The sequence below is a fragment of the Aphelocoma coerulescens genome, chromosome 4A (genome assembly GCF_041296385.1).
Source record: "Aphelocoma coerulescens isolate FSJ_1873_10779 chromosome 4A, UR_Acoe_1.0, whole genome shotgun sequence".
In the NCBI taxonomy this organism is placed as follows: domain Eukaryota; kingdom Metazoa; phylum Chordata; class Aves; order Passeriformes; family Corvidae; genus Aphelocoma; species Aphelocoma coerulescens.
In genome coordinates, this window is record NC_091018.1 from 2,278,512 (window position 1) to 2,350,600 (window position 72,089).

Sequence of the window (72,089 nt, forward strand, 5' to 3'; positions counted from 1 at the left end):
GATTTTTAATCTGTCTTCCCACTGGTACCTGTCACCCTCCCCTCAATCCATCACGTGACATTGTCAACTCTGCTGTTTGTTTTCTTTTTCCCAGAGTTAATCTATCACCCCTTGTTCCCGTTTTTCAAATCTTCCCATTCAAACCTATGCACAGAGTTTGGAATTTCTGCGTGTTTTAGCTAGGACAGGACAGGAGTGAGGTTTGGAGTTTGTGTATCTCCTAAACAAACCTTGAGGAAGGTGTTCTGTAACCTTTCATTGCATTAGCAGTAACAATTCTGTCTCTATTACAAAGGGGAATAAAGAACATTTAATTAGTCAGATCATATTTTTAGAACCAGAAACCAGCCTATCTGTAACAGTTAGGTGGAGTTGTTTGTTTTGCAATTTAGGGCAAAACCCAAAAGCAATAATTTCCTTGTCTTGGAAAGGAAGCAGGTAGAAGCTAACTCTGGTACACGGACAGGGAAGAGGAATTGTGCTCATGGTGCAAGGACATTAGGGCAACAAGCTGGGAAATCTGTTTTTTTAATTAAGCAGAATACTTTCAGAAATAAATGACAGATACTTCCTTCTACAGCACCTACTTCTGATGGCCTGCTCAGTGCCAGCACTGTGAGAGCAAGCCTCCATTAACCCTGGCCATGCCTGCCTTGGGTTTAGAGTAACAAACCCCAGTTCTACCTCCATTCAGGCACTGTCATTGTCACTTCCCAGGCACGTCCTTGACACCTTCACAGGGTAGGCCTTGAAATGAGATGCAGGATTTTGAAGATCTCCCTTTTATCTTGCTTTCCCCCATGCTGGGAGTACTTGTCTTGAATATACAAGACTTGCTGTGGTGGAAAATACAAAGAGTTCCCTTCCAGGTGTTTGGTTGGGATATGTTAAAGTTCTGTGCCCAGTGCAGGGTTAGGAGTGTGCAGAGATTCATTGCCCTCCATAATCCTCTTGGGAGTGAAGAACCTGATTTTTTTTTTTTGTTTTGTTTTTGTTTTTGTTTTTGTTTTCCAGCTGTGCCCTTCTCTGTTTATTTATTTTTTTCTTTTACAAGCCTCATCATAGGTCTTTAAATATGGGATGTTGTTTGCTAAGAAACCACTCCATTATTCCAGGAACATATGTTCGTGACAAGTACAAGTCATGAACATTTGAATAGTCTCCATCTGGCATGAATTAACATAGTATCATCATAAATGAGAAGTGTTAATACTAGGAAGATTGTCTGGGAATTGTCTGGGATTTAACCAACATTTGTAGTTCTAGATGGAACTTGGTTTTGGTTTTGCTTTGAAGAGCATAGACAAAAGTATGATTTACACTTCCAGAAGTAACTGCAAGCCAAAGGATGCTTCCAGTAGTGTAATCCTTGAAATAACTTAATTATGCAGTACAGCCTCTGTGAAATCCCCACGTGCTTTTTTAGCTCTTAGAAATACTTCTAAGGAAAATAACAAATGAAAAAACAGAGCAGGTTTCTATTTGCTGTGGTGAAGACAGCAGTCCTGGGCGCCAGCTCAGCATTATTTGTTAACATATGTACTTTAAATCCTTCAATGCCCCTTGAGCACAGAACATATATCTCACATCCACATGGCCATATGGAGACACTGCACTCATTTAAATAACAAGTGCACAGTAAAATTATCTTGGCCCCAGAGTGCATGTTGTTTATAACTGGGAGTTACTCTTACTTCCGAAATTAAACAATTTTTCTTTTTTTTCCCACAGAACCTTAAGGCTAAACTAGTAACCAACAGAAATTTTGAGACAAGATGAACTCTTGCCGTAATATAGCAGACACTGGTCTTTTTTCACTGCTGTGTATTCTGTAGAACAGTCAAATATATTTTAAAAAGTCAATATTTCCACTGTCTTTTTTTTTTTTTTCTATTTTGCCTCTATATCAGGCTTTACTGTGCATCTCGACAGTCTTCAGAAAGCGTTCTCTTTTTGATTTTCACTTTGTTTTGATAATCATTAAGTATTTGTTGAATGCATGGAAAAAGTACAAAACATAACATCAATTTTGAGGCTGGACTCGTTGTGGTCTTTGCTAATATTGGTGTATTTGAGAGCACAGCAGCTCTGCTAGGCTTGAGTTAGATATGATTTTATTCTCTCAAGCTTTCCTTTTCTGCCCCTATTCCATTTAAGATGGAATTCCCTGCTACTCAGACTGCACACATGCTTGTGCCATGTGTACACCTTCCTTACTGCATGAAGTAGAATAATTTGCAGTGAGAAAATTCTTCTCTATTTGGTACAAATCTAAAAGGAAACAAAAAGGCAAAAATCTAAGGTAAAAATTTTATGACATTCCACGTAAACATGTTCTGAAAGGTATTTAAGATCAGTTGTGGCCTATGGATGAAATGATGAAACTGTTGGGTAGGAGTTCTGAAAGTCACAGAAATATTTAAGGCAAAAAACAGAGCACAGAGCTTCATCAAGGGCAGTGGTGAAGTTTCCACAAAAGGGCAAAGAGCAAACAAATTCATGCAAAAATCATTTATACAGCCATCCTGTAGTTCAATAGATGGCTAAAGCTATTTCTTTTTTTTATTCTTTCTGCTCAGTTTTGTTTAAAAGAACAGAAAATAATGCCCCAAACTCCTCCCAAATCCTGTTTTGTTGCAAGTTTTGGGCAATGAATTAATCCTGAAATAGTTCTGGGACCTGGAACATCTTATTAGACACAAAACATTCACAGCATTTGAACTGAATTAACAGAATTACCCTTAGGATGTGTTCCCAGGTGCAGGGCAGCCTCAGGTGGAGATCTCGGGTGTGGGGAGTCCCAGAGCTCTGAGCTCATCTCCAAGCCCTGTTTTGGTCATTCCACCTCTGCTGGAATGACTCCCCACAGCGCTCCAAGCTGTAGTGTTTGTGAGGAGACACCTTGGTCAGGAGCCATCCCTTCAGATTCCTTGCACCTGGGGAAGGTGTTCTCTACAGTGACTGCCATTCTGGGGACAATCAGAAATTTTACCAGCATGAGGAGCTGAAGAAACAGAAATACACAGAGCCACGAGTTTTCTGAGAATTTTCAACAGCAATTTGTGTGTTTTGGCTAAACTTCCTGTGAAAGCCAGTGGGAGAGCAGCAGGTTTTCCCCCATCCCTCTAGACATGAGTATGGCACTGTGTGAGAGCTGGGAGCAGGAAAGGGGCAGAGTCTGGCAAATTGCATAACTCGAGTCCTGTTTTTAATGAAGGCCCTTTGATTTGGCAGTGGGGAAGAAGCGGATGGGCGGTGGGATCGCAGTCTCGGCCGGCTGCCACCCCAGGAACACACAGCCCCTTGTTTGGGGTGTCTGGGCGTCGTTTCACTGACACACAAAGAAGTATTTTCAGGAGAGATGTCAGTTCGCTGGCTGAGCAGCATTGTTTGGCTTGCTGAAACGATTCCCAAAAGCACTCCCTGCCTTTGAGAGCGGCACTTTCCTCTTTGTGGAACGTCATTATTCTGCATGGTAATGACTGTTTTGAAGGGCAGGTCAGGTAGTCAAATAAATGTGTAGTTGGTGCTTTCTGATTGTTTCTAAAATAGGCAGGCCAATTTCTGCTGGAGGAGAGCGAGTCTGAAGTGTGCCAGAAACGGTTCTGATTTGCTAGAGAAATTCCAGTGGCTGTGGGCACAGGCAGGGCAGCCGGGCTGGTGTGTGCTGCAGAAATGATCATGTCGTGCTCACAATGTGGGCATCTTATCTTTGTGCCTCTGTGCAGCCCATGCAGCACAGACAAAAGGGGAGAAGGAGCAAAACTGACTCTGAGTTGTGACCTGGAGCATAAGCACAGAAATAAAGATTTCTGTTTGTGCTGTGAATGATCCTTGTGTGGATGTGTGCAGTGTTTAGTGACACCAGACAGGAAATATAATTAATTTGAGTTATTGTCTATTTGTAGCATTAGGAAATGACAGAGATTTTAAAATAAGAATGGTTCCTTTTTTCACAACTCTCTGCACTGAGAAGGCTGCATTACAAAAACCTTTACTCAAATACCTGCAAGACTCTGGAAAATATCTCTGGACAGTTGAGAAGCAGGTTTATCTGGATTTCTGAGGGAATTACTCTCCTAAGTCACTAAAGCAATCTACAGAATTCCATCTGTAATTACTGAACACAGTCAAAGTGAGGAATAATAAGAGGAAAATATTCTGAAAGTTGTTGGGGTCTGACAGTGTATAATGAGCGTGTCAGGTAATACAGCTATTCTGTATGGCAAAGTACAATCTTTCATCCTGTGTCAAAAAGCTTCTCTAAAGTGCTTTTCATATTAAAAGTGTCAGGTATATATCATTTTTTTTTTCTCAGTTTTATGAGGCAGAAAGTGAAGAATGAGTTAGTGATTTGCTAAGATCACTAAGAAATCAGAACCAGAATGAGGAGCTCAATTCTACTTTCAGCCCCTTCCTTTACTTTCATGACATTTTAGGGGTTTTTCTTTTTAAATAATTTTAGAAATGGAGGAATGATACTTTTAAAGACACCAGGTATTACATCCAAGCCAGTGGGGTTAATTCATTTCAGTATGTGCCTGTCATTTTGTGTCACTGAATGCTAAGCCCTCATTTTACAATTCATCTAAATGGATTTGTTCCCAGCTCCTCAGTAAATCTATTTTATGAAAAGTTCTGAGCTCTCAGCAGCATTCTTGACAAGAACCAGTATTAAACCAAGGTATTTTGAGTTATACTGTGAAAATTGAAAGAGAAGAAGCCAATGGTTGAGTTCTCAAAGTGCCAGCCATGAGCTCTCTCCTTTCTTAGGTTGTTTTGAGCATGGTGGTGGTGGTGTGATGTTGTGACTAAAGATGGAATTTCTTCCATCTTATCTTGCATCAGCCCAAAAGTCTTGTTGAAAACAAGGCACGTCAGTGCCAAGGGAGGTTGTCCTCATGTCTGGCACAGCATTGGCAACTCTGCAATGAGGCTGGGAACCACGATTCAGAATTTGGCTGCTAGAAGTTGTGCTTTCTGCAGACTTTGGGGGAAGGGCCTGCTCATTTCCTACCACCTTTTAATTTTCAGCACATGTTCACATATATCTGTTCCCCTCCATCCCATGGAGGCTGGCAATTTTAGCTAGTCATATTAATCAGTTCAACTGGTAAAAGATAAAAGCAGCATGTACTTTACAGCACTAAGGGATATGATCAGGGGAATTGATGCTGACCTTGTTCCTCTTGGCAGTTGTTCCCAGCCTGTATTTAAATGAAGTTCACTGCTTTTGTTTCATTTCCCTGGGAGTGCTCGTGTGCCTGAAATAATGAATTGTTCAAACAGCAATTTTAACCTAGGTCTTGAAGCGTGAAGTTTCATGACACCTGAGTTCATCTAACAGCTTGCTGCTTCCTACTGGACTTCCTCTCCCTCATCCTGCAGTCCAGGCACTTCTCCAGCTTCTCCTGTGTCAACTCCAATACTTGTCACTTTTTTCCCTTCTGAATTGTTATTTTTCTGGCAAAAAGCTGAACTGCTTTCTTGAGAGGTCAGATGAGTGTGTGGCCAGTCCAAGAGAATCTGGGAGCAGTGGGATTGCCCCTTTTGACACGGGCAGGCCCTTCCATCTCCTCGGGTGTCTCACAGAGTCCACCACAAGCTGTATTTTGGCAAATGCTGAAAGCTGCTGCCAGCAGCAGTCCTGCCACCTCCTGCCCCAGGCAGCTCATTCCCTCCCATGTGCCAGTCCTGGAGTCCCTGGCATGGTCCCTCGGAGCTGAAATGAGGAACTGAAATGATTTAGTAATGGGTTTAAAAGAAAGAAGTAATGGTGCTGGCATCGTTCTCATTTCACTGCAAGGCTCTACAGCGAGTTCCTCACAGCTCCTGGTGTCCTTGGGGCTTCTGCTCAGAGAGGCTGCTCCAGGAGGTGTTTTCATTACTGCCACCTTGGTTCTGCTGATCTAGATGTTAGTGGAACTATTCTGGATTATCAAAGCAAAAAATTGTCCTTTTTTTAGACTTCTGAGGCAAATCCAACACGTTTTAACCCAGTCAATTTCAGTTATCAGCCATAACCATAGAAAGCACTGAGCTACAGCTTAGAGCCAAGAAATTCTTAAGCAGCTTTGTAACTGAAGAAATCATTAGAGTAAACAAAATTGACCCATTATAATTTTAAACAGACCTGGGAAAATCCACTTAAAGCCCATGTATTCTGCACTATGAGGAACGTCAAGATTTGTGTTTTCCAGGCACCCCTCCATTTTCTCCCCTAAGCAGAAAATTCCCAGCTACTACTGCCTGCTCAGAGAGCACATTTACTGCTTTTGTCATCTTCTGAGCAGTTCTATGAAGGGAACCAATCACATTAACCTAAGAAACTTGTGATGACAGAAATTTTGGAAATTTTTGAGAAATTAGAGGATTGCAGTGTTTGACTCATGTCCAATTTATCAGGATTTCTTCCATCCAGCATTTATTTACTGAGAAGGCAGTAAGAGGTCTGTAGTTGTGCTGGTGGCTTCACCTTTCCTTGCATTCCTAGCAGTGTTGTCACTAACTGGCAACCAAAACAGCTGATGTCGGCAGAAAAGAATTTGCAAACCTGACTAAAAGGGATTTAACAAATTGGATTGAATTTGGTTATGTTGCAACTTAATTGTTTTGCATTTTTGAAGTTGTCCTGTAGTGATGCTGAGGCATGGTGCTCCATTATATTAATGCATTATCATATTAAGGCTTCTGAATGAATCTCTTAATTCTATAAAAACTGGGTAACAGCTTGATGGGAGTGTGGGTTCTGTGGTTGTTACTGACTCTAAGATGCATTTATCTGTTTGGAATTTTTTATATTTAAGAGGGTAAATTCCATTTATTTTATTTATCTTATGTATGTAGAAAATGAGACTATTTGTGCTGAAGCTCTTTAAGTTTGTTCAGAAAAAAAAGCTCAGCTGTACCACAAAAATTCTATCTCCAAGTGATTTTTATTATAAGCAAAAAAATTTTATATTTTAGCAGCACATCCTTTTGTAATTTTACAGATGTTTGGTATAAATGTGGGCTTTAGGCTGTTAAGTTTTTCATTAGTTAAACTTTATCCTGAGTATTCATCTCCTCTCTTTTTCTAGTAAGAATTTATGACGTTGAATAAAAAAATGCCTTTTTTTTTCTCTGCTGAATTGCTTGAACAAGGTGGGTTTATTTGTCAAGAGCAGAGAATCTGCTTGATAATATTCTTTTTATCTAATTCTATTCATGGTGTTTGATGATCTTAGTGACAAGAAATGTTAAAAAACCACATTAAATTATTTTAGACTTTAAATAGGTTGTTCCAGTGATTTGTACTTCTGTGCACTTCTGTATTTGCTATTTGTGCTACTCGGGTTTTGGACCTATATAAATGACATCAACCTCTATTTAAAGATGCCTATTTTGAGCCATTGTAGTTCTCATTGCAAAATATGGAATAGAACACGAGCTGCAGAATCCCTACTGCAAAATGCACCTTTTACAGGGAAACATTTCTGCCTCCTTGGTTATCTGTACCTGCACAGTTTAATGGGTGCTTTCCATGCGTGCTTTTCCCAGGGAGACAAAGACCTCCCCTCCCAAATTGCTCACAGGAGTCAACTGTGCGTGGTGCCACGAGTTTGTGCAGGGGCTGGCTTGAGATTTAGGGAAAAGATATTTGAGCTGTCAACAGAGATGTAATGAGCCACCTGAAGCCTTAATGCTCAAACTGCTTACTTTATCAGCCGGGCTTGGAAGCGCCAGGAAAATGTTCTTTCAGCTCTATTTATGTGGAGCATCCAGATGTCAGTTAGCTAAATCACAGCCATGTATTCTCCAGAGAGATTTTAGGTCTTGTTTCCAGTTAAACGATACAGCAGGTGGTAATCAGGATGCACATCAGATGGCAGCTCCACCAGAGGTTTTCCTCATCTCTCTCTCTCTCCCCCCCATTTGTTTGCTTTCACATGGGGTGGACAGAGGAAAACAAAGCAGCGTGGTAAAACTTTGATAGCTGCAATAAAAGAGGACTTTAAAGTAAGGAAGAAGAAGGGACATTTCTTAGCAGTTTGGTTTGGTTCTCTTAGCTCGAAGAACTGACTTAATGACCTGTTTTAGTAATTAACACGTTGTGAAATCTAAATTGAAGAATAAGAAAGATGGTAAAGTATGCGTATAATATATTTTAAATTTAATTAATTGGTTGTTCTGAATTTTATACAGAAACAGCAAATTGCATCTTCTCTTTCTCCCTCACTACTTTTTCATTTCAAGTGTGTAGTTATGCACTTTACCCTTAGTTTTTTTCTGAAGCCATCGTTGCTTTTTGGACATTTTTAGATTTTTTCATAGCTAGACTTGAAGATTTTATATGTTTGAAGTCTTCATGGTTATTCAGGATCTCTAAGAGTGGCTTTATTGGGAATGTTTGGTGATTGAGCAGGTCAGATTTTAAATTTCATTAGGTAGGAACGTTGGTAGGAACATCTTTACTTGTAATTCTTAATTATCAATTATATGTATTCATTAACCAACCTTTTATATGAAAATCATAAATATTCATTGATTTTTGCACAGTAAGACCATCCCAAACCCACGACATTGTGCTTTTGTTGATACAGAGCACTACTCATTAATAAACCCAAAATACTGATGTTAGCACAAAGATTTAACATTTTTTGTTAGAACTCAGAGGTAAATTAAAGCATCGAATCTTGGTTAATTTCTTTTAAAAAGGCCTGAATATACTGAGTTTCTTTACTGTTATATTGACTTTCATGAACTGCTGGACTGGGCCACTTCTCAACCCTGTGGAGTCCATCGTTCCACCCAGGGGAGGAGGATCTCCTGGACTGTGGTTCCTCCTGGATGCTCCCTGTTGTGTCCTGTCCCAGAGGTGTTTGGATTTAGTGGGCAGTGTGACAGCTGCATCTCAGGACAGCCAGAGTTCAGGCTGCTCTGACAATTGCCCAGCTCAGGTAAAGATTATAATTTACAATATTCAAACCCAGGTTATTTTGTTCTTGCACAAGCCAGTCAAGAATTTAACACTTTTCAAGTGTTATAATGGTGTAAAGGAAACAGAAATGCTCTCTGGGCTGCATTACCCCCTGGGATAGAATTTATTGTCTGATTATTACCTAAATACCTGCTCTTAAGTCTGTGTCCTTTAGTGTATTCCTCTGCTGTGCAAAGTGTTTTTAGTGCATGGCCAAATGTAGGCAAGAACAGCCAACGAGGACACAGATAAAGAAGAAGAAGATGGACTCTTGGTACTTAGAAAAAGGGGGGAAAAAAGAGGCAGTAAATCGAACATACTTATTTTAAAACTTTTAGACCAGTTTTGTTTCTGGTGCACGTGTCAGCTGAGTGTGAGCCCCAAGCAACACAGCAAAGCTTTGTTTCGAAAGAGAGAGGCTAAGGGGTGTGCTCATTAGATGCACTGCAGCATTCCTGGGGAAAAAGAAACAAACCACAAACTTTTTTATAAAGGTAGTGCATAACTTAGGGCTCTCCCTTGATGGCAGTAACTTTTGAACTGAAAATTTATATACATTCCACGTGCTTATTTTCCTCTGCAGTTCATGAATAAATGAACTGGTAGTGCAACAATACTATAGCTCAGGGTACTGCTGTTTTTGTTGACTGTCAAGGAGATGGTTTATGCTGTACCAGTGTTGTGTGTAAGCTCCATCAGCGTCTTGGTCACCTCAGGATGAATACTGATAAGACTCAAACACTACAGCAGTCAATTTTGTATCATTTTCTCTTTTACCCTCTCTATTAGTTTCTATGAGGAAGGAAAGGGAAGCAAAAGTGCTGCTGCCTAATTTTGCATCTTTCCCTCTCGTTTTTCCCGTTGACATCGCACCACTGCGGGTTATTTTCCATTAATGCAATAGCATGGCCTCCAGCTGGAATGTGCCATCATAAACCTTTGAGCCCAGCAGTTCAGCCAGTTTCAAACCTGCTCCACTGTCTGCTCCTCTGGCTCCTGCCTTGTCAGTTTGTCCATGGGAATATCGGGGAGACAGCAGTGGAAGCCTTGCTGAAGTCAAGATAAACATCAGCCCTGCTCTCCCATCATCCCCTTATGGGAGAGAGCTGTGGGACTCATGTGGTGTCATTCTGCTTTGTAAACCCATGCTGACTACTCCCAGTCACCACCCTGGCTTTATTTCATTATTTCCAATACTACAACAAAAGTAAGTATTTGTTAGAAAAAGCTGAGACTAGGAAATAAATTCTTTTTATTTGGTATGAATGACTTAGAGAAGTAATATTTTATAATATAACCTGTATTGTTGTAGATCTGTGATTCCCAAAATTGTAGGAATGAGTAAATGTGGTTGATCATAGATCTTCACCTTCATATGTTATTTTTTAACAAACTTTATTGCCATATAAAAAGTGTAAAAAAGTGTATTTCCAATATCTGAAAGAAATTGTCATGGTTAGATACTGTGTTTGGTTCCACAGCTCTGCTTCACCTACAAGTGTAAATCCATGTTTCTGTTAGTGAAGAATTAGGACTAAAGTAGCAGAGTTGGTGGTTTTTATTTCTCATATCAAAAGAAGAGAAAAAGTGGTATTTTCCACTGTTTATAAAGGTTGTTATTTAAGTATGTTAATTGGCCATTTCCGCCCTATTTATTATTAACAGCCTGACAAGTTTAGAAAAACTTTTCAGCCTCTGTAACAGTAGCTGTTTCTGAGTTTTGCTAATTAATAGTGTCCAATGCATTAATTATTTATTTTCAAGCATGTTTAAAATGCCCCAAGCGGGATAATTCCTGCTGCCCAAAATTAATGTGAAAATGTTACAAGGCTGAGGATAGCCAGAAGCAAACTCTTTGACAAGGGCTGCAAATCTCATGTGTGTGTGTGTGAACTCCAGTGCTGCCATGGATTGCTTGGAACCACTGCCTTATTAATGTAATTGTCTGTATTAAGGGAATCTGTGTTCAGGGGGGCTTTCCCCCCCTAAAGAAATGCTGATTAGTGAGTGTTTAATGAGGTTTTGTACTCTGCCAACTAAACAAAAGTCAAATGGAGTCATACTTCCATGCATTGTGAGTCAGAAATGCATGGACGTGTTTCTTGTGGTAGTTTTATTAGTACAGGTAAATTTTTCATAAAGCCCATGCCTGGAACAGAAAATATATTAAGAATATAGTCTAAAATGTGCTGAGAAGAGTGGCTGTGGTGAGCCATGGTACAGAAAGAAAGGATTTAAATATTATGAAGTGGTTATTGTGAGCCAGTAAAGCTGTGTGAGGATCTCTAGAACCACAAGGAAGCTCAAACGTGGTTTCAGGGCTGTTGCAGTGACAAGCATCAGAAGAATCTCAAAAGGTTCTCAAAACCTGATGGTGATTTTGTGCTAGTACATATCTTTTGAAGAAACTGGACAGTGGTTTTTGTTCTCCAAAGCAAAAGGGAGTGGATCTTGTCCCCTCTCATTTAGAGGGGAAAGGGTTTCTCTGTGATAGTGGCAGCAAGAAAAAAGGAAAACAGAACCAATGAGGAAGAAAATGTAAACTTAGGCAGGGATTGTTTGTTTGTTTGTTTGTTTGTTTTTTATAAATGAATTTATGCTTTTCGTTCTCCTTTCCCAGTGTATACAGGGACTGAGAAGGGCTTTGCCTTTTCCCCACAGTGTGTTTCTGGGAAGCAATACTTATTTTCCATACATCCAGTGGAATTCTGGCATCTTTCATGTTTTCTTAATTACACATCTATTCACTTTTAAATAATTTCTTTCACTTTTCACTTTCCCTATTCAACTTTCAAATGAACCTGAGCAGTGCTTCTTTCCTTTTTTGATTCCGTTTTATTTTTTTTCTTTATGCTGTTGTTTATGTTACAATTTTCTTATGAAAAAATATATTTCAAATTCCAAGTACATTGAAAAATGACATTGATGCTTTTCAGCTCCATAACCTTTGTTAGAATAATCTCTGTCCACATACAGGGCACTGACAACCCTTTTTAATTTACTTCTAGAAGTTGAACTATTTTTCCCTGTTCTTAGTGTAGCCATTCAAAACCAGCTAAGCCTCTCTTTGTCTTTTAGACAATTTAGGAAATGTACCAAGTTTCTATTTGTTTCGAAGGTCACTAAAATGTCCTTTAATACACATGTTTTGGGGTTTATGTCAAAGGCCAAAGTAAGGGTCATGAATGGAAAGGGAATAATGCATCAATGTTGGTTTTGGTCTGCTGAACACGGAGCTGCTCTGGCCACAGAATCTCCATCCAGTCATGAATGATGTATTTGTGTTCCTGTTAAAAGAACATGGTCAAAGACAGTAGCAGATGTTCCCCTGCTTTGATACCAACCAGAATAATTTTGTATTTTCTTAGAACCAGCTATGCATGGCCCATATCATCTTTGCCATGACATCTATAGTTAGTCAAAAATAACAATGCAAAATATTTGAAATTTGCCAGTTGAAGACTTAATCCCAAGTGGTTAATGGGACAAAAAAAGTGAGGGCTTGCACTGAGAGGGTGAGAGTGAATTACTGTAAGAGATGAGAAGGCTCCCTGCACCAACTCCTGTAGTTCAGAGTGGTTGTGTTCTCAGAGGAGTGTTGAGGGTTTGATGGATTTACACTGAGGTGTTCTTGCCTCCTCTGTTGCCACAGCTGAGTAGTTCTTGTATTATTTGAATGCTGAAGTGTGTGTGTATGTCTATAAAACAAATAAGCATAAGATTTACAGAGTAGGAGAAAAAATATGATGTACCTTAGTTATGCTTTGGAAGGAGACACTAATTTTCTTTGCTTCATCACATTTAAGTCACAAAGGTGTGGTTTTTTCTTCTTCCTGTGACTGTTGAGTTATATTTACTGTGCTTGTACCTGGATAGGCAATGAAGTGCTATACTGAATTTGAATATTGGCTTACACTGACCTTTTTTTTTTTGGTGTGTATTAAACAGTTTAATCTTGAATTGTAGCCCAGCTTTTACTGACACTTAATGAGGTTGATGGATTCTGGAGAAAACTCTGCTATCAATCTTTAAAAAGTATCACTAGTAGTAGTTGGAGTGCAGCTGAAAAGTATTTTCTAACTACTACTATTTTCTAATTTAAGCAGTGCACATAAATCAGGAGGTGCCTATACCTTATGGTATTTTAGATTTGGGTTCACAATCACTTTGTCTTTCAACAGTGAAGACATTACACAGAATGTAATGTGAGTCCCACACAGTGTAATCCAGACAGCAATTTATCTGTTATCCAGGCTTGCACTAACCTAAACTAGATGTCATTTGATATCTTTTTTCTTTCTTTTTCAGCTCTCAGCAAACATCTAAACCAATAATGACCCCTGAATACCCCACACTACTGACAAACTCCGTGTACACTGGTTCAAAGTATTTTTGTGTGCAAATGAAGTGCAATGGAAAAATCTGTCTAATTGAGATGTTTTAGAAGATTATTTTTAAAAATGGACCACTTTTATTGGAAGTATATCCATACTGGATATATCCATATTGGATTTATGGCAAAAGATTGTCTGTCAATATGTTCATTCCAGGAGGTTCATACCATTTCTTGTCACAGGATAAGGACTTGCTGAGATAAAATATTCTGCTCTCTATCCAATATGGGCATCTCCATACTTTTTTTTGGAAAACTGGAATTTTTAAGCTGCTAGATCTCTACTTTTTGTAGAACTGTGGTCGAGGCTGAAGCTCATTGACTACCAAACTTCTTCTTACTTTAGCATCTCCACCCTGCTGACTGGGATAAATCCCAGTGTGAAGTTCACCCAGCATTCAGGTGTCAGGTCTGGCAACAGGAAGGAAATGCCATGTGGATGGTGTGGATTGTCAGCTCAGACATCCCTTTCAAGCCCTGGAGTCTGCTCTGAGTGCAGATGTGTCAGTGCTGGGTCCCATTCTCAAAGCAGCATTCCAGAGATGTGCTTTCATCCCCCTACAAACACCAGAGCTCTGTCAAATGTGCTTGTTTGGAAAACTCCTAATTATTATTTTTTTTTTTTTTAATTCTTCTAAGCAAAATCCTTTTGCTTAGCTGTGGCAAATTAATTTATAGAGGTTTCAAAAAGAGATAGTCAGAGTTTCCAGGGCTCTAAAAATGCTTCCAATGCATTGATTGTCAGTAAGCCTGATTAATTTGCAGTGTTTGCATTAAATACGTCTCTACTACTGTAATATTCTAAATAATTTTAAAATCATGATCACTTACACTTTCACTTAATGCAGTTTCAATAGAACGAGTGTACAAAATTCTCCCTGCAAATAAGAGTTTTCTGTTTCTCTCTGCCTTAAACTTGCTTTTCAGAGGGTTTTAGAAATCTTTCCAATGTGTTTGTAAGGACATAAGCATTCAATTTTACCTTGCTTTCCTGAGAGCAATCAATGCAGATTTTTATCTTTTGATTGCTTCAAACACTTTTCTGTCTCTTTCTTTGGAGGAAAGGGCAAAATACTATTGAGTCAAACTTGTTTTATTAAAGTTTTCTGTTTAATATCACCCTGGTATTCCTGAAAGAATGCTCATGGAAACCACAAGTGCACACAGTACAAACATACAATACCATAAATACGTTCAGTACTTGGAAATCTCGACATACCTTGATACTTGTTTGAATTTCTTGTGCCCAAACCTGCTCCCTTTTGTCCTTGAATACCACATTTGTTTGAACTCCTTCAGATGAGTTTAAATGCTGGTATTGATGAAGAGCACAGGCCAAAAACTTATTCTGTAAAACCTGACAAAGGAGTTAAAGAGATTATGACCTCTGAGGGATACTTTTGACATTGGAATTTGGTAGTGCAGTCCCTATATTTTTGTCTAGCATCTCTTCCAAACCAGCCAGCCCAAATTGTCCAAACTTCCCAAGGACTCATTTTATCCTACAAATGTTTATGCAAATGTGTTCTGTACAAGTTAACATATTACATAAAATGAGTTTTATTCTCAAGTTTAGCATTTCATTTTATCAGTCTGTCATTAAAAATAACCAGTTGCAAATTAGCAGTGCTAGCTGACTCTCTTTAATCAATTTCCTTAGCAATTGTGAGGTTCAGAATTGCTTTCAGAGGCATTTAATAATGCCAGTGTTACATTTATATGGCACCCCAGGACAAAGGAGTTAATCATGACACAAAGTCTAAACTGCAGACTGACAGAAATAAATCAGATGAGGGAAAAGAATTCCCACCAATATTATTTTACAAACAGTGGCATCTAATTGCCTTCTGTGTGTTCACCAGGACTGCTCTGAATCTTGTTTCTGAGTGATTGATTGCTCAGCTCAGCTGTTAAACTGGATTTGCAGTTTATCTGAGGCTGTACTGAAGTGACAAAGCCTTGAAAACGACTGGGATGGTGTCGTACATTGCTGGTGGCTGCTGCATTGGTTAATGCAGCCCATCCCCTCTCTGGCATCAGCACAGGCATTAGGATCTGCTGCTGCAGGGGATGGGCTGCTGGCAGGAATGTGCTCCGGCCCCGAGCGGTTCAATATCAAAAGCCATTTGCTTCCACAGGCTTGGGAGTTTGTTCCTGGGATTCCTATTGCCTTACAGAGGGACTTACAAATTGTTTGGCCACTGTCTTCAGCTGGAGCAGCTTGAAGAGCTCCAGCCCCATTCATGTGGAGCATTTAGGTCCGACATCCGACGTGCTGCTGGCCCCACGGGTAATCTGTGTGTGCTGGTGTGGAATCATCACATCAGAACATCATGTGTTCTCTCCTCTCTGCTTCTGCAGCAGTGCTGAAGATGTGTCCCGTTACCCAAAGGTCTCCAAGGGCAGGCAGGAGGCTCCAGAGTGCAAAGCACCTCCCTGTCCTCAGCTGTACCCTCATGAACAACTCCAGGACAGCGCTGTGGAACCACAGGCTGATGGGGAAGCTTGAGACGTTTGAGAAGCTTGAGAGGTCTGGTTCAGAGTGTGCCACCCTTCAAACACTGCAGAAGGGACAACATTTGTCTGATTTTTCATCAAGCTGACTGAGAAATCAGCTGTACAATGTGGTCTCTTGCTTTTCAGTCTAGGATTAGCTAGATGAAAAGTAATGTTGTGTTTCAAATGGCTTGTTTTAGGTACTTCCCAAGCAGGAATGTTTCTTTGAGTGAAATATCAGCTGAACACTCCCCAGTCACACATTAGTGCTGACATATGCAGTGTATTTGAGTCCAGCTGGCAGGACTAATAAACAATACTTGTCACCCTGTCTTATTTTTATTTAGAGAGAAAAAACATAAAAGATTTAATACATGTGTGTAATATACAAATATATATTTATGAAGAGACAGTGTTGTTTTACATTAGAGGTCAAATGTCCAATCTGTCATGAATTTGGTCTCTCCAACATTTACCTGTGTTCTTATGGCTGTTTCCAATGTTTACTGTAGGCTGTTCTGACACCTCCTACTATGGCTAAAGGATTATTCAATGTCATTTTAGGTCACTTTCACACAAGAGCAGCACCATCATGCAGTGGGAACTATATGCCCTGGCACCTTGCCCAGCAACAAACCCAAAATATTAATTGGGAAGCAGAAATGCAGGTGGGGAATGTTGTGGGCACTGTGTATCAAATGGGAGGGCTTGATTTTAATTAGGATTTTTTTTTTTTCTTGAATATCTCAAGATTCTGCTTGTTTTAGTTTGTTGCTATCTGGCTAAAATATTTTCTTCATGATTGTACATTAAAATTTAAATAACTCTTCTTCCCATGGTCATTGCTTATGGGCATAATTTGAAGCATCTGATTAATTTCTCCATCTTTTCTATGGAAATCAATAATGGACACTGGGAAGATTAATATTTGTGAAAGAAAAAATGATATAACAGTAATAAATCTTTTGTGGGACTCATATGTCTTCTTCAGTTACCAGGACAGAAATGATCCAGTTAAATATGGTGCATATTAAGGATAGGTTGTTGTTTGTGGGGCAGAACCCAGCAGTGCTGGGAGAGGCAGGGGAGGTTTTTTTGGTGGCATCGTGTGGCCCCAGTTCTGCAGCAGAGCTCCTGGAATTCCTGCCTCAGCATCACATCTGGAGTATGGTACTGAAGAATTAATTCAGGACTCTTAAAAGCTCTGTAGAAGTAAAATAACTTTCATATTTTCCACTGGTTTTGGTTTTTTTTATCCCCAAACCCACATAAACTTAAAAAAGAAAGCCCTGTTTGAAGTAATATTTTGAGGAACATGTCCCTTTCCAAATCTTTTGTCATAATTGACAGGCCATAGAAACTCATCTCCCAAATGTTTCATGACAAATGCTTTGCCAGGATGGCTGAGCAGGCTGCACTAAAGCCGAGTCCCAGCTGACATGTGAATAATCTCCACCCTGAACAATTTGGAGCTGCAGTGAAAGTGTTGTTGGATAACAGATGGGTGAGTCCATGCCACAGCAGCTGAGGGAGCTGCAAGAAATGCCATGTGGCTGGATTTTATTTTTTATTTTTTTCCAAAGCCTCTCTATTGCTTCCTTGCCACGGAAACCTATTCCCCCAGCTTTCAAAGTGAGAAGGAAACTTTATTGTCTCCTTAATCTCAAAGTCCTTTTCCACCAGTAGCACCTAGAGAGCAAGGGGACAAAATCTATGCTGAGACACAGCAAAGCAGTTTTCCTTCACTCAAGAGGTTTTATTTGTGAAGTCAAACATCCATCATAAAGGTTGTTTTTACTCCAGTGGTTCTGGCTCCCTCCTTCTAACAGGTAACAATGTCAGCTAAGCCCAGCTGCACAGAGCAATTCAGATCTCCTTGCGAGGTCCTGCACCCCTGTCGCTCTTTTGGGGGTCACAAGGCTGTTCTTAGGCCATAGATTTCCATATGAAACAAAATTTAGGCTCTATGGACTAGGAAGCTTGACTTTTATCCTTTAGTTTCCTCTTTGTAACATCCCTATAGGCTCTCTTTAGAGGTTATCCTGACAAGCACTTAGATGGGAGGAGAGTAAAGCAAAAAAAGAAATCAGAAGTCAAAACAAAAATACTCAGAACTGTCTCTGGAGTGGGGACTCCCCATGGCATAGCACAGGCTCCCAACCAGTCTTCCTAAATTTCACACCAAAGAAAGATGGTTTTGTGCTGAGCTGAAACAGGGAAAAGCCTTAGAAAGTTGACTTTCAGAGTTCTAATTCCTCCTGGGCTCATACATGTGAGTGGGATGAAGACCATGTGCCAGTTCCTGAGCTGGAAGGTGAGCTCTGCAGTGCCCGTGTTTGCAGCAGCCTGCCATGGGGAACTGGGAAAGGGGGAGGCTTCTGGCAAGGACAAGAAAAGATTTTCACTGGGACCAAAGCTGGCTATTTCAGGCTAATTCCTGAGAGAGACTGAGAAACTTTGAGGTTGCTGAGGGTGCTCAAAGTAAAATCTATTTGTGTTTCTTTAGCAGATTTCTATTCTTTTTCCTCTAATTTTTTATTTTTTTAGGAGTATGGTGGTGTTTCCCTGATCCTGGGGCCATTGTCCCTTCGCAGTCTTTGAGGAGGTGCTGGGTGACCTTGGCACTGAGCACTGCACTGGGAGGTGCTGATGGATGTGAGAGGGCAGGGAAGGGCAGCGCCAGAGGAAACCAATGAGCTTCAAGTGCTTCCTCTGAGCCTGTGTTTCCTGAGCTGGGCTTCTGCCTCTCTGGAGAGACCTCTCAGAAGGGAGGGGATGGAGAGAATCCCAGGGGCCTCCTTGAACACCTTTTTTCCGTTCGACTCCTTTTCATGGGGCGCTTTAGGCTTTGAACAGAGCTTTTGAAAGCATGGATTATTTCTGTGCTCAGACAGGACTGCAAGGTATGTGGTGCTGGATGGAGGCAGTTGCAGGCTGTAGATTGACATTTTATACTGCAGGTAATTTTCGTGTGTGAGAATAAAGTTTTTGTTTCCAGGTGCAGCCTGCCTGCAAACATGAGATTAACTGCACCAAGTTGCCATTGGACTTTGAAAGAAGACTAAGTCAGCTCATATGAATTCTATAACATCACTTAAATCATGTTAATACTGTTTAAAGGAAGAGCTTTTAAGGTTTTTACAAGTGGAATTTGGTTGAATTTGTGCAGCGTTATAATATTTTGAAGACTTCTGCATCCACACATATTTTTTTTCCTTTTGCTGCATATCAAAAATACTATTGAAATAATTACTGAACATATGTAATCTGACAGCTTTGTGGACCTCTGCTGCCACTAGATCACTTTTAACAGGATGTAAATGTCATTACATGTTTCTTTTTTCATTGATCTACAAAATCAGAGGTGCCTTTGTTTCATTCTTGCTATGGTATGGTGTTGCAAGCAGCAGCTCCTCATGCTTTCAACCTGAAAAATTACTATAACATTTTTATTGTGAAGCATTAGGCAATTTTAACTTTAATTATTGGGAATATCAGGCTTCATAGCTTTAATCTTGAAATATAAATGAAATATAAGCATTAATATTTATTTATTGGTATTATTTATAAAGTGCAACACAGATGTCTGTGTCCAGGGATTTCTTTCAATTTTTAATATGTACTTTTAAAACAGGACAAAATTAATAATTAAGAAATTCCTCACATATCTAAATTACACCAGATAACATAAAGATGCACATTACAGCAGCTCAACAGAGAATACTGCTTGAGAAAATTTTCAACATAAATTTGTCTGATAAGGTCAAAGTAATGCTGCTGACAGTAGAATAAGGAAGAGAAAAATATTTTGCTGCTTCCAGGCATTTTCATGTTAAGTCAAATAAAGAATAGGAAGAACAACTCAAGATATATAAGAGGGAAAATTCACTCAAAGGAAAAACATAGAAAACCTTTTTGTGTTGTTTGTACCCTCGTATGCTCTGTGGCTGCTGCAGCATGCGGAGGTTGTTTTCCATTTCGGCTGAGGCTGGATAAAGAAGCAGATTTAGTTATCTTTGGGTTATGTAAATGCATCCTTTCCAATGCAAAAGCACAATCAGGGTAAGAGTTAAGTTCTGGCAGTCACTCTTACAATTTAAATTCACTTTCATGTTTACCTTCAACTTTATTCACCGTGGCTAAGCCTCAAAACTGAACACAAATTGAAGGTGTGGGTTTTTTCCTTAGCATGCCCAGAAAGAACAGAATTTGGAAACTACCCTTGTACTTCTGGGTATTGTGTAAATATGGATCCGATCTAAACTTTGCTGGTCTCTTGTGTCTTGTTTAGGAACAGTTTTTAGAAACCATATGAGGATCTAAATGCAGACAAATTAATCTCTCAAGGAATTTACATGGCAGATATGAATATTCACTCGCTTGTTCCTAATTTCTGGACTGCTCTCCCTGTTTCTGTGTATTAGACTGTACAGACTTCATAGCTTAAACATTTTTCCTCTAGAAATGTAAGCTGACATTTCCAGGCACATTCTGCAGAGCATTAATTGTGTCCCCATTGACATTAATAGAAGTGGTTAGCTCAGCACAGAGCGCTGCTGCTGCTGCTTGTATGTTCAAGAGCAGGATCAGGGCTCCTGATTCTCAGTGGCTGAGGTCTTTCCAAAGGATGTTATCTCAGATTAACCTCAGCCTGTTCACCTAAGAGCACCCTGCGTGCAGAGTCTTTCTGGTTTTCTGTAAACGAATTATCTGTCGTGCTGCACTGCAGAAACGGGAGGAGAATAATTCTGTCTTGCAGGCAGCTCCCTTGATTCAGAGTACCTGTGCTCTAGGAGCCTCCAGTGTGCCATTCCTTGAGGCAGTTTATGAACTTATTTTGGGGGAAAACGAGCGTTTATGGGCAGCGTCCTGGCGATTAGGGAGAGTCAAGTGCAGGGCAGCCACAGTGAGTGGAGCAGAACAAGGTGAGGATAGCAGGGAGCAGAAAATACAGCAGCTCCAGAACAAATGGGAGAGAGCAGTGAAAGGGAAAAGTAGCCCAGACCTTAGGAACAGAGCAGGGAAAAGTTCACTCAAAGCTAAGTTGATCCTGCTCCTCTTTTGGCATATTTTTCAGCACATGCAGCCTTTCCTGAGGCAGGAGTTGTAGGCTCTAAGGATGTTTTTCTTCAAGCTTCTCCCACCATACAGGTTGCTTTTCTGATTCTTTGAGTACATTAGATATTTTTCACTTTCAGAATCTCTTCCCATTTCATTATTTTTGTCTGTATTTCCTGCTGGTTCATATGGACTTTATGCATATTTCAGGATGTTTTTCATGTGATATGTGAAAATATCTCTATTTATTTCCACATCTAACTTGGCAACATGGCATATTGATTATTGTTGTGGGTGCTTTCAGTCCCTGTTACAGAGACTTATGGACAGGCAAGCTGAAGTTAATTTTATAAATAAGATTTATGGAAGAGAATATTTGTTGGGTTACTGCAATTGATTGTTAGGGATTGGACAGATTTCTCTTTTACTGGGGGTAATTATATTCAATTCTATGCCTGGTATTGTATGTAAATCCAAGTGGTAGGCTATGTTTGAGAGTCATGACTGAAACCTGCTGTGTGTATTCTACACATCAACTCAGTCTGGAAGATCCTGATTGCTCCTTTCGGTCTCAAGTACCAGTGTCTTTTTCAGCCAAAACTGGAACCATTTTACTGAAAACTTCCCTTCTGAAACTTAAAATTGTACAATAAAACAGTGGTCTCAAACCATGATAAAAATGTAAGATCTACCCTTGTGTATTCAAGTAGCATTTTGTGTATCCAAGGGCCATTTCAGACTGAGTTTAATCCTCTAGCATTCCCTAGGCCAGGGATTGAAGCATGTGGGAGGATCCTGAGGGATAATCCAGGACTCAAGTGACTCACACAAGATGAGACATAACAGGTTTATGTTCTGAGGGAGAGTTATTGTGAGATGTGCTGCAAAATAAATACAAACCTGATGACTTATTTCTGGTAGCTTTTCTGGAATGTGTTTGGAGTAAGTTCCTCAGGTTGTGCTCCCCGCTGGTGAAAGCCTTGGGGCCGTCTTTCCCACTACCCAAAGCCCACTGCCACCAGGCTGCAGTGGGGCTACATTCATGTGAAATATGTTCCCAGGGAGGAGATAATGGTCTTGAACTTCTCTGATCTCAGTACTGCTTGGGCTGATCCTTTAAGAGGCAGAGGGGAGAAAATGGGTTGCTGCCTGGAGTAGACACCACTACTCTCCACCTTTTTGATTCAAAGAAAGCCTCGTTGTACGTGGCTTCAGCATTTGAATGCAGATTAAACAGCCAGCGTGCACCCCTATCTCTGTGCAGCAGCAAGATGTGCAAGCAGTTTGACAAAGCTGAGTGCAGATTGAATTCACTCCACACTGCAGGGCTCTCACACGCCAAATCCTCTCAATTCTTGGCAAGAAACAGAGGGCTGAGGCTCCTGCCTGGATGTCATTGCAGAAAGACACACACTGTTCTGCCCTTGTGTTTCAAGTTCTGCAAACTTCAGGGGAAGTTTTGAGACTCTCCATGGAAAATAAAAGCAGAAAAATATCTAGCTGGAATTTTGGGGTTTGGTTTTGGGGTTTTTTTTGTAACCAAGAGCAGGGAGATCAGTTATCATTTTCTACAGGAGTAACTTGTAGGCATTATTAAGAAATTAATAAGAGCTCAAGGTCTTTTAGGCAAGAAAAGATTGAATGATACCCTGTTCATTTTGGATTAATTTATGTAGTGTCAGACCTGACAGCATGGGCTGTCAAAGCTGCTATGTCAGGTAATTCACTTTTTATTCAACATTAATTCTTTGAAGTTGAATCATAAGGTCTTTGTTCTTACATGACTCAGATTGTATGCTGGGATTCTAGCACTTTGTCAACGTTTTTAGACTTCTGATTGAATCATTTGTGTCTTCATTTATGCTTATTTTTTCATGAAATATTTTCCCTCTATTTGATTAAAAATGCTCAGCCATGTTCATTAAATATGAGAAAATTTCCAGATGTTTCTCACCATGATGAAAATACTAGATTATTATATTTAAAGACTAGATTAAAAAAATAATAATTGAGGAAAAAAAAAATCAATTTTGTTTGTTCTCTCCACTGCTAGACAGGCACAAAAAATTGTGAATATTTTACTTTTTTACTCTATTTAAATATAGGTCACATATATATATTGACTACATATTGTGGGGTTGGTTTTTTTCAGGGTGGTGGGATTTGGGGGAGGTTTTTGGGTTGGGGTTTTTTTGTTGTTGTTGATTTTGGGTTTTTTTTGTGTTTGGGGTTTTTTTTGTTTGGTTGTTTTCAGGCTTTTTTTTTATTTTTTTTTCTTTGTGAGCTGAAAGAAATTGTTGAGAATGTCTTTCTGTTTAGAAAAATAACGGGCAAAACTTCAGCATGGTTTTAGTCCTATGAATTTTCACATGGAGGTATGAATATTAACAGTGCTGAGGAAGTGCTCAGCAAAAAGAGATGTCTGATATCCAGAAACTGAAAGCCCCATGCTTGCATCACACTGTTACTGTGTGCAGCACAGTTGCTTATTCAGCCCAGCCTATCAGCATTTTAAGTTTGTCATCCTTAGTACTTATGTTTTCCTTAACTTTCCACTGGTTATCACAATATAAACTTCAATTTGCTGAAACAGTCATTGTATAAAGTGACTGTATTGCTCCAGTTGTAGTAATTTTGTTCCTGTGTGGAGAAGTGAGCTCTGCAGTACTGAACTGAGAATGAGAGATGCCATCTCTGGGTTGGAATAGAAAATGCAATGATATCCAACGAAGTTTGCTCTGTGTGCTCAGTTAATGGTAGTGGTCAAAACTGTGCCTCTTAATTCTTTGGTTTTGGTCATCAGCAGTGCCCTGGAAGGGTTTGCAGATCAATTAAGGACCAAACCCACAGGTTTGATGCAGTCACCCCTGAAGGGTGATGGATGAAGTGTGACCCAGCTGTTTGTGGAGCATCTTCCAGTGGTGGACAAGGTGATACTTTCTGCCTTCCTTAAGAAAGATTCCACTTTTAGTCTTGAAGTAAAGAGAATGGCAGTTGCAAGATCACACAGAAATTTAAAACCTACTTTTCCACTTAGGCTGTTTAAGAGAACTTATTTCAAGTAATATTAACGTACCTTCATTTAATAAACAAGTATTTTCATTAGCACATACCATTTCCATTTTCATTATGCCTCCATTAAAAAGAACTCTAGAAGTGTTTGCTCTATGTCCAACAGTGATGGCAGCAAGTAATCACATTAAAAAACTGCCAGCCTGGTACGTTAAGTAGTGAAATCAGAAGGCAAGAGACAGACACTGGGTGTTTGTCAACCTCTGACAATTTGAAATCAATAAGAATTTGATCACGTTGAACTATACTCAAGGAGCATTTCCCAGCTGGTTTTTCCTCAGCCTTACTGCTTTAACCACATTTTCTTCTTAGCTGAAGAAAGAGAACCATGCAACAGAGGGCATGTTGGTATAATTAACAGAAGAGAGTGTATTGAGTGGGATAAAGGTAATGGGGAACAAATTATCTTGTTTATAGCTTACACTGTCCAAACCCAAATGTATTTTGCTGGCAGTCTTGCAAAGGTGGATTCCTTTCCATTTCTCGGTGGAGCCTGCCTCGTGTGAGGTATCACATTAAATAAGAGATTGCTTTGGTAAGTAGAGGTAGGTCAATAGCCTCACCTAGAAAACAGAGGTTGTTTATCAGCTTTTGAGGTACAAATTGCACAAATGCTTTGGGAAATTTGGATAACACAATGATGGTTATAAAACTCTAAAGCTTCAGAGTTAGAATAGGTAATAAACCACATGTTAATTCATAAGTTAAATTATATTTCTGGTGGCTATGTTATGCATTTAGGTGTTTGCTCTTTATTATTAGGGATGTCTTGTCAGAGGCATCCCTTTAAGTGCTTTACATATCAGGAGTACTTATAAAGCATGAAATTAAAAAAAAAAAATACACCAAACTACCAGTGCTTGTGAGTAAAGTCTCACACAAGACAGGGTGCATACAGTGTTATTTATGGTTATCTAACATTTATTTGAATTTTTTTTTAAGTGTAATTAGCATGTGTTCCTCAGAGGGAAAGAAAAATGAAGAACAATTTAAGTACAAAAATAGATATTTTTAGGGCAATTTCTAGAACAACTATTTGTAACATTTTCAATCTTTGTGCTGTTCAGCCACTCGAGGAACTCATACAGAGTGGCCTCAGCTAAACACAGTAGCACTTTCAAAGGATCTGGTTTAGAGAGCGAGAACAGAAGGAACAGAGGATATGAATGCCTCTGAAAGCAAAATATATTTTAATGTTAAATATATATAACAAGAAATTGACTGGCTGCTTCTTCTGGTTGTTTATAATTAGAAATTACTTCATATCTCCACTTTGATGTTCAACTGACGAGCAGGACACATTTCAAATCACGATTGTTGTTGACTAGAATGGTAAAGTTCGATGATGAATGTGTTTCATGGCAAGGTAATATTAAAAAAGGGAGTTTGTGGAGGATTAATGTTCATTCCTTAATTATGTTCCTTCCTGTGAGTCAGGCTTTGAGTGAAAGAACTGTTACTGATGGTGGAAACTTCAGGTTTGCTCAGCAGTACCTGTGTCAGTCTTGATGAGATGTGAAGCCATCAGTCTTTGGTTTAGACTAAAAAAGAGGATGCAGGATTAAACTTCAGCCTCTTGATTAGCAGAATTAATTATGGAAATGAGGATGCAGTGAGCCCATTAAAGGGAACCTTTGCTCTCTCTGGAAGCAACTGCACTATAGGCTCACTTGCTTTGTTGAGATAAAAAATGTTCCCATCTGTTTTGCTGATGTGAGGACAGCTGCAAAGTCCCCAAAGGGAGAGAGCAGTTACAGAGAACTGAAATCATGGATCTGCAGGTTCTGTGCCCAGCCTTGCTGGTAATTCTGTGAACTTCTGCAAATCAGTCACTGGAAAATGGATTTTGATAGTAGAGCTTGTGAGATTGCAAGGTCAGACCTGCTTGAAAGTTATGGCAATGGTATAGAACACAAGTCTGCCTTATAAAGAGCAGCCCTGTAAATCCTGACAGTTTTTTCATGTGCTCATTTGTTTCGAGTTACTCTCTGGCAAATGTGGTCTATTAGCAGAGGTAATGGAATTAATTTTCTTCTTCCTTCATCAGCTGGCAAGAGGACACTGGAATTTGTTAAGACTTGACAAGCACTGCTTGGTATTCTATTGTTAAATGAAAAAAATGTGCCCATTGTTACCTTTTCTAATCAAAAGTCTTCTCACCTGTGGATGAATTTCAAACAATCTTGCTCAAAAGCTCATCCAGCCCACGCCCAAGCCTGTGGTGGCTGTATCCTGGGTTTGTCACATTCCCATGAGAACACTCCAGGCCCTGGAGCCACTGCCTCTGCCCAGCTGTAAATGAACCCCTCACTCACAGCATCTGGGATGGCTGGGGCTGGAAGGGGTGGCTGGAGGTCATCTCAGTCCAACCCAAGATTCACAAACCTGTCAAGTCCGTGTTGAGCTCGTGTGGGTTTTAAACACTCTAACCTATTCCAGGGAATCTGCATACTTGCTGAGAACAATACACAGTAAAAAACTTACTGTTTTTTGAAAGACACTTGACACATTATGAGATCAAGTCCTTAATTACTACAGTATTCAGCAATGGTTTTTTGAAGTAGTTTCTTTGAAAGAACTATTTCAGAACAAATACGTCAAGCAAATAGGCTTCTAACTGAGGCCTGGTTTGATGTTTCAGTCATTCACTGTCACTGTTGAACCTTGATGAGAAGGCCTTGCTTTTATTGTTCTTTACAAATAAGCTAAAATAACATGTTTAAAGTAGTTCAGCTGTGAAGTAATGCAAGTGAATTTAGATTCAGTGTTCTGGGAATATCAGAATCAGTAATTGTAAAATATGTTTTAGTTTCAGCAGTTGTTGAGTTTCCACTGTTACAAAAGTTGTTCAGAGATTGAATCCCCAGGTGTTCTATTCTGGCATATGATTGCTCAAGACAGCAAAAATGCAGTGAGGTATTGGTTAAGGATGTGGTCCTCCGAATTGGTCATTTCTAATCTCTTTAACACTGAGACAAACTGCACTGAATTTCTGCTGCATGATATGGTGGAAAATAAGATGCAAATAAAACCTAAGGTGATGTGTGAACAAAAGGACTCGTTGTTGCCCAAGATTACAATAATTGTGTTGTTCTCAGCAAAATCTTTTCTAAGCCAACACCAGTGCAAATGTTTCTGGAACATCACTTCTCTTTTCCCTTAAAAAAAAACCCCAAAAAATTCTTTGAGATTTTGCCTCCTCTTTGGGGATGAAATTATTTCCTTGACAGTTGGCAAAGGCAGAAGATTCACAAGTCTCAGCAACTGTTTTCCTGGTGGAAAAATCTAAGTGAAATGATTAGAACATCTGGCAAAGCTCTTAAATAAAACAGTACTTTGAAACAGAACTGATTCAGTGTATCCTAGGACATTACATCAGTGACATTAGAACAATTAATATTCAAGACGTGCTTAATTAGAATTACACTCCACAGATGTTCCCTAGGAACAAGTGGAACATTGTGCTTTCAGGTTGAGCTCTCATGCAGGCAGACTAATACAGTGGCACTTTGTCCCTATAAAAAATATTAACAAGATTGGCTGTTAGACCAAAATTGTGCATGAGAACCTCAGCAGCAGCACGTGGGCAGCACCGGGGATTACATAAACAGGGAATGTGTTGTTTTATCAGCAGAATTAGGCTGAACAATTCTGCACATGGTGGCACATTTCTGACAAACCCTTTGTGCTTCAGACTTGTCCAGTGGTAAAGAAGCCGAGGCTCTCTAGGCTGAGGGGCTCATTCTGATGTTTTAGCACGAGTGCCTGCGTTGGTTTTTTGGCTGCTCTGTAACATTCACTTGATATCAGCTGAAATGGAGACTGCTGCTGCTTCAGAGGGAAAATGACTCCCCACTAATGTAGTCAGTGGGAAAAAAATTGGGATATTAGTAGCCTATTAAAAATTAACAGTATTTAATGGTGCCTTGGAGGTAAACCAAGGTTGAACAGGAAACCCTGGGGACATTTCCTTGCCTTCAGTACTTGAATTAGCAATTTTAGCACCATTTTTAGCAGTGGAAGAATTTGGTTTGTATTAGGTGGTTATGAGCTAGGCATAATTCAGTGAAAAATGCAGGATATATGTCATTTAAGACAGCTGTGAGAAATCTTTACAATTTACTGTTCAAAATGAGCAGTTGCCAGATCAAAACGTGTATAGGTACCTCTGTTACTGAGGACAAAGATTTTTGTGCCTTCAAATCTCCTGTTCTCAGGAAGCTGTACTTTACAAGATAACAAATTCTCAATTAACAGACTATCAAGCAATATCCATTTCTCCTTCTAAGAAAAAGATGTCAGTCGGTATTTTTGTTACTTGCTGAGGTCAAAAGTACAGCTACCACTCTGGATGAAACAACAACTTCATGGAGTCCCTTGGGAATCCTGTAAGTGAGTTGAAGTGCAACCTTAACTCATCTGAAAACAAAAAAAAGTGCTTTTACAGGAGATCTGCACTTGAGATTTGATTAAGAAAAAAGGAAATAATATACTCTGACTCCATCAAGCTTCCAGTGAAGAGCTGCAGTTAACACTGTCCCACTCCTATTTAGTCACTTGTTAATTGTGAACAAACTCTTACAATAATTCATGCTTCACGGGTAAAATTTATGGGCATAGACATTTAAAGTCCAAGAGTGAAATATACTTCTGGGTTCCAAGAAATGAGGATAAATTATTAAAAACTCCTGATTCCAAACAACTTGAAAATATGTCCAGTATTACTAATTAAAATTACTCAGCTGAGCATCTGATTTTAATTAACTGAATGAGGTTGTGATAGATGTGGTGTTTGTCATTTTGTCTCATTCTTCATATCTGATAAAACTTCACATTTGCTTTCTCAAACTGTGAGAAAAATAAGTGTTCTATTATTCAAATAGCTATCTCTAAACCCACCTTTAATTGGATATTTCTAAAACCACTTTAAATATGCAGGGTGGGTTTTTCATAATACTGAAGTATTCACTGCATAGAGTATCTTAAAGAAATCCTTTGGGTTTAAAACCCAAAGAATTAGGAGGGTGGTGTTTCTGCAGATCCATATGTTCTTTACTTTCAAACCCCAGTCTCAGGGGTGTACAGTGTAACATATCTGCTTGCAATACTGTTTAAGTGGTAGCTATTTTCAAATAGTTGGTGATTTGTGCTGCCTTTGGCTTGCTATTGAGCTAAAATAATATTTACACCTGTAAATATTATCACCCGGACAGTGATTTCTGGGTAAATTCTTTCTTTCTTAATTTTTTACCTAAGCAAGCCCTGAGATTTATTGATCAGCTTCATGTTGGAATGAGGGGAGAGAGGGAGAGAGAATGGAAAAAAGTATTTCCTCCCTTAACTTTTATTTCTCTTACCTAGCAGTTACTAAACTATGTTGATGTAGAAAATGATGTATAATACTGTTTAGTTCTGCTGACTGTCGTTTATAGAAAGGCACTAAAAGCAGCAGGAGCTTCCACATTCCCCTCTTCTCACACAGACAGCCTTGTGGGACTTCTCTTTGAATGAATTAGGGTTTTGTGGGGCTGGGATGTGTTTCAGATGTCTCCAGCTTCTTTCTGTCATGACTTTTAAGGTCAAAGAACAAAACCAGTCATTTTCAAAATTGCTGGCTTTTGAGGGGATGAACTCATATTAGTGTGGTGGTTTTCTGTAAGCCTCTGGGTGGGTTTCAGTCTCATCAAGCTGATCTCTTCAGGGTACTGCTCACAGCGTCTTGGGACTCGATTTTATAGATAAATCCTGAAGAAGTCATCCTGGGGAGGGGGTGCAGGGGCTGTGTCAGAGCTCCTTCTCTGGTACTGCTGCCATCCAGCTGTGACCTGCAGGACAATGCTCTCTTGGACAGTAAGCTCAGCCTAAGCCTGTGGTTGAGCACTTGGCAGGTGATTTTAGGCTGAAGTATCTTAAATTTGATGCAAGAGCTTATCTGGCCTGCTCTCAAATGATAGCAGGAATCAAGGTTAGTGAGTTTTCCTGTGCTCCTGAACCCTTCATCTGTAGGTCAGAGCAGGGCAGAAGCTTCTGCGAGTTAATGGATTTTCATATGTATTATTTCAGTAGTATTTCAATATAAACTCTTATTTGCAAAACGAGGAAATAAAAGCCCAGGCATGCCAAAATTCACGTGTGGGTTGTCATACTTGTCAGCCCCGTATGCTTGTTGACAGCTTGTAAAACACAGTAGAAAAATGGTACTATTTAGTTTGAAGCTGTCTCCAAACATAAAAGTAGTATAACTGGAGTTTAAAATAAAGGGAAGTTTTGTGCTGTGTTCTGTTGTGAGGTGATTGCAACTGGAGACATTTCAGCTCAAGATTTCTATTATGGTTATTAGAAGCCATTTCCTCACTCTGCAAGGTGGTGGCCTGCATCTTTGAGACTCTGTTGCATAAGATTCTCCTCCTCCCCTTCTTGGGCTGTATGACAGGGACAGTAATTAGCACTAAACTCCAAGGCAATTTATTTTCATGAAATTAATAATAATGAAGATAATTTCATTTTTGAAAGCAGCTCTGTGAAAAGCCATCTCAGATCTCTGCATGGAGATCTTGATTATACAGTGAAAAGGAGCTATTCACAGGAGGGAGTATTAGCATAGCCACATTCCACTAAAAACACTCTTAGTCTTGCCAAGTTTCTGTGCAGAAAATGATATGCATGCTGTGCTGATGTCATTAGTTTCCATCCTTCAAGCTGCTGCAGTCCCCTCTGTATAAATCTATACTGAAGAATGTGCCGAGGAATATGATCCCTAACCACTTTAAAGTGTGATGCATTTAAAAGAATGCAAAACAAAGTGTGTTAAAATCCAGAAAAGGAGACTGGGCAAATGCCTGTTTGAATTATTTCTGTTTCCTATCTGTGAAAATTGAACTGACTGACAGTAGAAAGAAACATTTAACTGGTTTTATTATATTAACTTTTATTTCAGTTGCTTGTCTTTAAATTCTATGGGTTCCATAATCAAAATCTTGACGTGAAAAGCATCTTTGAGACATTATGGTAGGAATGTATAAATTTAAACCCAATTTGAAAAATACTGCTCTTGTTTTCTTTCAAAGCAAAGTATTATGTGGCTCATAATGTCATTGCAACATGTACAAATAAATCACTGTATTAAATTGGTAGGCTGACAGACCTTTTAGTTCATGAATTTGTGGTGCCTGAGTGCCTTCCTGAACAGAACATATTGGTTCAGACATATTTTGTGAGTCTACTTCACAGTCTGAGCTCTGAAACCATCATCTCATAGGGAAGTGAGGAAGAAGCTTTGGTCCTCCTCCATTTATTATTCCTGAGCAGCTAAACTGCATCCACAGCCTCACAGTTCTCATGTCATTGACGTGTTAAAACAGCTGCACATGGATGTAAATATCATCAATGGTATTTACATATTGATGAAGATGATTGGTCAGGTGGAAGGTAAAATATTAATGAATGCTTGTTGAAAGATTTTTGTTGATCATCAGGCTTTAATGAATAAATGTACCAGTTCTGGCATAGGGTATTACCAAAATTTAGATGGCTTCTTTTACTGCTTTTTTTTTTATTTACAGCCTTTTTCATTCTTTTGATAATTTTAAAATCTTCTTTATTTCTTCCACAGAATCACCAGATGTCATTGGATCATTGTCTAGAATTTTAGAAGTGATATGTGGAATCCTAAAGCCACTCCAGATTGTCACAGATGCAGGTGTGACACACTACCCTGATCCTGATGAAGGTACGTGGTAGAAAGATTGAAGCTGCAGGAAAAAAAAAAATCTATCCAGCTAAACATGTTAGCAGAAGACTCTTTTGTTCCCATTGCTCACGTTTTATTCATGCATCCAGAAAAGTTAATGGTCAGGATATGTAGCTGCACATTTGACATGTTTCACGTGTTTATTATAAATTTAATGTGACTAAACTTTGTTATCTTCTACTCAAGAACGCCTGCAGTATGTGATTCATTTTGATTACTTGGTACAAAAGTTTCTCATAGTATAACCCCCATTCTTCATTGTCCCAGATTCTCATTTATACAAATTTCTTGTATCATGAATTTTGTACAGATTCCTGACAAGGTCCCCGATGTCACTAAGCTTGTTAAGGTCTGTGCTGCTCCATGTGGTACATCTAAAATCAATTTCAGTCACATTTGACCACTGTGCAGATGGAACATTATTCATGCATTAGACTTTCTAAGTGGGGTAGAACAGAGCCTTACATTTATTCCTTACAATTGTATCTGCATTTTTGTATTATATATGGTTCAGTAACCTTTTGTGGAAGACCAGAAGATGCCTCTGGAGGCAGCACAATGTGCATCAGAACTGATTTATACTGTAACATCTGTCAACTTTTCCCTAGGACCTAGTTGTGCCAGGATACACATGTCATCTTTTCTAATGACTTATCAGAAGACAGAGGCTGACTGTGGAAAGAGGTCTATCACAGGAATGAGTCTGATGCTGCTTACTGCCATTTTTCCAAGGAATGCTGTTCCACATACATTTTTTGGTTCAGGGATTTATAGCTTGCAGTTTAGAGTGCATTTTGCCCATCGGGTTAGAATTTTTATTAATGAACTTCTGAAAATGAGGCATAGAAATGCTGTTGGAAAACGTGGAAAGTACACATGCAAAGAATTTTGAAAATATTCCAAAGAACTTCATTTTCCTGCTGAAATTTAAAAAATATCCTCCAACCAACGTCTCTATCTCTCCCTGTCTCCCAGTAGCAAACAGAAAATCTTAGAATAGCCGATGTATTTCATAGCACTGGACTTGGAAATGGATCTGTTGAATCTTATGGGAACACTTTGCCTACATGGATCCTGAATGTCTCCATCATTTTGGATAACCATTGTTTAGTGTGCCAGCTGGGTGACAGTCAGGTTACAGACAGACAGGAGGAGTTACCTAAAGTCAAAAAGATGTAGAGCCTACCATTCCCCCTCTCAGTTTTATATCCATTGCCCCTTTATTCTATGGTTGTTTTCTTACTCTTAATTGAATTAGAATTTCCACCCTAACTTCAGAATCCTTCCTTACCAAATACCAAATATTCAAGCACCCTCTACTATGAAATATTCACATTTTAGCTGGTGAGCTCAATCACAGACAGGAAACTGAAAAATGCTTCAGACCCACAAATGTTCCTTCACAGAGGAACTGTTCACATCATTAAAAACATAAACAGTGATTTCCTCTGAAGAGTATATTTGTATTAACATTATAAATTTAATATTTGCAATATTTCATAACCTTTTTTTTGGTTCTGTTGCCTGTGAGCATGATGCAAATATGAGCATTTTGTTGTGGGAGGTCTAATTATGTCTTTTTTTTTTGTGCTTCAGGTATCCACCAGCTAAACTGTAACAGTTCTGAATTAAGTGTGCAAATGAGTAGGAATTTTCCCTTTTCTTAAGAGAGATGTTGAAATTATAATTTAACATAGAGAAGGCTTATTTTATTCTGTCTAAAAATATCTTTACTCCTATTTGTAAGTAAAGTTGCAAACTGTAAAATGGCATTTCATTATAGTTTGCAATTTAAAATATTTTGGTTAATATTAGTTAGACCAAAGAATAATTTTTAGGGCTATCCATAGTGCATGCATACGTACAAAGTAAAAATTAAAATGAAACTGCAATTTAAGATAAGTATGACTCCAGTTGTCTTCACAGATTTTAAGTCTGCACCATGTGTTTTGTCTTTTTGTGATAGCTGTCTTTACTGCTCTTATATTGATTCAGTTTAGCAGATTGGCTTATATGTTAGAATGATTTAGGGTGCTATATTTTTTATTTTCCAATTTAGATCTCCCTTGTATGTGGAAACACTCTGTGGAATTGTAGGGCATGTATTTATGGGTTAGCTAGGCACTGCTCCGTTTTGGGGACCGAACAGAGTGTTGTAGTGCACAGTTCTGTGTCTGTAACAGGATTTGAGGTGAAACTCCTGTTCCACCTGAGTTGCACTGGCTGCTCGGGGGATGGATCATCTCACTGCCTCCTGGCAGCTGACTGTGTTCTAAATAATCTAATATCCATCAGATCATGGGAAGAAATCTGATCTAAAGAGCTGATTAGCTTAATTAGTGAAGCTATCTAGGATGGGAAGCCAGGCTTCAATCTCTGCAAAGCAGAGCAAGTGTGAAAGAAGGGAGTTTCCCTGCGATAGGAAGGGTCCAGGACTTGGCACATTTCCCTGGAATATGGTAGGGTGAGTGATGGGAACTTGGACAAGCCTTTTTCTCAGGAATTCTTGGTTTGCTCTGTGCAACTCTTCACTGTGGTGCCTAAAAGCCACGGCAGCAGCAGTTCACCACCAGCACTGCTGTGAGGTTTCTCAGTTTGTGCATGGTCCCACGGTCTCTGTGAAGGAGTTCCCAAAAACACTTTTATGCTAAGAAAAGTTTGCCAAAGCAGTATCCTTTAGGCAATCAACCAAGTTCCTTCATGTCTGTTCTTTAGTGCTTATTCATTTTGGAAAATGTTAGAACACAGAGACATGACAGGGTCCTTTATGTAATCAAAATTAAACCAACTTGTGGAATCAGAGTCATTTAGGTTGGAAAAGACCTCCAAGATTGAGTCTAACCTTTGAACCAACACCACCATATAAACCATTACACTAAGTGCCATATCCACTTGTTAAGTCATTTTGTTATAACAAGCAAAAAGGAAATTTACTTTTTTTCTTTCTTTTTTTTTTTTATAATCATATTTTACAAACAGCTGACCCATACAATCTAGTATTAGATCACTTAGTGGAAACTAATTTGCCACTCTGGGGCCAGAGAATCATACTTTGCTCAATATCTATCTGTGGAAAGTGAATATATTAATGGCTTTCTAACTGTGGTTTAATTTAAATCTGTTAATTATTGCCATTTCTACAAGCATCCTTTGTGTTGCAATGCCCAAAAAATAACATTTAAGAGAAATGAATGCTGTGGGTTTCTCTCTTGAGATGTCCCCAGTTGGAATGAATAATGGTGCCACATTACCCTCAGAAGGTCAATGGGTTTGGAATGTTGTATGGAGCTGTATCAACCAACACTGACTTTCCATTAACTTTCTGTTCCAGCTGTCCTATGTACAAATCTTCAGACCAAAGCTGTGGGTATAATTCCTTTTATTGTTTTGGTCAAGGGAAAGGATTTTTGTCTGTAAACATTCCAAAAAACTTGTGTGTGGCTGCCAAACCAAGTGTTGTGTCTGGCATTTGTGAGTTAATGAAAGAGCTGCTTTAGCCTCAGAGCTGGATTTTAAAATACAGAATCTGGAGAGGGATGTTGCAAATGTAATGTTACCCAAGCCTCTCCTAATGAGAATTTACATAAGGAATGACCCTGTGGAATTGCAGCAATGTATGGTGCTGCTGTTTAGGAGAATGGAATCGTGTCTCCAGCCCAGAGCAACTTCAAAGTAGGGATTGGAAGGTTTTGGTCTCGGGGGACAAAGTAAGTGCTTTTCACTCTCTCAAGCCACTCACTGTAGACTATACTCTGTAGGTAGCTGCTAACAGAGAGAAGGGCTGAAGTTATTGGAATATGCTCAATATAGTGAAAAAGATGTACAGGCTCTATTGTCATTGTGCTTTTCAGTCAACGGAGAAATAATCACAAGGTGAATGCATTTTTAGAGAACAGTGGTACATATAAATAAAACAATAAAAGAGTATGAAAAGCAAGCTGTTTTGCCTAAAACTTTCCCTACTCCTAGGTGATGACTAATCCAAGTACTATTATAAATTTACTTCTGAGACTGATATCGGCCACGTTTAACCTGCTGTGGTCACATGGATAAACAGACTGGAAGATACAGAAAGTGGGAGAACAAGGATTCTCCCAGCTACCCACAGTTCCCAGATGAAGAACTATGTGACCATAGAGTCCCTCTATAGTTATTAAGGGGAAAGATGCACATCAGGAGAATGGTGTGAAATGAGAGGAATTGTGCTCTGCAAGTCCTGCATCTTATTTTTGGCTGTGCACAGAATCTGTAATTCCTTTCAACTCCATTAAGTGCTTGAAGTTTGAAGGACAGCTCTAGGGTTAGTAATGTTTCACTACTATTCCTACCTTGTCAGCTTATGAAACAAACAACTGTTTGCTAATTGCTTTGGGAGAAAAGATAAAAATGAAGGCTGGTATAAAATGCAAAGCAGTATCTCGGAGTTACTGGCTGGAATCTTTTTTGACGTGTTTGAGTTTCCATCTGTGTGTTTATATAATGTGCAACATGAAATGGAAATATATATGTACCAAAAATAATGTAAAAAATCATTGACAAACTCATCTGGGAGACATGTGTGTGTATAAATATATATACACACATACACACACACCAGAGTTCCTGGAGTGGGAATACTTGCTAAGTTAGGAGCTTGCAGTGGTGCTAATTGCAGCGGGCCTGCAATTCATCACCATCATTGATGCTGAGAAATTTCTCCCCAGCCGCAGGGAGGGTTAATGTTTGATATTGAAACAGTTAATTTGTACTTCCTTAGGTCACTTTTATTTCAGTCTGAAAGTATAATCAAAATCCAGGTTAGTTTTTCTGGTGCCATGAGCTGTTTGGAGGCAGATTTATGGAAATGGCAGGCTTTTTAAAACATGCAGCTTGATCCAAAGAGATTTGTTACCTCGAAAAGCTTTGCAAGTTGTAATTGCCCACCTCCCCTCTGAAAGAGGTTTATAGGAAAATGCACATCCTCCTCCTCATAGAAATGAAAAAAACCTCAGATAGAAAAATGAAGTGATTTCCACGGGGCCATAAACTGTGACTGGAATCAAAATTATTGCAGAGTAGTTTGTGCCTCCTGCCCGATGCCTGCAGTCCCCCAGGCCAGGCTGTCACTGCTGGAATTACTGGCCCTGGGAGTTGTTTCTCCATGAGTGACGGCCGTAGTTTACAGCCTCAGCTTATTCAGAAACAAGTTTTGTGCATGAGGTCCCCTTTTTTTTTAATCTGTCCAACATTCCACTTCTAGATATAAATTGTGATTGAATGATTTGGTTCAGACTGTTTCCAGTGAAAATGCCGCTTCTATAAATTGCTCCATGAAATATTTCCATTTCCTTCAGCAAATATCAAGTGTTTTCTCGTTCTTGGGGGAAAAAATTCTTCATTTCAATGAATATTACTGCTTCAAGCAATTGCATGCTGTAATACCTTTTATTTAGCTGACTTGTAAAGGTTGAGGAGAGGATCAGACTTTCATTTCTTTCTGCTTCTGGTGAAGTCAAAAGTGATACTTTCAGCAAGGTTAAGGGAAAAAGGTTTTGATCCTGACTGAAATCAGGGGTCTGAAAATGTTCAATTCAGAGGAGTTCTGCTAGCAGATGGAATGTTAAAATCCTGGGGTTCCTTGGTTCCTGTGACCCAGCTAATCACCCCTTTCCTGAGATGAATAAGACATGAAAATAGTACCCGGCCTTCATGCCTTCCTCAAGCTTCTCACACAGAGCCACTAAAGGGATCAAATCAACTGTTTTGGAAAGCTGAGAGATGATTCAGAGGCTATTTTCTTTGAGCCATGCCAAAGTGGAGCTGCTTGTGCACCTTAATTATCACTATTTTTGATGAATGCAGACCTTAAGCAACACCCTCTGTGAGGAACTTTCAGCACAACGAGACTCACCAGAGCTTGCCTCTGGCAGGAGAAGGTTTATAGCTGCTTCTCAGCATATTTGAAAGAAGATTATTGCTGCTGACGCGTTGCAAAAAGGTAACATTTGTGTGCATCAGTGACTTAATTGCTTTCTATTGTACCACATCCCATAAAATGACAAACCTCATCAATAAAGAAATGCAGTAAAGGAGGTACTTTGGGATTTGTCTAGCTGTGGGGAACTAGAGGTACTTAATAATGTTGAGTAGCTACTTCCAGTGGCGGGTAGGAGGAATTGCTGCTTCTTATTGGAAAATTGCAGGTTGTGCATGATTTTTTAACATTTTTTTTCTTGTTTTCTAATTTCACAGATAAAGAAAGAAATCAGTCATGACACCACTAAAAAAAACCAAAAAAACCCCCCAAAATGGTAGAAAGAAAAATCTATTCAGAAGTGAGCAAATAAAAGACAAATGCCAGGGGGAAGAGAATTTTTGAAAAGTTATCATTAAATTTTGTCCAGGCTATATTTGGGGAGGGAAGGGGGAACTCTTGCAAGCAGAGGGTTAAATCATACCCATAAGAGACAGAAAGGAGGAGTAGTCCCAGGTGAGGGCTGGTGGTTGCCAGGTGACCCTCAAGGTGAAGGTGTTTGGCAGAGCAGTGGGTTGGAGGGTTTAATACCACTCTGAAGCAGCACCTAGAATTCCCTGGCAGTTAAACTGCCTTGCTGATCTTGTTAACAGCTTTAATTTATTCTTTTTTCAATGTCTATGAAAGCAATGCTGTTGGTTATCTTCAGCTGTGACAAAAAGGTACACATAGTCCAGCCTGAGGGAAGCCTCAAGAAGGGCACAGAGCAAAGTGTGTTCCCCTCACCTGTGACTTCCTTTTTTCCTTCTTTTAGCAAATCCAAGAACAAATACAATTTTCAGTTTGAGTGCTGTTGAGCACACCTACCAAGTGTGCACCAGTACTTCATTCCAGGGGGATAAAACATATTGCAGAATGAAGAAAATGAAAAATGGAATAAATTCTGATCACCAGTTTCATTTAAAGATTCTGTATAGTTCTAATTTCCTTAGATGTAATTAGTCATATTCTTTTCAATGTTGATAGGACTAATGCTGTCTATTAAAGCTTCTGTTCTTATGCCTGTAAATGTGCAGCTATGACCTAGTTCCACCAGAAATAAAGTGTTCCTAATATTACATTTTTGCCTGCTACAGTAAAGTGATTTTTTTCACTATAGAACCTATTTCTCTGAATAAGACTGACTTAAACAATTTTGCTTTCACAGTAGTGTTGTTCCTGCTAAAGGAAAGTATCAGGTGTTCAGGAATTTTTTTTTTTCCCTAGTCTTGACATAGAATGATATAAAGAATCTGACAATTAGGGAAAAAATGGAGCATTTTTATTATTTATCTGCTAACAGGTAGGTGTCTTTGCATTTAGGACAGGAACTCTTTTGGACATACATCTAATAGGTCAAGAAGAACTTCCTTTGGAGTGGATGGGCTTCGAGGTACATGTTCTGTACATTTAACCTTTCTTTGTTAAAGCAAAATTAATCTTTCCTTCTTCAATTTTAGCCAAAGGTTACCCTCTGTGCCACGGCAGAAGCGCGATGAAAAGTAGAAAAGGCAACAAAAAGGGATATTGAGAAACCGAGCGGGATGGAAACCCAGCAGGAGAGCTGCAGATATTTAACTTTGCTGTTTGGCTGCAGAGCTGAGCTCTCCCTGTGCTCTGTAAACTCTCTGTAATATCCTGACTCAGTTAATCAGTGAACACTGGAGAAGCCTTGGAGACAGAGGCAGCTGGAGCTGCACCAGTGAGTACTCCCAGTCTGTCCATCACTTTGGGGTTGTGTTCTCCTCCTTTTTGGCAGAGGTTTCTTTGAGCCAAGCAGGCTCATCCTGCTGCTGTTTCCAGATTTTCTCTGCTCTGACGTGGGTGTTTTTGAAGTTTCTGTTTTAACAGTGAATGGGTTACACATTGACCTTCACTTTCACTGAACTGCAAAAAACCTGATAATATTGCATTGTTAGGTGCAGGTATGAAGGCTGCTGTTGGAATTAAAATCCATTGCATTCAATGATTTTGAGTGTTGATTAACTCTGTTTATCTGATAATGCCTCTGAATTTCAGAGAGAATTATGTCTTCATTTAAACTTGTCTGAAATACTGAGACTTTATGAATGTCATAACAGGTAATGGGAAGAGTCAGAAAGGCACTCATTGTTTTCTTGCTAGTTGCAAGCGTCACTGTACCAATTGCTATTTTACCAGACTTCTACAAATATTAAAAGGTTGTTCTTTTTTGTCCCCTGGAAAACACATTTTTTTGATTACATTAATTTTTGGGTATATTATGAAATCCTCTGCTACTTTTGTGGTGATTATTAGCAGTAGGCTTTCTTTTGGATGTAAAATAACTTTCAAATATGTGACTTTTGAGGTGGCAGACTGCTTTTCTGGCTGCCTCGTGTTGCTTTGAATTAACTTCTAGTTTTTAAATCAAGGACTTGAGGAAGGCTGCCCTTACATAAAGTAATCACTGATGAAACTACCATTGATTAACTGTTGGGCTTTCATTGATTGCACATTTTCAGTTCCACAGGAAGATTTCAAACTTTATTTGTGTAGTATTTCTAGACCATAAAAGAGTATTTTGTGTATTGTATGCATTATGGCATTATTGTCAGATGTAAATCAGGAAGAGGGAAGAAATTTTCTTCGCTTGAAGTGCCAAGAATTTTTATATACTTTGCTCCAGATTTGCTAAAATAAGCTTTTTATGCTATTCTCTTAAAATGGATGCATTCAGCACAGGTCCCACAGTCGGGTGTTGTTGATCTCTGCCATCTGAAAGGCAGCTAGGAGGAGGTTTAAAGATGTGCAGAGGAGTATCTGAACTCCTGTCCTCTGCAGGTGAAGCTACAGAGTCATCAGTGTTGGCAGAGGCCTTCAAGATCATCTTGTCCAGCTGCCAGCCCAGCACCAGCACATCCCAAGAGCCACACCCAGAGGTCTCCTCTCCAGGCCCTGCTGGGAGGAGCCTTTTCTCTGAATCTCTTGCTGTCCAAAATGATTTCACGTGGATGTCACCCTATCTCTTTGGAAACCTCAGCACTGCTGTGTGGACAGAAGCAAGCAGGTGACCTTTCCTACCATTATTTTCACAATTATCTCATCAAGGTTAAGTCAAGGAGTCCCCTTTAACTCACACCTCCCACATCTGGAGTGCAGCTGGCTTTTCCTGCACTTTTGAGTCCTGGGCATTATTTTCCTCAGGTCTTTGGTTCAGGTAAGTATTTTGCAGCCTCCCAGCTATCTCCTTGGCTCTTTGCAAACTCATGCTCCAACAGAAGGTCAAGATTATTCTTTTCAGAGGAGCAAAACAGGTTGTGTCACTAGTAAACGCAGGATGTGTGCTAACTGCTGGCAAATACCAGTGGGGAGTGGGGTCTTGTATTCCATCCCGGACTTGCAAAGCTGTGCTTAGTTTGTGCTGCTTCATTTTCCCCACTTTCATTACAGAAATTCTGCTGGCTTTTTGAGAAGGAGATTATTCCTGTCCTTTGACTTGTGGGTGTGAGCAGAGCTCTCCAGTGTGCCTATTGCTTGGAATTAGATCTTACAGATAGACTGCCTCATTAGTGCACTTTCGTAAGGAGACTCAAATTTTTTAAGCTCTGTTCTGTTTTAGACAGTTCTGTTCTGATCCTGTTCTGCTCTGACAAGTGAGCCTCAAAGCCGTGCTGACTGCTCCAATCCCAGCCCTTCACTTCTGCAGGCTGCGACTCTTTCTTCTCCAGGATTGGTTGTGTCTGAGCCGTCCTGGTTAGAGTGAGCTGCAGAGAGAGCAGCAGCTGAGCCAGGCTGGGAGGGTGAGAGCAGCCTCCTGAAAAGCTCAGGGTGCCCCTTACCCCTTCTCTAAATCCACAGGTTTTGCCTTTTTGTGTCACCTCCTCCGTGTTCCAGTAAAGTGGTTCATTGGTGTTCCACCACTGGCAGCTCGTGTACCACCCGCTGCAAATACTGCAGGACATTTAATGGTTTTTAAACAGATTCAGTTATTTATTTTACATCTTCTTTGCCTTCCTGCCTTTGCTTCTCAGAAGGTGGCCTGCTCTCAGAGGGCAGTAAGGAGGAGCCCACAGCTGAACCCACACGTTCCAGAACACAATGGAGGGGCTGTGGGGCAATTTGGATGTGCAGGATGCAGCGTGGATGTATTTCTGAAGCAATTTCAGAAGGAGTGGCTTTGACCAGCACTTGATCACATTTCTACTGTTTGTGGGGATTCTGTTCCACTGTGGCTTACTTTGGGTGTGGTTTTTGTTTTTCCTTTCAGGCAGAGACCTGTGACCAGTTTTCAGAAAAGTAATAAATTAACGAATAAAAACTCTAAGTAATTCACAGGATTGCCATATGGGTGTCTGAGATCACGTTCAGGTTATTTGGAGATTTCGGATAGATTATTTTTGGTGGTGGTGGTGGCAGGAACACGTCTTCATTGGACTGTTATTGATCACCTGAGCTGATAACTGGTGACAAAATGGGGTGACAGAGGCAGATTAGCCCAGGGAATGGTGCAACACAGCAGTGAGGAGATACAGCTACACTTTGTCTTGGTTTTTGTGGGTTGTGTTTTTTTTTTTTCCCTAGGAAAAGCAAGGAAAACAGTGAAGTTACAAGGAAACAAATAGAGGTGTTGGTTTGCAGAAGCTAAATAAATAATGAGCAGCTCCCAGCTGCACAGATTTTATTATTGAAAGAACAGATTTCATATTATTGGGTTGGCTTAAACCCTTTTGTTTCATAATTTATGACAGAACTTTATAGTTAACACTTGTATAAGGAAGAGAGTGGCAGAGATTTATGACTTTCAAAACCACTTAACGTATTTTGGCAAATAGTGTGGAGCAACTATCATTTCAAATAATGAAGATACTTAAATAAGGTAATAGATTATTCCTGTTATCATGTTAATGCATATATTTTTCCCAGTAAAGTTGACATGAAATGACAATTTTATTGTAATCTTCTTCACAAAATTTTATTGCTGTAATTTGTAGCATGGTTATAAACTCGTGACTGGGATAGAAAATAGATGCTGGAAGAAACTTTTAAAATCAAATAGAACTGAGTATGTATAAAATTATGGTCATATTTTATAACTTTTCTTTATTTGAACATATTGGCTTTGGCAGATTGTTAATTTTGCTTTTAGGGTGTGCAATCAAAGTTTAAAAAATGTTTTTATTGAGGCTGTTATAATCTGAATCTGTTACATGGGGCCGGTAAGTCACGTTTTTTCTTCTCAGAGTAGTTACAGTCCACAGCTGAATTGCTAAATAATATGAGAAATTTCTAAAGAGAATAATGATTTTATTATTAAAATATATGTGGGAGACAGCTTAAAATGGAGAGATTATACCTTGCCAAGTGCACTTACAGAAGAGAGACATTAATTATCTCTCATAAAGTGTCTCTGATTTCTCAAATCTAGCAACTTTAAAACAAAAAGTCTGACATAAGCAGTGATTGTGCAGCATTTAATTGTTAGTTTCATAAAATATGTGGGAGGCAAAGGAAAAATTGGGCAGAAATACATAGAGAGGACATGGCCTTGAATAACTGAATCCTTTGTTTCACTTATTTCAGGGTATATTTATAGCACAGTCTGCAGTCGGTAACAACAAATGTACTTTAGCAGAGAGCATTTGGAATTAATTGCATTAAATAATTACTGTTATATTCTGAATCATGAATTCTTAACCAAGTAACCAGTTTGTATGCAATGAGGCTCGATATATATCCTTAGTTCTCTCAATCTACAGAATTCTTTAGCATTCTACAGTACTTAGTGAAGCCTTTTCAGAGTGATGCCTATTAAAAATAAATGTTAATGTTTCAGGAAAGTGTAGATGTTTAAAGGTGATTCATGGTTTCTTTCTTTTAAAAAAATGAGAATTGTGTACTGCAGGACGAGTTCAGGAAGTATGAAAGCACTTTACAAAGGAAAGAGATTGAGTTTGGTGTAAAATATTAAAGCTTTATACTGACAGATCTGTTTTTATTTAAATTTTTATTGAATTTTTTCTTTGAAGTAACAACAAGAGACACATACTGTTGGCAGATAAACGATGCTGTGCTGAATGAGTGGCTACTTAACCCTAGAACTGTCAGACACCATTATTTTCAATGTCAAGGAGCTGGAAAGCTTTATACAATGTTTTCTGTTCTTCAAATTAAATTGGTCAAATTTCTGCTGTTTTATACATTTCTCTGCCACAGCTACATGTGATATCTAGACTAGCTCAGCTGGGAGTGCTGAATTTGGCTCCAGACCTGCTTACAACACAAAGCCAAATTATGTTTCAGGTTATCTTGAAAGCTCAAACAGCAGAGCCTGAAGCACTGATGTTGCTCTCCTTTAGCTCCGAGCTTTAAAATATCCTAATACCTGCAGCAGCCGTGCTACTGTCCTAATTGACAAATGTAAGAATGGAAACATCTCTCAAGAGCATGGAGTGTGATTCTATGAGGGCAAGACTTTGCAATATGTGACGTTCCACTTCCACAATTGATATTTACCTGTTAAAATTGAGGACATATCTGAGTTTTAAATTAAGGATGGTCATTATGTATATTTCTGCTGATTGCTGTCACAAAAGGCTTGTGTATTCCTTTAGTATTGACTAATATTTCAGTGCTGGTATTCAAGTGTATATCGCAGGAACCTTCAAGAGGATTACTCATGTTAAAGTCATTTAGTGCTTCTTGGATGATGGTTGTAGCAGTTCATTCTAGCAATCATTTTCTGTTCCTTATTTCCTTTTCACTCACATTTGGCAGGCCTTCCACTGGTTTTGAAGTTCAGGAACACTGAAGTTCTGTGGTTGTCTTCTAATTTATCCTTAAAATTCTCTGATCAAAAGCCCTGCATAAATTCTTGTCATAAATTCTAACGCATTCTCGCCCTTTGCTCACATCCTTCATTTACTTTCCAAGAAGAAAACTCATCACAGCAGTGAAATGATGAGAGAGGGTGAGTTTTAAGACCTTGAGAAATTAAGACAGAGATATGGAACCACCATTTGAACAGTCCCTGTCGGCTTCATCTCCAATTTCCATTCCAGTGGCACAGAGCCCAAATGGCTGAATTCCTTGATTGCAAACTCATGGAAATCAGTGGGTTGTGGTTAATCTGGGAATTATTGTACAAGCATGGTCAGGTAACAAGCGTGGTGGGGTGGTCAGAGCACCAGTGTGTTTACGGTGTGGAAATTGGTGACAATGGCCACAAAGAAGTTCCAAAACTGATGAGGAGAGGCTCCTGCATCAAGTCAGTCCCTTCCCATTCTCCGTAGCTGATTTGCCCTTTTTTTAATATATTAATAAAGCTAGTGGGAAAAAAGTAATTAATGACGAGTGGTTACACTTCAGCCATTTTACTACTCGAAATGGGGACAGAATTTTCTCTGCTACATTTTCAAAAGATCTGATTTACTCTGCAAGATGGTGAAATGCTCTGCAAACACTGCAAAGGCAGAGTTGTGGTAGTTGAGTGTTGTTCCTGAACAGCAGGAAAGGAGAAAACAGGTGCTAAACAGCAACAATTAGCATATGTATACCAACTGATGAGGTGTTAAACATAGCCTCACGCAGAGGTGTCAAAACCCCGGCCAAGCGATCTGTTATAACCCGTTCTGTGAAATAATGCAGATGATATAAACCACAACGGAATATAAAGGGCTTCAAACAGCAAATGTCCTGGTCACAATCACAACGACTCATTTAGCAGGACATGTGTTTTCAGGAGATTTGCAGCGTGTGTACATTCAGAACCAAAGCATTTCTCTACATGGTTAATGATCAGATAATTCTGTAATGGTTTCAAAAGAAATGATTGCTTCATTGTGTGTTATGCCAGTGTAGCCTAAAATTCGATGTCACGTTTTCTTTTGTCACTTCTATCATTTACTCCGGGTATTTTTTTGTTCCCTTTGCTTGCAGTGAAAGCTGGAATGCGAGATTTAGCGTTCTTAGTTTAAATTGTTGTCATGGTCTGCTGCTTTTCACACTCTGAAATTATCAAGTTCTATTAGGGACTGTGATCTTCGCTTTCATTTTGATGTCATATATTCTTTATGATCATTTAATGAATGCACTTAACAGTAATACATGTGAATGTAATAGTCATGCATCTTTCATGATTTTTTCCTTCGACTTGTGCTCTCCATTTCATGCTCCAGGCATGGCTTGAACTTTTTTCCTTCCTATTATCAATACAACCTTCATTGCCTCAGTTTTCACGTTGTTGTGTCCAGGAAAATTGAAGGATTCAGTCCCCAATAGAAGAGGGGACTACTTTTGACTAGTAGTATTTACTTCTTTGTAATATCCAAGTATTTTTAATTACAATAGAGTAAAAAAAGTGTTATTAAAATAATACTGCTTTCACTTTTTGCCTCTCTTCCTTTCCCTATTTTTTTTTGTAGTTTTGTGAAAAGTTATAGAGTTAGAAACTGCCAATCACCCAGAAGATGACGTTATGAGAGCTGTTCTCACTGTGAGACACCATCCTGCACTGCATTAAACAATTTCTCGTCCCAGCCCTCATGTGACAGTATCCCCTTGTACAAAAGCCAGTCACCCTTAATCACCCAATTTTTTTACTATCATTATATAAATAAACGTTCATAAAAGACTTAGTTCTGGAATTAATTTGTGAATCTCGCTTGCAAAATAATCAAATGTCTAAATGTGAAGCTCGGTCTCTAAAATGGTCTTATCCCATTTGCTCTTGTCTGACCTTGCTTTGTGCCCAAGTAAAGCCTCCAAGCAGATTCTGGTGCACGTGATAATCTCAGTGTTATCTCGCCCCATGCTGCCAGTTTGACTTCACAGCATTTTGAAGGTGTTCCCAAAGTTGGATAACATGAGGTAGGCTGAGAAATGGAATCCCTGTGGGATACAAGCCAACATTGTACTTTAGATCATCTATTAATCAAATGCATTATCCAGCGTATTGTCAATTGCACTCTAATCTTATGATAAAATATTACAGTTATGGCTGTAGTAAATGAGAGTATAATAAAGTTTAGAAGTAGGAATGGCACACTGCTCAGTATGGTTCTTCTCCACCCTAAACGGAAAGCAAATATTCTTTATTAAATTCTTTATTTTTTATTCTATTTTGTGTATTTCAATCAGCACACTGTAAAGAGACTGATTCTGGTGGTGCTGATCATGTCCTCGTCTCACTGATTTTTAGCACAGTGACTGAGGCAAAGAGGCCCCCATTATTTTTCAGTGACTGATTATTCCTAGTTGGCAACAGTACAAGAAACTTTTAAGCATCACCTTTTCCCCATTTGCTCAACCATAGCAAGAAGGATTTAAGGGAAGGGTCAGATGCAGTTCTTCAGATCTTGCCACACTTGGGGCTCACAGCGAGTCAGTTTAACCTGCACAGAAAGGGGGAGTTTTATTTGACTTTACACTGAGCTACAACCTTAACAGAAAGCTCATGTCTTAGAACAAGGGGGTGTGTTTACAGGGGAGGATGTGACCTGTATATATGCAGACTTCTTTTTTTTTTTCATTATTTTAATTTTTTAAGATTTTTGCATTTGATAAATGAGCCATTCATCACCATAAGTTTGGCACATTCCTGGCTGATTTGCCAGGTGCGAACTGAGAATTTCAGAACTGAAAGCTTATTAGGTTACAGACCTTTTATATAAATCAATTCTTATAAAATTGTTTCAGAAAACTACTTTCCTGTAGATTCAAAATTAATTAACACCTTCCAATTAATTAGATTTCTGACAATATGGTGAGGTGGGAAAATTGTGCTGTACTGTATTATATGAAGGCTAAGTGATTTAACTGGTTAGTCTCATGTGAAAGAGAAAACTGAAAAAAGAAAAAGCAGGAAAGTTACGTGCTACTTTTCCACGATAACTTATTTCTTTTATTTTTTTAAAAAAATTAGTTGCTTGTTGAATCTTATGGTCCCTGAAGCAGTTAGGATTGCAAGAAAAGTAGACAATATTTTTATTCTGCACTATGTTCCTCTTTTTGTTTAGATTGTTAGTAAATAATGTGGATACAGATCAGGGTGAGCACATTTCCAACACAGCATCGAAACCTTCCTCACGAGATGGGTCTGGGATTTTGGAAAGGGAAGGAGCACCAGATGGTGTTCATTAGTGTCCACTCAGATTATAGCAGAGCCTCTCATTGCCAGTAGGCCTTGAGACATTAAATAATAAATCTTCCTTGTTACTGTGTAATTAACTGTTAAAATGTTAAGTGAGGTCTCGTTGGATGCTTTACGAGAGCTTTAGAACGTGGGTAAAAGAGTTTGGATGTTTTCTCCCAGTTACTGCAGGAAATCTTGACTGGTGGATGGCTGAAGTGAAGATTTGAGGCACCTTACAGAGGGTGGCAGAGGATTAAATAAATTAATTGCCCTGCCCTGTGCCGCTGCTGTTTTGGGATACTTTCCTGTGCAGTAAGAAGATGGCTGCAGTTGGGATGGCCGTAAATCCTCTTGTGATGGAATCTACCAGAAAGGGCTTCTTCAGCACAACTTCCCTGCATCAGTGCAAGGTTTAATATCTCATTTTTCCAATAATAGGTCACTTTGTTCCCACACATGTTAACCACAAAGTTCATTTTCTCCATTCTGGTTGCGTTAGAGACACGAGGCAAACTTCCCAACAAATGTAACCGACTAATGTTCAAAATCTGGTGTGAGAGAGTTGAATTTTCATAGCTTAATTAGTGTCAGCAGGTTGCCAATTAATTAATGGAACTGTTTAGTGCTATCTCCAGCTGTATTTCATCAGACTGGTTTTAGAGGAAAGAAGGCTACTGTATGAATTCAGCGAGGTGATGAAGCTTTTTTTGGAAATTGTGCTTTACACCTTGTTAAAGGCATTTTGCTTCCTTTCAAATTCTAAATTCGTCACATTCTGCAAATGAGGACAGTGTGTTCTGTCAGCAAAAGAGTGGTTAGCAAGATTATTAGCTTTCTGATATGACATGGAAGTATTTCTGGATTACGGTGTTTTAGACAAACCATTGAAATTCAGGAGAAAAAAAAAAGAGTGTGATTAATAAAAAATGTATTGTTAAGATCCAAGTTAGATGCTGACATAATCCAGCCTAAAGATACAGCATTTTAGAAGAGGTCTGTATTAAATTACAGCAGGGAAGACCAGATCTTTCTCTTTTTTTTGTTAATTTAAAAGACTTAAAAATATATAACCTAAAAGTAGTAGCTATGAGTTAAAGTTCTGCACAAGTCAAGACTTATTAGAAACATCTGAATTTTTATATTGTTGGATTTATAGTGACAGAATTTGTATCTTATGATAAAATGAACTTTTCGTATCTCTCCATAGTTCATAGTTGGCCTTCCAGTTACTCCCAGCACACCCTTATTACATATAGTGATTACTGTCAACTTTGTTTAAAGTAGAGAATGTCTTCAAAACAAACAATTAAAAACAGCAACAAACAAACAAAAAAAAGCCAGAACCAAAAATACAGAAAACTAACTAAGCAACTGAAAAAATGACAGAAGAAAATAAAATGTAGAAACTTTTTATTCTTGGTAATAAAGTAACAATGATGATCACAAACCCATCTTTCTTTTTTGTAATTTTCTAACAAATATAAGCACCAATTTTCTGCATTTTACTCTTAGCACCTTTATGGTTATTCCAAGTTACCATAAATGGAAGAGCCCACCCTGGGCATTGATAACAGATGTGGAAGATTTCAGCATGTCAGTGGAGAAAAGATTTCATACATTAGAAACAGGCATCATTTTGTGCACATTGAAAGCCATTTTCAAACACAAGGGCACTTAACTCCATTTTTTAATTGAAAAGTGATAAATCAAATAGGTGTGAGTGAAAATACAACTCTATGTTTACAGAAAATTAAATTTAAGGTGTAGCTTTATTTCCTTTCCCAGACTTAACTGTGCATCACCACACTGTGAACTGTGAACTAGGAGTGGGATATTTATCCAGCTGAATGATGCAGAGGCAAAACTGAGCCCTTAATTTGACAATCACAATATAAACAGCCTCAGATCAAGGTTCAGATATTACATTTGGGGGGTCTGAACACAAGTCTGCCTGTGCCTACTCACACATGCATGGAGAGATCCCAAATTAGAATGGGTTTTAATGGTTTTGCTAAATTGTTAATCTGCATTGAGGAAAAAGAGCCATGCCACCGTAGAAAGTGCCTTTCCATATTTATGTATCGATGTTAATCTCTGCAGGATCGTGCCAAAACATTATTGTTTAAAAAGCCTGTGCACAGCTGGGAGCAGCCATTTACTTCCTGTGCATTTTGTGATGATCTTGTCAGTTCATCACAGCGTTCCTTGGGCATCTCCATCCAGGTGCACTCAAACTGCAGTCACTGCAAATTATATCCTTACCTTGGCAAAGCCTCCTTCCCTCTGTACCAGCACAAGAGCTCCAGCTAACTAGAAAATTCACTCCACTGATTTTTTTTAAATTAAACAATACAAGCATTTAAGATATTCTTTATATCTCTTAGCGAGGGAGAGTGGTGGAAGGAACACCCTGCATGACTGAATCCAGTTTCCTACTGGTGCAGTCAGGCATAGGAAAGGGATTGTAAAATAAATTGATCAAGCTACATCTCAAAAGCAGTCAGGATCTGTATGTTGACTCTGCTGCTTCAGAATGCTGGAATGCTGCTCCAGAACAACACAGCCCGAGGAACTTGCATTTCACTCCAATTTATTCATGTACTCATTGACCTTCATTTGTCTCACTACATTCAAGAGGATCATTGCAGTTCCTGCTTTATGGAATCCCACATAGCTGCTTCTCCCTTAAAACTTCACTTTTTAGGCCACTCTAATATCTCTGTCAAACTATTTCCTTCTGTGTTGCCAAGTGTTGCTGCAGCCATGTGAAAATGGCTGGAACAGAAGGGTGTGTTTTAATTCCTCCTTATTGTTCACTGCTAGGGATGCTGTCAGAGTTCCCTCTCCAGTGTTAATATACAGAGGCCCTAAAAGCCATTGTTTTCAATTAGGTGAGAAAATCATTACTTTTGGACTTAATTCAAAAGCCATGTGTATGTAAAGGAACCAACACTTTCAGGTACTGTTCATCACGATTTCTATACCGTTGGCAGTCCTTCATTTGCAAACGGTGTTGTGATCACAGGTAGGCTGATGCATCTCTGCTGACTGCAACCAAATTGATCTTGCTTAGGCCAGCATTTAATTTGGCTTTCTGCTGCAAAGGTCTAGGAACAGAGTAGAGTGCTAATAATGTATCCACTAAATCTGTTCTTTATAGTTCAGTGGGGAGGTAGTTGACTATTTTATTGTGAGAAAGACTTATACTTAAAAGTTAAAGAGGCAGTGATAGCTTTTAGGCCTCACATTCAAGTAAAATCCCCCTCTTGGCATTTATTTATGTTATAACTTTATATGCTCTAGAAATAAAGGCTTATTAATATATACCTAGTTAGAGAGAGAGAGAGGTGACTTATCTAAGTACATATTTTGTTCTCATTTTAAAATAGAGTTGAATCTGAAAAGCTGTGTGGCTTTTTAGAAACCTTGCTGAATTTTTTTAGAAAGTTTTAGAGCAGAATCACTCAGTGCTGCCTGTGTCTCACGCTGCCTTTATTAGAGTGACTATGAGGTTGTGTTTCCAGATCTCAATAAAGTTTATGGTGGTTGTTTTATCTTTATTACTAAGTCATGGAGTGCTATTTCAGTCCCTGTGTTTGGGAATCATGCAGAACTCTGTGAATTAGGGGGGATCCAAATTGGAGTTTTCTGTGTAAAACAAAGCTTTTCTTATTCAAAATGAGGGAAGAGCAAAAAAATCTGTAAAGGGCAAAAATCTGCTCATGCTACTGTTGTGAAGAGCTGCTTGGATATATAAACATATTAAATGTCTTTCCAGATGGTCACTGCTTCCCTCTGCTATTTGCATGTTTTACTTTGATTGTCCTACATCCAGCAGTGAAATAAGAGTGTGTAAAGGTCTGAGGCTGAGCATGTCCTCATTCCAAGAACCAGCTGAAGTAATGCAGCTCACAGAAGCAAAACAGGTGAGGGATTCACTTAAAGGGCCGTGTGTTAGAAGGCTGGGGCTGTTTATTGGTGATATTTAAATCACAGATGATTTATTTCATTTGCAGTCCTGTCTGCTTTGGCAGTGGGTATAAAACCTGCTCATAAACTGAAAGTCCAGTGACTTCCCATCAGAACACGTGGTGCATCAGGACAGATGGCTCCATGTTATCTATTGCCTATTTTCATCTCTAAATCAAACATAAATGTTGCAGTTTTATCTCCTGTGAGATTAAGTGAAAGAATTCAGGTTTTTCTTCTCAATAGGGACTTGATTTTTTTCATGGTTATAACAGCAGTACTGGGTTTCCTTATCATATCCTACCTTGTCTTCCCAAACATAGATATTTTGACTTCATCATTACCACTAAATGGCAACAAATACTAATATAAACTTGAACAGGTTATCAGTAGTGTTCTTAAAGAGATTTGATGAAATTTTTTCAAACCCAGTCAAGCCAAAAATAAAAAATGGTAATAGGATTGAAGTTATGTTTGACTTACAAAACTGCAAATTCAAGAACTTGCTTTTAAAAATGCAAAGAACCCAAACAAATCTTCCCTTTACTATTACAAAATTCTCAGAAGCTGCATTAAACTGGCATTGGAGGTACATGGACTATTCTGACCATGCAGATTATTCTATTGCAGCTTTTCCACAGGTGGCAGAGTTTCAAAGCAAAAGTGGAAGAAAATGGTTCCTCTCTCTACATTCTTTATACATATTGGTGGCAAACGTGATAAATTGGATTTTTTTGTGGAAAACTGCTATTTCTTTTGCATGTTCTGGATGCATTCTGTGCAAAACTACAAATAAGATAAAAAAAAAATTCCAAGTGCTGCCAAATAACAACTTCTGATTTTTGTGCTTGGTTATGAGTGGCTTCCTTCCTCCAAAATATAAAATCTCCTTCCCAGATGTCACACAGACTGTTTGGTCTTTCAGCTCCAAACCTGTCACATTTATATTTCCCTCTACCTGATGAGATCCAGACTGCCAGATTTTGCAAATATGCTTAAACAGATGAGAAAGAAACCATACAGAAAAGACTGCCTATTGAAGAAAGCAGATCAGGAGAATCACACCTTTAATCTGACTAAAAGATCCACATGAGAGGCATTTTCCATTAGTATTAAGGAACTAAACTGTCTCAAAATACTGAAGGTTGCAGTTCTATTGTGAGCACTGAAACTGGATGAAAAAATTACAGTAAAAGTGCTTTATCCTGTTTCTAAAATGTTGTTTGGCAAACAGTGCCAGTCAGAGTAAAGCTGTTGAGATGCATTGCTTCCTCTTTTTTTTTTTTTTTTTTTTTTTTTTTTTTTTTTTTTTTTTTTTTTTTTTTTAGCACAATTGGTTCACAAATTTTCAGTTTCCTGCTCAGTTTCTCTCTGGAGGAGAAGTGAGGGATGAATTTCTGTGAATCCCTGCAGGCAGCAAGGCCTGGACCAGAACGGTGCTTCTGGCTGTTCCAGGCTGCTCCTGGTCAGGCTGTTGGCCAAAATTTCCGATTTTCTCATGGTCCCCCTGCTCCTCTGGGCTCTTCAGCATGTCTTCTCCAAGCTTTTCCTACTCTTCATCCATCCTTCCTCACTGCCCCCCCACTGCTTCCATCCCCGTGGAGATCAGCTTGTCAGTGATTTGGGGGCATGTGGGGATTTTTAATGGCACCTTTCCACGTGCAGGTGTTTGAGATGATAATTCTGCTCTTTCAGAGGCTTCTGAATGGAGACACGTAGCTTTTAATGGTGCCTTTAGAAAGTTTTGACTGGTTGCAGTGCTGTAAGATGGGTGAATTGCTCCTGAGCTTCAGAAAACAGGTGCCTTTTATTTTTTTGGCATCTGATCCTCCAGCTTGGAGCCCAAGTGCTGCAGACCCATCCATCTGGGAAAAGGGGATATGTGGTGATGTAATAAATGAGGCAGTGCTCAATCTAACCACGAGTTTTATGGGTTTTATGCAGATGAGCACTAACCTGTGTTTCATGAGTCATTAATATCTCAGTTCTGAAGATCTGCTCATGTGACTTAATCATACATATATATATATATATATATATACAGTCTCAGTCTTGTAAAGAAAACAAAAAAGAAGAGGTTCATATGATGTAGATAACTTGGGACCATCTGAAGTGACACAGATAGGTTTTTGTGCACAGCCCCCACCTTGCCAGGCTGGAGTGAGGGGGTGAAAAACTGAGGGGCTGCACCTGTGGAAGAATTTGCTTTTGGTTTCACTAATAAGCCCTTTCAACCTGCAAGACAAGTTGCAAAGGTTATTGAAAGAAAATGTTGGTCCTGATTTGTGGCTGCTGACTAAGTAGGTTTCTGTCTGTGTATTGGAGTTTCCATTAGTGTCAAATTTTTAAATTTAAATTTTATAGCCTGCATAATTTGTCCCTGAGAATTGCAGTCGGTTCATTGCAACAAATAAAATCACAGAAAAATAACTTTGCTTTTTCACAGATCACAGATTATTGAATTGATGCTTTAACATGAAAATTTAGCATTTAAGATGTATGTTATTACTGTCATTTGGGCTCTAAAGGGGCTTCTCAAAAAGTCCTTTCCCTTTAAAACTGCCTAAGTGCTTTACACTACACAGAATAAGGTAAATCTAACTTTGAACTATTGAACAGCAGGAAAAAACTGCCCATTAATAGACCAAGGAAATGATTGGGAGAAAAATGGAGTAGCTGAGTTTAGAGAAACTTGTACTTTTTTCTTAATGAGCAGTTTAACTGCCAATTGATCGGTCATTCAGCATTACAGTAAATGGTCAGTGAAATATATAATGATGCAAGACTGCTCTTTAACAAGACTAAACCTTGCAGCAATCAGGAATGCTTAAGGCAGAAAAATACAGACAGAGCAAATTTCTCTCTGTGCTTAATTTAAAAAATATATATATATATAAAAGGAGCAATAAGAGGCATCGAGGCAGGTAATCTATGGTATTCCTCACCGTGGTGGCGGCTCACTTGCTCATGAAATTTCCATTTTCTGCTTTTGTCTTCTGATTGTTTATTTCATGCCAAAGGATTTTTTACTGCTGGATTTTAGTCAAACCTGACTGCTAGAGAATGGCTGAGTTCTTAAGGTCTTGAGCTCACAAATCTCCAGGGACCTGCTTACTTTTACACCTGGCAGCTTGAGGCAGCTATCCAAAGGGATGAAACTAAAAATATTGGTATGAGTTGCAATATTAATTCCTACATTAACACTAAGACTGAATGCAAGGCAGAATTTCTATTTTTATAAATGAAAAAAAAAAAAGTTATCAGAAGGAAAACTTAGATCTTAATAAACTAAAAATCAGAGCATGTAGCTATCTTGTTTCTCAGCAAAACCACGTTATCATCAGTCCTTTGGTGACATTTGCCAGTGTGAATGGGAAATAATGGCAGAACAAACAGGGTTTTTCCTTTTCTTTGCCTGGGGTGTGAAATGTACCCCTGTAGGCGGCGGTCAGTGCGAATGGGTTAACATTTACCTAATTTATGATGTGAGAAAATAGACGCCTCCGGCAGAGCTGGAATGGTTAGAGAAGAGGCTCCAAAGAGCAGGGTTCAGGGAATGTTTACCCCTCTTTCCTGACTCAGCTGCTCTGGCACTGAATACACTCTTTGGAGGGTTGGTAAATATTTGGCTTTTGCGCTGTGACCTCCCCTTTCCAGGGAGAAGGGAAATAGAAAGGCTCCTCATCAACACACCTCTCAAGAGATCAGGTGGAGCCATGGGCACCACTTCCCTTTTTTGATCCCCAGGTTATAGAAGAAACTTTTTTTTTCCTAATAACTTGCAGTGAGTGAAATTGCTCTTCTCCACAATGATCCTGGGAGGCCGAGAAAGTCATAACCTACATGTAAAAGCAGCTTTTGACAGGAGACAGGTGAGTGACTCTGATGCATCTTCCCCTGGCAATTTGGATCTTCAGGAAGGCTTGGATTTCTGGGCATCATTACTTATTTCTGGGCAAATTTTCCAAGGGGGTTGGAAGGTTGAGAGAAGTTCTGTGTCTCTGCAGTATCAGATATGAGAGCTGTACATGACCAGCCCACCTGGCTCTTACAGCAGGTGCAAATAATGGATTTAATATTCAAGTGCTCTGCAAAATGTACAGAGGAGTTTGCAAACTGCAGTATTAAACAAACTAATTATGATAGCATTAAAAACTCTTCTGCATGCACAGCTTTAATTAAATTTGATTTTGTACCTCACAGAGCTGTCTCTGGGCTTTGTGAAGAGTAGTAGTTCTGGCATTGATTAAGACTGAATGTGATTAACATTAATTATTGATTAAACTTCCCCATATCTTCATATAGTATCAGAGATTTATTGATGAACTCTGAAAGGTCTCACAACTGCAGTTATTATGCTGTAATTCCTTTTGACCACAGCTAAAGTGGAGCATTCACAAGATATCTCTCTTCCTTTGGAAACTGAGTGTAAAGTCCATCTAGTCAAAATTATCAGCTCAGGCAATTTAAGTATTCTTGAAATATCCATCTTTATTGAAGCATAAGGTTGTGTTGTGGGGTGCTTGGAATTATTTTAGGGGTGAGAGAGGAGGGAAATGAAGCAATGTAGACTCTAGATTAGGACACTAACCTGAGATACAGGAGAGGCAGTTCTGATTACATGCCTGGAATAGAAAATTCCACAGCATTTCAGGCAGTCTTGTGGCTCTCTTAGTGATTGGCTTCAAATATATTCCCTCGGTTTTTTAACACCTTGCTGGTGTTAAAAAAAAGGACAACATTGGGAAATGCTTTGCCTTTGACAAATCATTGTATTGGAGCAGGAAAAAAACCTATTTAAGATGACTGTATGAATAAATAATGCTCCAGTGAGAAAAATACTATAAAATTGATCTTCAGGACCTTTGGGAATTGGAATTATTGTTACATTGGATTGTTAATTATGAAAGCCTGTTGCAGAATTTTGTCTTCAAATAAATTTTCATCATTTGTAATTTTTCAAGGGAAATGAAACAGAATTTTACGACCCTTTCAGACTAATTGATCTACCTATTTATCAACTATCCCCTGTGCTTGGTAAACAGTCAAAGGATGTCTTCTGAATGAAACAAAGAATAAAAGAGGATGCAACAGTGAGATAAAGAGAAGATGTTGCTCTAAAAGGTTGATTGTATGGCCAGTGCAGCTTCAGGCACCAAGCTCCAGATGGGAATTACAGATCCAAACGAGAGGGGATGGATAATGGTGAGGCAGTGGCTCAGGGGGAGCCACTTTCCCTTTCCTGCTGCCTGTACTGGTTAGACAATTTTGGAGCCATATTCATGACCTTCCCTGTGCTTTCTGTAGAGAACTCATCATCCAAATTACTGAAATTCCACGATATATTCCTATTGTGTTCTCCCCAAATGGGAATAAACATACAAGTAGGAATTTTGGACTGTTTTCCAAGTGTGTTAATTTTCCTGCTCTTTAGAGGGAAAGAAAAAAAGTTCATGATTTTGAAGTTGGCTTGTTTGTTTTTCCTTGTGAAAGCCAGAAAAATAGAGAAAAAGGTAGCTCTAACTAGCATTGTGTAAAGCAGGACGATTACCATTTTTCAAACTATCTAGATAATGAAATATTTCTTTAGGAACAAGCGTATCAGCACTGGCAAAACATAATGTACTTGCTAACACCATGGAAGGTCACTGGCACACTGCTGTAACTGCTGAGTTGTGGTATTATTTTAATTGGGTTTTGCCCACTGATCTGCATGATCAATTCACAGAACATGCCAGAGAACATGTGGCTTTGACTCTAAACCAGACTCCCCACACAGCACAATTAAAGCTTGCGTTAATCCCGGTGTAGGACACGGGATTTTGCCACAGCTCATGGACAGACACAGCTGGACACTCAACACTGAATACTTGCAGTCAATTATTCTTTAATTATGTTTAAGGTACACAGAGAAAAGCAGTGTAGGCCTGTGTGATTTGGCCAGACTGGGCCATTGAGTTCAGAACAGAGGCAATCAAAAGGTGAATTATTTGTGCACTTTATATTCTCCAGTTTTTTGCCTCTGTTCCATATGAAGTGAGTGGTGTGCAGAACTCACATATAAGAAGAAAATGTTTGCCTTTACTTTGGATTCATCTTTGAAACTTGAATAGTAACCCACATTCACTTTTCCATGTCCACATGAGCCCAGGCTGCAGCCAGTTCCTCCTTCTCTTTCCTCCTTGTCTTTCATTTCTCTGTTGCACGATGAAATTTCTGTTTTTCACGGTCCTGTTTTTCTGGGGCTCTTGGTCATGTGGAGTTATTTCAGAAGGAGATGTTCAGCAAGTGTGTTGGAGGGCTTGTAGTAATATTTCAGGCAAAAAGTGTGTTTATCAATCTGACATTGTAACATCAAGGGCAAGATTCTTTGCATGGAATCTCTAGACAATTATTTTTTATTTCTATAGCTGGCTTTAACTTCTATAAACAGAATTGTAAAAAAGTGTGCTTGGGTTTTTTTTTTTTACAAATTCATTTCTGTAATCTTCTGCACATTGACCATAAAGAATTGTGGTTTCCTTTCCAACATTTCTGACTTGATTTTCTGTGTCAGCATAACAGCAGTACCCATGTTTCTGCAGTTGAGTCGTTCTTTAACTTATTTCTGAGCATTCTGTAGGCTGCAGAAATAGATCCTTTCATAGCAATAGCACCCATGTATGTATATGTAACGGCCTAAAAGTGAATTTTTTTTCCTGATACATTTTTATGTACATGTAAAACAAATTTTATACTCTGAATAGAAGGTGCCTTAACAGGAAAGACACTGGGAACATTCATCAGTTCTGCTTCTGGTTTCTTTGTTTCCTACAGCTTTGCCTTGTTAATGTGGGATGTAGCTTTTGGTTCTCTATGTAATTAATGAATAAATGATGTCAAGTAATTTGCTGAGTTGAGACCATCAAAAACAGGGTTTCTTAATAATAGGAATTTCTTAAATTATGTGGCCAGCGTTTATAAGTAGAGATAGAAGTGCAAATGAGAGTACAGGAGATGAAGGATTCTTTGTCAGGGAATAGCTACAAATAATGAGATAACACTATCTGATGGCTTAAAGGATTACTGTGTTAATCTGTGTCCCTCTGAGACAGGGTTTTTGTGTCTCCCAAGGTAAGCAGCGTTGTATCAGATCTGGGCACTTTGCAGGAATACCAGAAACAGCACCTCGTTCAGGCAGCAGCATGTTCTCAGTCAAAACGTGCAAAGAGCCAAAGCTCTGGCACTCTGGGCAGCTGGAAGAAGCACGGGATGAAATGTGTGTGCAAGGTGAGGTAATGCATCAGCTCACTCCTGTAGAGCCTCTATCAGGGCTTGTGAGCAGTGCCAGGAGCCCACAGCTATTCCAACAGGGAATACCGGCAGTCTGCAAACCCACGAGCACAATGTGACAGATTTAAACAGAAATGTAAAGCATTTTCTCTTAAAAAAACCTCATGTGAGGTGGAAAGTATGAACGTATCAAATCTTTTAACTGCTAAAAGCTCTAGGGAGCTGATGTTCCTAGGCAGGCTTTTTGTGTATCAATGAGTGGTTCAGTCAAAGGAAAACCAGAATGGACAGGTTTAGCTTGGAGACTTGGAAATAATTATATTCCAACCAGTCTTAAGAAGGAACATAGAGAGTATATTAACAATGGATCATGACATAGATTCTGGCACTTAGATGTAACTGCTCATGTAAATTACCAGAAGCAGGTTTTGTGATCCTCTAAGTTTTGTATAGTCATTCACAGCTCATTAAACCCTCAGCAGTGCTGTCATTCACTAAATACAAAGGTAGCTTGGGAACTGCATAATTGAAGTGTTTTAGGCAGACTGCTGTAGCTAAATTTCTAAACAGTAACTATTTTACCTGGGGTTTTGTGAAGAAGGGGTAGTGCAGATAATGAATGAGATCCCAGTGCACCCCAGAAGCTTTGGCCTTTTATTCAACCTGGTAGACCTTCCTAATATTTGAGCCTTTGGTGTCAAAGTGTTGTGGTTACTGAAACAAACTGTGGTCCTGCTGTCCTGCTAATGCTTAGATTAATATCATAAGTATATTATCAGAATATGGTATGGTGGTCATTTGACAATAAAGTTAAAAGCAGGTGAGTGTGGGAGGGGCACACAGTGACATACTGGTAACAGCTGAGCCGGTGCCCAAACACGGCGTTGAATTTATATTAAGGAACAACTTGGCTGTCAGAACAAGCCAACAATAATTAGATAATTTATTTGGTATCAAAATCTTAATTAACAAAGAAAACGCCTTTATGTATGTGAGTGCCTGCTCCTGTCCACTTTGCTGCCCAGCTGCCGACCAGTCTGCAGCGGAGAGCCTCGCCCATCCCGTACAATCACCCTCCTGATCCCGTGTCCTAAATGACCAGCAGCGCCCATCATTGCTCCCTGTCCGCCCTGGCACACTTTCTTGGGAAACAGGAACGGATGACAAGACGCTGATTCCTAAAGAGGTGAGAGGTGGCCACAGGTAGCCCGACTTTTGTGAGTCAGAAGCTTTAGGGGGTGTTACCACTGCACCTTCACACGGACAAAGCCACGCTGATTCTTGACCTGGGAGGGGTCTAACCCAGCTAATTTAAGAATTTTTGTCCCGAATTCTTTTGTGCTTGTCCGACAGAAAATGCAGATGTCATGGGTTTAATGAAACCCTCAGAGCAGCTGCCTTGACTTATTCCAGGGTGCCTCATCCTCTCTGTTCCTATAGACCTTCACTACAGCTCTGACAAATGTAACAGGAGAAACTATGTTCTCAAGGACTTCATGTCCCCTTTCAGTCCTGTTGCCTGGTCCCTTGGCTGCCTGTGTTGCATAAATATTAATTCAGTGATAATCTCTCTTTTGGTTTGAACTAATTAGTTTTCTCTCTAAATTCTCTCTAACACAGGTGTGTCTTTGGGAATCCCTTGCTGCAGTGACTTCTCCCATTCAGCGCTGAGGAGGAGACTGTCCCTTCCCTGGGACCCCACTGTGACAAGCTGCCTGCTCCCAGGAAACTCCTGTGCTCTGGAGCTGCACAAAGCAAACCTGGCATTGTAGGGCATAGGTGCCTTTATTCAGGTGTGCTGCAACAGAGTTCTCACAGGGTATCAATACTCATTAAAAACCCCACAAACCGCACGTGAGAGATTGGGACCCCACGGTGTGAAGCTCTGGGGAATCTGAGGGCACTCAGCACGGGCTGTCTGCAATCTGTGATTCACTCCCTCGACAGGATATAATTAGCACTGCAGATAGAACAGTGAAGTTTCTTACTTACACGGTCCAGACTAAAAATACTCCTTCTATATGTATTTACTGGCTGTGACCGTTGTCTGGTCGCAGATGGACTAACGGGGTTTTTCCTTTTCTCAGGAGAACATATGTTTGTGTTCCTGAGCTTTCTGCCGGTCACCTCCTCACTCCGCTGGCAGCAGGTTCTGTGCACACCTCACGTGCAGTGAGGCGTCCCCAGAGTGATTTTGTCTTCCAGGTGATGACTTTGCTTGATTTTACTTACCATGGTCATGTAATTTAAGCACCTAAATTTGCAAGTTCACTCTCTGCTTTCCTGGATCTAAGATACTGCTGCTGTTCAAAAGGAGAGTTTTACTCTCCCTTGTAGCATCAGCCTGAGGATGATCTGGAGCAGCTTGGCAGAAAACAAAGAAGGCTGAATAAATATGGTTGTAACCATGAGCATTTGAGCTCAGTGGTCATACCAGGATCAGAGGCAGCACCAGAGAAAGGGTGGGAGGCAGCAGGAGCGTCAGTGCCAAAAGCAAGGTCACAGCCACAGCCCAGCCTGGGCAGCTGAAGCTGATTGTGCAGCCATGGGCTCAGGCTCCGGGAAAAAGGAGTTAGGGGCTTTGGAAAGAGAAATCCTTGTCCCCAAAGCATTCCACAACTATTCAGTATTCCTTTGCTCATGTTATTCGGGATATATATGTATCCCAAAATCCTTCATCACATTTGTAACAGCATTTTCTGGCGTTTTCAGTGCTTGGACAAAGCAGGGCATGCTCCAGTGGTGCTGCTCTGTGCTTTAACTCTGCATTTAGTGCTAATGATAAAATCTTTCTTTCCTAACTCAGAGCAGGTTTTTATATGTGAGAATGTTCTTGCTTTCCATTGCTAGTCAAGGCAGTGTATTGTTTGTCTAATTAATGTAATTATTGCTAATTATGTAATTACTGTAAATACGTGTAATCAGTGATTCTAATTTGTAATTATAGAATTTTGATGTTTATTTGTGCAAAAGTGCTTACAAAACTTAGAAGAAAAATTGGTCATATGCAGCAGGTAATTTAAAAAATTTGTAAGAACGAAATTGCGCATTTTTTTTTGCCAACTGCCAAAAGGAAATTAGTTCTCATTATTTACTAATTGGGCATGCTTTTTTTTTTTTTATATAAAAGGTAATAATTACATTACAGAAGCCTAAAACGAATTTTCTATCCTCTTATGTTATAGCTTAAATGAATTAGCAAAATATTGCATTAGTAGAGTGTAGGTGCCAAATTTAACCTGTAATTACCGTGACCACTTGAAACGAAATTACAGCACAAAAATTCTAACCAAAAAAAGATAAATATGCTTTTGCTAGACTCCCTTTCCCCCATCCCACTATAGGAAGTAGGTTATTTACAGAGAACTGGCTATTGCTTTCAATGCAGACATAAAGCTTCTGCTGGGGAGAGTGTAATTACCCAGTGGAGAAAAAAAGTCAGATGGAAATTAGCTTCTTACCATCTGTGTATCATGAAATACTTGGCCTATTTGCATATTCTCAGTTCTTCTCCTTCCCCATCCATGGAAACCAGAGGAATTCCTGCAGCCTTAAAACTCTGCTCGGGTTTCTTTAAGTGGAGACCAATAGCTTTGGGTTTCAGTCCAATTTTTGTTTATTTTTTGTTATAGCTGTTGGTTGCTGATATTTATAGCTTCTTATTTTGTCAGAGAGAATCTGTTCTGGTGCTATGCAAATTGTTTGCATTTTTTACTTGTTAACCAAACTGGAAGTTAAAGAAACCTAATTGAATCTATCCTCTCTCTATTTTCCATTTCCAAGTAATAAATAATAGAAGGAACCTCTCCCTCTAGTTGTCCTTTGTGTCATGGACTACTTCACACAAGATAAAGTTTACACCTTTTATTTTTAATTACTTGTAAGAAAAGAGAAGGAAATAATGAGCTAGATGTGCATAGACCTGTGAATTCATGAGGATGAGGGTGCTCGTTCCTAATATCCAAGTGATAAGGTGGGGGAGACACAAGTTCAGATTTCACATATTAGTCTAACTGGTTAGGCTTTAAAAGAGAGAATCTTCAACTCTTCATGTTGAAGCTGTTTCACCTTAACATCTTCAAAGAGAGGAGAAAAGCTCTGGCTGTAGCTGATGATCAGGGCACTCTCCAAACTTCCTGTGTTTGCAATGCAGTGTGAATTTAGGTTGGGGTTTTTTTTTCCAGTTTTTGAAGTTCTTCCACTTTCTGTCCAGTTTAATTCCATAAAATGGAAAAATCGGGAAAATCAGTTTCAAAAAATATTTCTTTGTCTGACAATTTTTTTTCCCTGAAAATGGGTGATTTCCGCACAGTTTCCATTTTATGCTCCAGAATTTGTTCCAGGGTAAATTTGTCTAGGCCTTAATATTGTAAAGATATCTAAGCTTGCCCCAAACTCTTCCAATCTCAGAATAGATGTGCTTGGGGTTTTTTGGTGGTGGTTCTTGGTGATGATAAAATAGCATAGGTATTGATAATAATGTTTAATGTGTGTTATGCTAAACACATACATAGTCTAATTGGACATTTAGATATTAATTATACATAGGCCTAATACATGTTTTAGTATAATTTTATATTGTTGAAATGTAGTTTAAATAACCTGGAAAAATGCTTTTTACCTTGAATCCAGTTCCTGAAGTAGCTTTATAATATAAATAGGTAGAGTCTCACTGTACATTCCCACCTGTAATCTATACATTCCTATTGTCCTTAACAGGAGAATTTCTTCAGATTGTATGGAAAAACTTCCCTTAGATATAAAAATGGTGTAATTCAGGAGAGCTTTTGAGTAGGAATTCACAAGAATTAAAATCTATGTTAAATATATTTAACTTCATGGTTTTAAAATGGCAATTTTGAGCTGAAATAACAAATTTGGAAAACATCTGTCCTCACAAATGCTGGGCAAGGTTTTTCTTCTCCCTGTTCCTTTGCATTTCACAGATACACATTTGTGTACCTGTATCCACACCTCTGTACCTCCTTCTCACCTCCACTTCTCACCTGCTGTGATCTGAATTTAACCATTAATTAGAAAGTGCTCTTATTCTCACTTTTTTTCTCCCCCCTCAGGAATCTTTGCAAAACAAGGCGTTGTGTGGTGTTGGAACCCTCTAAAGACACTTTAAAAATATCATTGATGCTAGCAAAAAAGATTTGTTTTCCTGCTGTAGACAAAAGTTTAATTTTTTTTTATTGATAGTCTGTGCTTTATTGGCAGTTATTTTGCCTGATCTGTTTCTGTTAGAATAATAGTTAAACACTTGTGTTAAAACATACTCTTTGACCTTTCCAAAAGTCTGTTTGCATCTATCTCCATAAATTCAATATGTTCTCTTCAGGCCTTAAATGTACAAGTATAAATAAAGACATCTGGGGGGGGGGGGGGACGACGTAATTTTACAGATGAGGCCAAAATTTAGGCCAGCAGTTATGCCTGGAGAAGTGGCAAATATTGTGTTACTGCAAATTCCAGTTGAGCTACAGCTCCTACAGTGAAGATTTAACAGTTAAATGGAGATATCTGTGTTTGGAAAAGGATGTCTCTCTTAAAAAACAATCTTCTCCTTCCTATTTTGCTATGAATACTTCAAGTATACATGTGTTCCAGAAGAGGCTTGACAATTTTTTTTGGGGAGAGTTTATTTGGCTTTGCCAGGTAGAGAAAGGCCTCAGAAATTCAGGAAGGTTTGGAGCTTCAAAATGATGGATGGTGGAAGCATTTTCCATGCAAGTGTTTCCTTAAGTGTCTGTGTAGAGACAGACAGGTTGTTTCCACTGAGTGCTCTTTGATGGCATCATCTGAACCCTTCTCAAGTCTTTCTAGGGCACTTTAGGCCTGAAAAGCTGGGCTTTATCAGGGGAGTTTCTGGGCCTTGACACACAAACCCTTGGCTAATCTGTTTTCTGCAGTGAGACATGATTTGTCATTTTGCTCCCTACCTGATGCAGAAGGGGTTTTTACACAAGGATAAATTTCATAAGTGCATCTATTTGTGACTTTTGATGATGAAATGCACAGTAGTTTATTCATGGTTTAGTGGATTATAAACCTGAAGTCTTTTGAGTCTTGCCTTTTAAATGATAGCTCTGGTCTTTAGCTTGGAGCAGAACATGCCTTCTGGATTAGATGTGAAATTTCCTGTTACTCACACAAAGCTTAAAACCCCCCAACCCTATAAACATCTTCATTAAATGATGCCTGGAAGCAGTGACTTCCATGTGTTAATTATGTATTATATTAAAAAAAAAATCAGTTTTAATAATTACTTCCCAGTTTCCATTAGCTCTCAGATCATTTATGTTGAGATGGTGAATTTTGATTAACATAATTCATTATCTTATATACCTGTCATATCTTTTCTTGAATCAATGCATGGAACATGATCTTTTTTATAACTTCTTGTTGAAAAACTATGTCATTAGTTTGATTGATTAATTTAAAGGACAGTATTATAATCTAAAAAATGCTACAAAATACAAGGTCTGAACCAGAACAGCATTAGTGTAGCAAGCATGGATGTGATTTCTAAATTCTTAGCATCTCACTTTTGTGATTTGACCAAAATGTTGAAACATTTAATGTCTCTAAATACCACAGATCGATCAAATGACCTTGTAATACACTCTCAGTAGATTTTTATAACAAAGTGAACCTGAAAGTGCTGTTAAACACCTTCAGTCAATGTTTTTCATGCAGATTGATAGCAGCTGCTTGTAAGGTGAGCTCTGAGAGCACCCTTAGCTGCTCAAGAAGCTGCAAGGTTGTGTGACAAAATAAAGCTGCTGCTCTGGGCTTCCCTTTGTTTTGCCCTGCTGGGATCTGCTTCTACCCAGAGTCGTGGGCTAGAAAAGAGTTACTCTGAATATCTGGATTTTGTACATAGAAACAGAATTATTTCATTGTTAACAAAATTTATGTAGTGCTCTGCATTTACATAACAGTTTATAAACACTGACGTGCTTCCTGCCCTGAAGAAATGAAGGAAGGAAAATAACTTAATTTTTTTGATTTTTTTTTTAAAGTGGGTCAGTGCCTAAGGTGCACTAATTACAGAACAGCCATTGGGTAGAGAGCTGATGTATTACTTTGTAGAAATCTTAGTATCTCACATTTCTTATCTCCCATCAATAGATTGCAATTGTTTCAGGGTGAATGGTAAGTCAAAAATATTTTTCTTGAACATTTTGCCTTCATCCAGTTAGCCTCTATCACAAGCTACTGTCTCTTACAGTTTTCTTCATGGTTGTGTTTGCATTTCCTCTCTATTACCACAGTTCAAAAATTCTCTGGAAATAATGCACAGTTTTGAAAAGATCAAAGCATATAATTTTTGTGGGTTTGGATGAAAGTGTGATTGTAGCACAGCATCAGCCTATGGAGTGTAATGTGTTAAAGGACTTGGAACCAGCAACCACAGCCAATATTCATCTGTGTTTAAGCCCAAAAGGACAAAATTTGCTATGAGTTACATTTTTATAAATATAAGGCTTTCCTCCGCAATCAGCAGAACAACATCCTTGTGAAGCAGCAGGAAAAGGGAGGAGGGGTCGTGGGGAAATGTCTTCTGAGCTGCCTCACCAAACCCATCAGGCTCAGCTTTTCCAGCTGCTTCAGCCAGCTTTTCATGAGCTGTACGTGTGAGACCCAAGACGGTGGGAAATGTGGAATTGCTGCATTCTGTTTGTGAGAGTGACCAGCAGCACGGGGACAGACAGAGCTCAGGCAAGGTGGGACAGGCAGCTGCTGCGTGTCCCTCACCCACGAGGAACCCTCTCATCCAGGGACAGCTAAGGCCCAGCTGAAAGGGGCTGATGCATTTACAGAGCCTGTTAACCAAGTAAGCAGGAAAAATAGAACCAAAGGTAAACAGAAGTGACAGAAAGAATCCAGTGAAATGTGTGTTAATCTTGCTGGAGACTTTGCCTTCCCATATTGCTCCTCAGGAGTACGGACTATTGCTCTCAACCTGCCTGTAAATGTGCTCAGAGTGTAAATGCAGTTACAGCCTGGGCAAAAAGGCTGTTAACTTGAAAAGCTTACGAGATGAGACCTGCAATTGCTCTCAAATACTCCGAGAGACTTAGATAAATGGTATATTAGCAATTTATCAGATGGTGTTTAATCCTACAGCTTTAAGACCAGATGGGTCTGGTGGAGGAAAGGAAGAGGTCAAGCCCAGTCTCTGAAGAAAGCAAGAACTTCATGGCTGGTGAGCAAAAGTCACTCTCATAAACTAAAAGTGCAATGTTATTTGCATGGTCAGCAGGGAAAAACTGGGAGGAAGCATTCAGCTTTCAGGAAAACACTCTCTTTGGCCACAGACTGATAAAATTGCAAGAGGCTGGAAACAATAAAGAATGAATGTGTTGCACCATTATATTTATGTTCTAGGAACAGTAAACGTTGGAGTTTTGAATGCTTAGTTGTTAGTGTGAAATTATGCAACTATTAAATGTCTTAATTTGCATAATTTTTCTCTCATACAAGCCCAGTTTTGAGCACTTCCTCATCTGTCCATTTAGAGATAATGTGAGTTTTGATTACCTTTGAGCCTGAAGGGAGGCATGGTACTCAGAGCATGCAAACAGCCCTATAGAACCTCCTCTTCCTGCACAAACATCGGAGCAAAACTAGAAATGCCTCTGTAGGTAGGGCCATTGCTACCCAGGTGTCTGTGAAAGGACAAACATGCACAAACCATGTCAGGCACAGCAGGGTAAAAGTAAGACTTTTCAGGTGGTCAGGGTGGCATTTGGCAAGCTGGCAATAGAAATTTTGCTTTTTAGGTAATATATTAAATGGGAGCAATCAGAAGTGCAAAGAAAACCAAGGAAAGGGAGGAGAGGATTGGACTATTTGATATTTTTATGTAAGTTCATGTCCTGAAAGTGTTTCACGTGGGTGGGAATGTGCATGCTTCCCTCTGTGAAAAAATCCAAGTGCATGTATGTAAACACTTGTTTTTCACTACAGCCACTTTAGTCTGAAGAGGTGTTGTGGTTAGATCCGTGCTTTGAAATAATCCTTCAGAAAGTCAGTTCCTGAATGGACAAGTTTAATGATATTACTCAGGTTGTAACAAGCACAGATCCTTTCCCAGCTTCAGGAAACACCAGAACAGTTTGATAGATAAAAGATACACATTCATTTCAGTTGAACTTAAACAAGGAATCTCCTTTGTCTGTCTTTAAACTACAAAAGCACACAGACCTGCACACAGCATCCTTGCAGATAGCCTTTGTCTAGTATTTAAGAGTGTTAAAGCATCTCATACTGAGCCTGCAACTTAAGAACTTGTACAAGTCAACAGCTGTGACCTCAGCCAAGCAGGCAGCCGAGTTTTCAGATAGCAAGCTGTGCCTCATTCTTCCTTGGCCAGAGCTATGTATATTTAATTAGTGTCCTCTCACCTTCACGCTACGTGTTTTCCCACTTGACGGTTCCTGGCATCAAAAGAATGTCCTTGAGAAAAAGTCAGGCCTATTGACTCCTGAGCATATTATTTGACTTGCTGTTCAAGTAGTCTGAAGAAAGAGCTGGAAATAATGAAAGACTCTGCAATGTGGAGCTGCCTTAACTGACAGTGTCAGGTGGGTCGAAGCTATTGAACAGTTCCTATTAAATTAGCTTACCTTCATCTCAGCTAGTTAAAGCTGGCATGCTGACAAATTAGTTGCTTTCTGTATATAAAAGAGGAGAGGCAGGATGAGATTCCCATTTTGCAGCTTAGTGACAGTAGATATGTCACATCACAAGGTCAATAACAATCTGTCCATGGAAGAAATGTAAATGTGTGGCTGGTGTCAATACATTCTGGATTAGATTGTGAAATATTCATTCCTACAGCAGATGAGCTCATTTGCACTAATAAAGACCACTTTATTCCAACCCAGTTAATTACAATGCTTTATATTGTCTGTTTTAAAATCTGATTACAGCTTTTGTTTAGCTTTTCCAATATTAGCTCTTGTGCATTCTCTATGCTATTTCTATCCAAAGAGTGTTAATAGAGAAAGTTAATGGACATGCCTGGAATGTGAAAAGGGTTAGGGTGTTATTTATTTATTTATTTTTGCTCATCAGAGCAGATGGATTTTACAGTTTTCTTTAGAAGGAGACTCTGAAACTGTCATGGGCTGTGTCTGACATTCAAACAGAAAATATCCTTTTGGTTGGTTGGTAGCTGTAGATTTTCTCATATGGCTAAACTCAGATTTTAGGAATAACAATGCTTAAGAAGGTCAAACTGTTTTTATCACACTGTGATGTGCTGTGTTGGGGGTACTTTGTTTCTCCTCTTGACATACTCTCTCCAGACTCCTTCACTGCTGGATTTTGATCCGAAATTACTTTCTGCATAAAGGGCTGAACTTCTGCATCTTTTAGGAGTAATTTCTGGTAAGGACATCACGACCTATGCTTAAGCACAGTTAGAGCACACTGCTAATTACTGCAGAAGTGCCTGGTAATGTTCTCAGTGCAGTCACTCTTTCTAACATACCAGAGTGAATGTTTCAGATGTGTTGAAACAAAAGTATTTTGAAATTTAATTACTGAAATCACCAGTTCAAATGACTATATCATTTTTGAAGGGCTGGAAAGGTTTCTTCTTTATAGCTGTCCTTTGATATGGCTGTTCAATTCTGTGAGCATTTTCTGTCTCTTCCTCTTCATAATTTTTAAAAATTTTTTAAAATGAAAATATGTGAGTGCTGTAATTATGTCCTGGAGTACAATACTAAACTTGCTTCTGCTGTTTTCAGGATGTCTGTAAATCTGTGAAGTTTCATTATCACTGAATTTAGTCCTGCCAAGTCATTTGGGCACAAACCAAAGCTCCAATTGTGCCACTGAACTTCTGATCTGAAAAAGCACTGTACTGCACAGGGCTTGGTTTGAGTAGAGGTGAAGAGATTTACCATCTCAGTGGCTACTAAACCTAAAAGAAAGCTTTAATATCTAACTTTTAAAGCCATAGCATTCTTTTTTGACATATTTTGAGAAATTTTACAGAATCACAACATTTGAATCTCATTTTCCTCTGAGGAAGATGATGCCAGTAAGTGTACCTTCAGATGTGAACAGTTTTAATTTGTTTTCCTCTATTTTTGCATTCATTAAACTGATCTAAGTAACTGACTCACACCTATGAAACACTTCTCAGAAGGTCTCTTAGTGTCTTTCACTTCCAGCAACCTGTGAAAGATCTGTACTCAATTCTCTTAAGAGTTTAGAAGGTGAAATTTGTTTATTAATAATTTTTTTTTGGCATCATCTTGCTGTAGACAACCTGAGCTGTTTTCAGGGCTTTTTTGCATCTATTGCAGGGCCTGGATTCTTCCTGAAATCACACAAGGAATTGGTCTGTACTTGATAAGGATAATGGGCAAAGTTGGCCTCGAGGAAGACACAACCTCCAGTTAACACCCTCATTTCTCCCATCACAAGTCTCAGTGAATCTGGCATGGCCCCATGCAGGATGTGTGCATCCTATAATGCCAGGGAACCATTTGATGTCGTGGTTTAATGTATGGAATAAGCGTGTCTCTGCATTTCCATCGACTCATGTTCCAAACACAACCTCAGAGTCCATTCTCCAGGAGCTGAGCCCAGCAAACAGCACTCTTACCTGTAGTGAAGCACTTCCAGGTAACTGTGAATGGGCTAATTAATGTGGCAGTGAAAATATTAAAGCTGCTCTGCAGTTAGGCCTTTAATATTGAGGGTTTTTCCCATTGGGCTGAAAAACATATGATGTGCAATATATTTCCCAGGATTTACCTTTGAAAACCCTCCCTGCATGACACTCTTGCTCTTGTGTAAGGAATGTTTTATCAATATTTGTGTCCATTTAACAATTACACATCTTTAGAAACTGAAAGCACAGTCAAATTGCATCAACATCGAACTGGGAAAACACATGAACCTCATTATAAATAAATGATCTGGAGTAATAAGAGAGCTGGTGTTGTACGAGCCAGCCATCAGCCTGATGCCTTGGTGTATACCTGGAGGCAGAAAAGAAATAAAGTCAGTGCTATTCCATGCTTCAGATTCTGATGAACATAGAATAGAATATGGAAATACAAAGATATTAAAATTATAAATTTTTCATCTGGTGTGCTCAGCAAGCTTGTTCTTTTTGCTTTATCCCTTCTTTCAAGTCTGTGAGTGAGGTTAGTGAGCCGTCTTAATATTTTACATCAGCAATAGTTGGAATGAGCACACATAAATTATCCACAGGTAGTGGGGTCTCTAAATGAACTAGCTCTCAGAAGATATTCAGAACACTTGTGATCCCCATCTTGCAGTTCTCGATGTCCTATTTGTATGTGTCTACCTATTTTTATCAGAAAATATGGAAGACATGTTGGCAAATGCAGTGGAAATTTTTAGCCGGTGGAGTTATCTATAGAAGCTGATTTTAATTTGTGCCTGACAGAAATTTATTATTGGCAAGCAATTTTAATCAGAAATGATATGACATCTGCTGTAGAGGTACAAAAGTGCATAAATATTTTTGTATTCTCAGTAGAAAAAGAAACATTCCTGGAATGTCTAGTCTGTAATTTTACTTCTAAAACATGCCCCTACTTTTAGCAACAATTATTATTGACAGATACCACCTATACTGTGTGGCACTCCCTTGAATCCAATTAACTGCACAATCATGCCCTGAGGTATTGAAAATAACAACCCACACAAATATCACTTTTATTGGTCAGGAAAATTCTCGTTCCATTGAAGCTCACAAAGAGTTGATTCTTTTTCACAGCGTTGCGTGCATTGTTTTGTACTGAACCTCAGTTTTAGACATCTCTAGAGGGAAAGCACAGAAGCATATGGAAAGAAGCAGAGAACAAATTCCACACTTTCCAGCTGTGAAAATACAGTTTCATTGGAGTGTGTGTGGAAAAGAAGGCAGATTCTTGAACTCTAGCTGCTTCTCAGAAGCTATTTGGTGGTTAAGATCCATTATTCCAGCAAAATCATGTAGGTTTTTGTCTGCAATGTGGATTTTCTTCTCCTTTC

At 39.1% G+C, this 72,089-nt stretch overlaps 1 long non-coding RNA gene across 2 annotated transcripts; it reads left to right on the plus strand.

Moving 5' to 3' along the window:
- The first annotated feature begins 18,594 nt into the window (after positions 1 to 18,594).
- On the plus strand, positions 18,595 to 46,314 carry LOC138110302 (uncharacterized). 2 transcript variants are annotated; one of them, XR_011150862.1, is made up of 4 exons: positions 18,595 to 18,751; positions 31,591 to 31,707; positions 39,181 to 39,422; positions 40,523 to 46,314. It is a non-coding gene; the product is annotated as an uncharacterized lncRNA (long non-coding RNA). The 2 variants fall into 2 exon arrangements; XR_011150863.1 differs by lacking the exons at positions 18,595 to 18,751; positions 31,591 to 31,707 and adding an exon at positions 37,557 to 37,705.
- The last annotated feature ends 25,775 nt before the right edge of the window (positions 46,315 to 72,089 follow it).